At 32.5% G+C, this 72,089-nt stretch overlaps 4 protein-coding genes, 1 long non-coding RNA gene, 1 other non-coding gene and 1 pseudogene across 10 annotated transcripts in view; 3 read left to right on the top strand and 4 right to left on the bottom strand.

The window, feature by feature from the left end:
- LOC114296779 (uncharacterized) overlaps positions 1 to 2,995 on the bottom strand; it is a 3,688-nt gene extending 693 nt beyond the window's left edge. The window contains exons 1-5 of the mRNA XM_082897962.1: positions 1,438 to 2,995; positions 1,056 to 1,325; positions 892 to 972; positions 429 to 540; positions 280 to 346 (exon numbers count right to left, since the gene is read on the bottom strand). Of these exons, the coding sequence (XP_082754088.1) occupies positions 280 to 346; positions 429 to 540; positions 892 to 972; positions 1,056 to 1,325; positions 1,438 to 2,958 (2,051 nt within the window). The 5' untranslated portion in view covers positions 2,959 to 2,995. The remainder of the gene's footprint in view (positions 1 to 279; positions 347 to 428; positions 541 to 891; positions 973 to 1,055; positions 1,326 to 1,437) is intronic.
- A 9,175-nt stretch (positions 2,996 to 12,170) lies between these two features.
- Positions 12,171 to 17,851, bottom strand: LOC114299295 (uncharacterized). 2 transcript variants are annotated; one of them, XM_082897963.1, is made up of 7 exons: positions 17,748 to 17,851; positions 17,514 to 17,650; positions 14,301 to 16,645; positions 13,919 to 14,188; positions 13,755 to 13,835; positions 13,292 to 13,403; positions 12,171 to 13,209 (listed from the first exon to the last, which is right to left on the bottom strand). In XM_082897963.1, exons 2-7 carry the CDS (start codon positions 17,581 to 17,583, stop codon positions 13,037 to 13,039), a joined length of 3,051 nt encoding a protein of 1,016 aa, XP_082754089.1. In that variant the 5' UTR covers positions 17,584 to 17,650; positions 17,748 to 17,851; the 3' UTR covers positions 12,171 to 13,036. The 2 variants fall into 2 exon arrangements, with proteins under 2 accessions (XP_082754089.1, XP_028099811.2); XM_028244010.2 differs by having other exon boundaries at positions 12,171 to 12,477; positions 13,143 to 13,209; positions 17,514 to 17,831.
- Positions 17,852 to 17,994: 143 nt separating this feature from the next.
- Positions 17,995 to 18,066, top strand: TRNAP-AGG (transfer RNA proline (anticodon AGG)). Its single transcript has one exon. It is a non-coding gene; the product is annotated as a tRNA-Pro (tRNA).
- Positions 18,067 to 32,602: 14,536 nt separating this feature from the next.
- Positions 32,603 to 35,233, top strand: LOC114299287 (F-box/kelch-repeat protein At1g57790-like). The gene is made up of 2 exons (XM_028243996.2): positions 32,603 to 32,631; positions 34,132 to 35,233. Exons 1-2 carry the CDS (start codon positions 32,603 to 32,605, stop codon positions 35,087 to 35,089), a joined length of 987 nt encoding a protein of 328 aa, XP_028099797.1. The 3' UTR covers positions 35,090 to 35,233.
- A 143-nt stretch (positions 35,234 to 35,376) lies between these two features.
- Positions 35,377 to 49,141, bottom strand: LOC114299286 (bifunctional 3-dehydroquinate dehydratase/shikimate dehydrogenase, chloroplastic). 4 transcript variants are annotated; one of them, XR_003642260.2, is made up of 10 exons: positions 48,602 to 49,053; positions 42,413 to 42,542; positions 42,061 to 42,279; positions 40,029 to 40,369; positions 38,400 to 38,463; positions 37,582 to 37,690; positions 36,783 to 36,932; positions 36,241 to 36,389; positions 35,763 to 36,119; positions 35,377 to 35,641 (listed from the first exon to the last, which is right to left on the bottom strand). XR_003642260.2 is itself a non-coding variant. In XM_028243993.2 (10 exons), exons 1-10 carry the CDS (start codon positions 48,799 to 48,801, stop codon positions 35,598 to 35,600), a joined length of 1,569 nt encoding a protein of 522 aa, XP_028099794.1. In that variant the 5' UTR covers positions 48,802 to 49,141; the 3' UTR covers positions 35,377 to 35,597. The 4 variants fall into 4 exon arrangements, 2 of the variants coding, with proteins under 2 accessions (XP_028099794.1, XP_028099796.1); XR_014347061.1 differs by lacking the exon at positions 48,602 to 49,053 and adding an exon at positions 43,339 to 43,552; XM_028243993.2 differs by having other exon boundaries at positions 35,957 to 36,119; positions 48,602 to 49,141.
- A 5,027-nt stretch (positions 49,142 to 54,168) lies between these two features.
- On the top strand, positions 54,169 to 55,032 carry LOC114299296 (protein FAR1-RELATED SEQUENCE 5 pseudogene; annotated as a pseudogene).
- A 3,558-nt stretch (positions 55,033 to 58,590) lies between these two features.
- LOC114299292 (uncharacterized) lies at positions 58,591 to 60,637 on the bottom strand. The gene is made up of 2 exons (XR_014347060.1): positions 60,515 to 60,637; positions 58,591 to 59,055 (listed from the first exon to the last, which is right to left on the bottom strand). It is a non-coding gene; the product is annotated as an uncharacterized LOC114299292 (long non-coding RNA).
- Between the last annotated feature and the right edge of the window lie 11,452 nt (positions 60,638 to 72,089).

The raw sequence follows: 72,089 nt of genomic DNA on the forward strand, positions 1-72,089 counted from the left end.
GTTGACTCATAGAAACGCAACAAAAACTAAGCATTATTTTTAGCATTTCAAAAGTAGTTTCACAGTTTTAGGTACTTCAGATGGGCATTAGCTAATTATGATTACACATAACTTTACCCATTTAATTATTAGCACTAAAACTAGGTCATAAGCAAAACTTTGCACCTTATTTCTCATGCATATAGGCATATAAAATCATATGGTTTTCTACCTATATTCCTGTCTCTAAGGATAAAACAAGAACGATAGAAAATACTATGGTTTTTTTGCCATGCTGACCTCTCAAACTCTAGTTTCTGCGTAATTATCCCATTAAGAAGAAGCTCTGAACTGTAAATTGCTGCTCCTGCAATAATACAAGCAAATCCCACTTAGTTGCAATCAAGAATTATCTCAAAGAAAGGATAAAATGGTGGATGAATCTGTACCTTTATCAAGGAATGGCGTGCATACTGCATAGTCCTGTTCGCCAGAAAGGATTAATAGATCATCTGGGATTGTTTCATTCTTCATTTCAGGTTTCTGAATTATATCAACTATCTGAGAGCATCAGAAACTCACAATTTCAAAACATCATCACTTTTGAACAACTTTAAAAATGAAATGTAACTTATCGACAGAGTGCGAAACTAAAGTAAGATAGGAAAATTTTAATTTTAATACCCAGCTAGTATAGTGGTACACTTATTTTAAAGTTCCCTTTGACAACTTTTGAGTGTTTCTCGTGTAAAAATCTATTACTATCACATAGTCCATAAATTTGCAAAATCGATATCTATTACTCAACCATATACCATTACAAACCCGTATTTACAGATTAACAGAAGGTAATAAAAAGAGGTTGAACAAACTTCCATCCATGGAATGAAAGACATTGGAAAAATTACATACCCGACCTTGCACTGCTTCAACCATGCTTGTAACCAACTCTTTACTAGGTTTTGTGTTTGGGGTAATGAAGACTCTTCGATCCTGCAGTGGAGCAGCAAACAGATAATGCATACTGAATCAGCAGACAGATGTTTTAGTTTAAACATACAATCTTGTAATATTACTTTTAGAAGTGGATGTTGTCTTGCACGAGCCAATGAAACTGGCATGCTAAAGCCAATTTCTTTTTCCTTTTTAGCATCCCTCAGGATGTAATTCTTCTCATCAATAAAACAGCTAGCTTGTCCACAACTATCAAGCCATAAATGTGTCACCACTGGTTTACCAAGAGCAATGGCTTCCAACATGTTCCTTGTCCGCAAAAATCCATCAGCTATGAAATGTGTAGCATCTGAACACCACGATACTATGGAACTGCCTAGTCGTGCCAAAATCTGTGACGTGAAATGCCATCAGGAAAGATAATCTATAATTGATCATTTTGCTGATTTTAGAGCAGCAATGAGGGAAAAAGAAAGAAAAAAACAAAACAAAACAAAACAAAACCTTTTTCTGCTGCTTAATTGTATCATCATCCAAGTTTTGGCTGAACAAGACACGAACACTAGCCATATCTCTTCGCCTTCTCAAATATTTTGATGCAGACTGAGGTAGTGGACCAGGAATCCCCAAGCTGATAAGCTCTTTCATAAGGGGGAATCTTGAAAGACTTTTGTTGCAAAATTGCTTGCAATTTTCATCACCCTTTTCGGTAAAGTTGACAGGGCTAGGATATTTTGGAAGAGATGCCTTAGCATTCCTGGCCTTGACTCTATCTGGGCCTATGGAAGTCATTTTTTCAACCATGACTACAGAACTACAGTTAACAACATCTGCTGAACTTCGTTCATATGAGCTCTGCCTTAAAAAGCTTTCGTCACATTTCTTTACCAGTAAAGTTCGCTTTTGGCAAGCATGTACTGACGATCGTGGTTTTCTGATTACATCCAAGCTGAAACAATTGGTTTCAGAATTCCCTTGTGTCTTTTTGTGACTTCCAATAGAATACTCATTGCCTTTTTCTCCCTCAACCAATGTGGGTGGGAGACAGGTGGCAGTTACTCCTTTTGAATGACATGGCACATTTCGATTTTCTCTTTTCCCTCTGGGATAACTCCATACATCTAGCTTCAAATGGATGTCACCTGGATCTACATCAAGCTCTTTTTGTGCTTGTTGATTCACTTTTATGTTTGTAGCTTCCTCGGACACATGCAAACCTACCTTGCAGCGTTTTCCTCCAACTTTTAACACTCGAAACATATCAGCATTTTGATCGTTCTTCCTTCTTTTCTTAAGGACACCAACTTCCATAGCACCACTCATACTTTGCCCAGGACTATTTATTGGATCCTCTTTCTCTTTCGACAGATATATTGATGACCGCCGCCTAGTCCGGTGAGTAATGAGTGAAAAGTTCGTACATGTCCCTTGTAATGGCCCTTCTCCAAGTGAGTCATGTTTCACAGATATTGATGAAATTTTTTTGTCAACTTCTTTGATGTTATCACTCTCCAAAGCTTTATCTTCCTTTCCTAGTTCAATTAATTTAAATGAGCTTCCACATGAGTGTTTCTTTGCATTGGTGGGGTTCCCAGAATTGAAATGGTTTTCAGCCAATGACTTCCCCCTCTTCACTTTCTTTGCTTCTGGTAACTCTGGATCCAACTCTTTCTGATTTTTTGTGTTCCTTTGAAATGAACTGGAGATTTTTCCACTCAACTTCTTGGAAGGCCTATTTGTTTGCTTCATTTTTCTTGCAGTGACTCCAGAATTAGAACAAACCCTTGTAGAAAAGGAACCTTTTGAAGAATCTTCAACACTGTTTTCTGTATCTTGATGAGCGTAATCAACGTTGGAGTTGGGAGGGGGTGCGTAAAACAAGGCTTCCATAGCTTCAGCAGCCATTTGAGTATCAAAACCAACATCAAATATATCTGGCACATCCCTTCCAATGGGACCAGGATCTAACTGCTGCCCAGATGTTTCTGCATCTAGCTGAACATCCATCTCCGTGACAAATTTCATTTCAGATACTTGAGCAACAGCACCAACCTCCTTAGAATTGTGCGAAATTAAACATTATGAATTGTTTTTAAACAATGTGCGAGGGGTTCACGATTTTGCTACTACCAATGTTGAAATTTTACAGTATTTCTTTTCTAACGAGATTATGAACGATGTGGGATTGAGTTATGATTCAGCTACAACCAGTGTTTAAACTCTACACTATCTCTTTTCTAATTAGAAAATTTAGTGGAACTGGGGTTCATTTTTAATGTACTTTTTTCAAAAAATTTCACAAAACTTTGCGTTTTAGAGTATACTCGACTGCATGGACCAAATAAGTTAAAAAGAATGAAAACCAATTCATTAAAAATAAAAGTGAAAATAAGTTGGTGATGTTTTTAGATCATTCTACACTCGATGCACAAAAAATGTAAAATCTTTGACACAAATTTAAAAAATATAATATTCAAAAGAAAAAGAAAAAGAGTTTTTCTCGTTAGTTGCCAAACCCCCCAAATGTTATTGATTGAACTTGAAAAAATCATCATTTTTATATTTTGTAATCATCACCAAGGACTGATCCACAGGGTGCGAAAGTATATATTTAGATTGTCAAATTTTCAAGATCCGTCCATGATCCTAGCAACACTAATTTATTTATTTTATACATGAAAAATAAAAGCCCGTCCTTGATAATCATAATATTATTTTTTTTAATTTTCTATTACAAAAAAAAAAGAAAAAAAAAAGAAGTGGTTGTCCGATGACTTAAACTAAAGCTATGGCCAGTTAACCTACAGGTTCACTGTCTAGCCTAAGTTCAACTAGGCCGGGCACAACTCACAGGTTCACTGGTCTAGCTTGAGTTCAACTAAGCTGGCCACAACCTACAGGGTTCAACTAAGCTAGCTAGAACCTAGAGGTTTACTCGGTCTAGCCTGAGTTCAACCAAGCGAGCTAGAACCTAGTGGTTTAATCGTTTTAGCCTAAGTTCAACTAAGCTAGCTAGAACCTACAGGTTCGCTGGTCTAGCCTGAGTTCAAGCGTTGAAGCCATCTATCAACTTTACCATCATCCAACCACTTTGGTGCCCTCGCTTGAGTTGTAAGCTAACGCTACTTAGCTTGGCAATTATTAGATGTCTCAACCACCCCTTATATTCAGATATTTTGCGTTGTTTTTAAACGATGTGGGATAAGTTTACGATTATACTGCTACCAATATTTAAACTCTACACTATCTCTCTTCTAATTAGATTATGAACGATGTGGGATAGATTTACGATTCTACTACTACCAATATTTAAACTATACACTATCTTTTTTCTAATGAGATTATGTTTCCTTCTCTTCCGTAGTAGCCGCCATCGCCCGCCACCATCACCGAACCGTCTTTTGTCTTCCCCACCTACAAGGACCAACCGCCATCCCCCCTCTCCCTTTCCTTTCTCTGGTAAAAAATCTAATCCTTCACTCAAAATGACTAATTCTTATACCATAGTTTGATGATGTGTTTATATACCACATGGTTATGTTACATACTTATGTCACATTGTCTTTTTGTTTAAGTAAAATTGCTTCAAATCCCTTATGTGGTGTGGTTCCATTTTTCAAGCACTAAATTACTTTGCAAAATAATGTGCTGAAGTGGGTATATCAAATGTGAAAAATGACGTCTTGATTGTTGAAGTATTCAAAACGCAGCCGCCAGAATCAAATCATAATAGATTGAAATTGCTGATAAGTGACATGGTTTTTTATAACCATTAAGGCTGCACATTTTGTTCTTATTAATAAATTTCCTTCAGGTCATTTCAGTCATAGAATGCATTGCGATAATGGAGTAGACGTGGCTAATCAATCGGAACTTGCGGGGTTGCCATCCAAATTAATTAGTTTTATTGGGAAGCTGATATCCAAACTTCAAGAAAAAATATTGGAAACCGGATAGCCAAACTTCAAATAAGACTTAAAACTCAACAAAAACTTGATTACCAAGCTGCGAAGTGGCCTTTTACGAATTCCTTTTTTATTTTTATTTGTATTTTTTCAATATGTTTGAATCTTGAATTTGTGGAGGGAACGGAACATTGAAGGAAAAAAAATGAAGTGAAAGGTGCTAAATTTTTTTCTTTTGTATGGTTGGGTTAGAAAAATGAAAAGAAAATGAATAGGTTTCTCTTTTTCTTTATTTTTTATTTTTTATTTTAGGTTGTTAATAAGTTTACGATTATACTACTACCAATATTTAAACTTTACACTATCTATTTTCTAATGAGATTATGTTTCCTTCTCTCCCGTAACCACCATCAACCGCCACCATCACCAAATCCTCTCTGGTCAAAGCTTTTAAATGTTTATTTTGCTTGGAATATATTTTGAATTATTTTAAAAGTAGGTAGTAATGCAAGTGTAGAAAAAAAAAACCACATTAGAGTGGTAAATCTAAAAATTTGTAATTATTTTTTCAAAATACTTTTGAGTTGTAATTTTTCGTAAAGAAAATTTAGTGGAACGAGGGTAAGTATTTGGATTTTTGTTTTTTTGTTTCATTTGTACTAGAGGTTTTTCAAAAAAAAATTTAAAAACTTTGCATTTTAGCATCTACTCGATTGTATAGACCAAATAAGTTATAAAATTAAAATGGAAAATAATTAACTAAAAAGAAAGTGAAAATAAGTTGGTGATGTTCTTAGATCATTCTACACTAGATACACAAAAAATGTAAAATTTCAGAAGCAAATTAAAAAAAATAATAATAACATTCAAAAAAATAAAAATAAAAAAGTTAGAGTTTTTAGTTGGTTTGCCGAAAGCCACTAAATTTTATTGATTGAAATAGAAAAAACCATTATTTTTTTGTTCAATGTCATCACCAAGGATAGATCCAAAGGGTGGGATAGTATATTTAGATTGCAAATTTCGGGGATCCATCCTTGATCATAACGATATTAATTTATTTATTTTATACATGAAAAAAATCCATCCTTGGTCATCACAATATTAATTTTTTATTGTATTCATGTTAAAAAAAAACCTTGGGCTAGCCAGAACGAACACGTTCACTGGTCTACACAGAGTTCAAGCGTCGAACCCACCATTCGACTTTACCATCATCCAACCACCTTGGTGCACTCGCTTAAGTGACCAGCTAACGCTACTCAGCTCGGCATTTATTAGATGTCTCAATCACGCCTTATATTCAAACATTATGGGTTGTTTTTAAACAATGTGCGAGGGGTTCACGATTTTGCTACTACCAATGTTGAAATTTTACACTATCTCTTTTCTAATGAGATTATGAACGATGTGGGATTGAGTTATGATTCTACTACAACCAATGTTTAAACTCTACGCTATCTCTTTTCTAATTAGAAAATTTAGTGGAACTGGGGTTCATTTTTAATGAACTTTTTTCAAAAAATTTCAAAAAACTTTGCGTTTTAGACCCTACTCGACTACATGGACCAAATAGGTTATAAAAAAATGAAAACCAATTCATTAAAAATAAAAGTGAAAATAAGTTGGTGATGTTTTTAGATCATTCTACACTTGATGCACAAAAAATGTTAAATCTTTGACACAAATTTAAAAAATATAATATTCAAAAGAAAAAGAAAAAGAGTTTTTTTGGTTAGTTGCCAAACCCACCAAATGTTATTGATTGAAATAGAAAAAATCATCATTTTTATGTTTTGTAATCTTCACCAAGGACTGATCCACAGGGTGCGAAAGTATATATTTAGATTTTTAAATTTTCAAGATCCGTCCACGATCCTAACAACACTAATTTATTTATTTTATACATGAAAAATAAAAGCCCGTCCTTGTTAATCACAATATTATTTTTTTTAATTTTCTATTACAAAAAAAAAAGAAAAAAAGAAGTGGTTGTCCGATGACTTAAACTAAAGCTATAGCCAGAGAACCTGCAGGTTCACTGTCTAGCCTAAGTTCAACTAGGCCGGGCACAACTCACAGGTTCACTGGTCTAGCTTGAGTTCAACTAAGCTGGCCACAACCTACAGGGTTCAACTAAGCTAGCTAGAACCTAGAGGTTTACTCGGTCTAGCCTGAGTTCAACCAAGCTAGCTAGAACCTAGTGGTTTAATCGTTTTAGCCTAAGTTCAACTAAGCTAGCTAGAACCTACAGGTTCGCTGGTCTAGCCTGAGTTCAAGTGTTGAAGCCATCTATCAACTTTACCATCATCCAACCACTTTGATGCCCTCGCTTGAGTCGTAAGCTAACGCTACTTAGCTTGGCAATTATTAGATGTCTCAACCACCCCTTATATTCAGTCAGTTTGTGTTGTTTTTAAACGATGTGGGATAAGTTTACGATTATACTGCTACCAATATTTAAACTCTACACTATCTCTCTTCTAATTAGATTATGAACGATGTGGGATAGATTTACGATTCTACTACTCCCAATATTTAAACTATACACTATCTTTTTTCTAATGAGATTATGTTTCCTTCTCTTCCGTAGTAACCGCCATCGCCCGCTACCATCACCGAACCGTCCTTTGTCTTCCCCACCTACAAGGACCAACCAACATCCCCCCTCTCCCTTTCCTTTCTCTGGTAAGAAATCTAATCCTTCACTCAACATGACTAATTCTTATACCATAGTTTGATGATGTGTTTATATACCACATGGTTATGTTACATACTTATGTCACATTGTCTTTTTGTTTAAGTAAAATTGCTTCAAATCCCTTATGTGGTGTGGTTCCATTTTTCAAGCACTAAATTAATTTTCAAAATAATGTGCTGAAGTACGTATATCAAATGTGAAAAATGACTTCTTGGTTGTTGAAGTATTTACAACGCATCCGCCAGAATCAAATCAAAACAGATTGAAATGGCTGATAAGTGATATGGTATTTTATAACCATTATGGCTGCACATTTTGTTCTTATTAATAAATTTCCTTCAAGTCATTTCAGTCATAGAATGCATTGCGTTAGTGGAGTAGACGTGGCTAATCAATCGGAACTGCGGGGTTCCCATCCAAATTAATTAGTTTTATTGGGAAGTTGATATCCAAACTTCAAACAAAAATATTGGAAACCGGATAGCCAAACTTCAAATAAGACTTAAAACTCAACAAAAACTTGATTACCAAGCTGCGAAGTGGCCTTTTACGAATTCCTTTTTTATTTTTATTTGTATTTTTTCAATATGTTTGAATCTTGAATTTGTGGAGGGAACGGAACATTGAAGGAAAAAAAATGAAGTGAAAGGTGCTAAATTTTTTTCTTTTGTATGGTTGGGTTAGAAAAATGAAAAGAAAATGAATAGGTTTTTCTTTTTCATTATTTTTTATTTTTTATTTTAGGTTGTTAATAAGTTTACGATTATACTACTACCAATATTTAAACTTTACACTATCTATTTTCTAATGAGATTATGTTTCCTTCTCTCCCGTAACCACCATCAACCGCCACCATCACCAAATCCTCTCTGGTCAAAGCTTTTAAATGTTTATTTTGCTTGGAATATATTTTGAATTATTTTAAAGGTAGGTAGTAATGCAAGTGTAGAAAAAAAAAACCACATTAGAGTGGTAAATTTAAAAATTTGTAATTATTTTTTCAAAATACTATTGAGTTGTAATTTTTCGTAATGAAAATTTAGTGAAACTAGGGTAAGTATTTGGATTTTTTTTTTTTTTTTCATTTGTACTAGAGGTTTTTCAAAAAAAAAATTAAAAACTTTGCATTTTAGCATCTACTCGATTATATAGACCAAATAAGTTATAAAATTAAAATGGAAAATAATTAACTAAAAAAAAAGTGAACATAAGTTGGTGATGTTTTTAGATCATTCTACACTAGATACACAAAAAATGTAAAATTTTAGAGGCAAATTAAAAAAATAATAATAACATTCAAAAAAAAAAAAAAAAGACAAAAAAAGATAGAGTTTTTAGTTGGTTTGCCAAAAGCCACCAAATTTTATTGATTGAAATAGAAAAAACTTTTATTTTTTTGTTGAACGTCATCCCCAAGGATAGATCCAAAGGGTGGGATAGTATATTTAGATTTTCAAATTTCGGGGATCCATCCTTGATCATAATGATATTAATTTATTTATTTTATACATGAAAAAAATCCATCCTTGGTCATCACAATATTAATTTTTTATTGTATTCATGTAAAAAAAAAAACCTTGGGCTAGCCAGAACGAACACGTTCACTGGTCTACCCAGAGTTCAAGCGTCGAACCCACCTTTCAACTTTACCATCATCCAACCACCTCGGTGCACTCGCTTAAGTGACCAGCTAACGCTACTCAGCTCGGCATTTATTAGATGTCTCAATCACGCCTTATATTAAAACATTATGGGTTGTTTTGAAACAATGTGCGAGTGGTTCACGATTTTGCTACTACCAATGTTGAAATTTTACACTATCTCTTTTCTAATGAGATTATGAACGATGTGGGATTGAGTTATGATTCTACTACAACCAATGTTTAAACTCTACACTATCTCTTTTCTAATTAGAAAATTTAGTGGAACTGGGGTTCATTTTTAATGAACTTTTTTCAAAAAATTTCAAAAAACTTTGCGTTTTAGACTCTACTCGACTACATGGACCAAATAAGTTATAAAAAAATGAAAACCAATTCATTAAAAATAAAAGTAAAAATAAGTTGGTGATGTTTTTAGATCATTCCACACTCGATGCACAAAAAATGTTGAATCTTTGACACAAATTTAAAAAATATAATATTCAAAAGAAAAAGAAAAAGAGTTTTTTTGGTTAGTTGCCAAACCCACCAAATGATATTGATTGAAATAGAAAAAATCATCATTTTTATGTTTTGTAATCTTCACCAAGAACTAATCCACAGGGTGCGAAAGTATATATTTAGATTTTCAAATTTTCAAGATCCGTCCATGATCCTAACAACACTAATTTATTTATTTTATACATGAAAAATAAAAGCCCATCCTTGATAATCACAATATTATTTTTTTTAATTTTCTATTACAAAAAAAAAAAAAAAAGAAGTGGTTGTCCGATGACTTAAACTAAAGCTATAGCCAGAGAACCTACAGGTTCACTGTCTAGCCTAAGTTCAACTAGGCCGGGCACAACTCACAGGTTCACTGGTCTAGCTTGAGATCAACTAAGCTGGCCACAACCTACAGGGTTCAACTAAGCTAGCTAGAACCTAGAGGTTTATTAGGTCTAGCCTGAGTTCAACCAAGCTAGCTAGAACCTAGTGGTTTAATCGTTTTAGCCTAAGTTCAACTAAGCTAGCTAGAACCTACAGGTTCGCTGGTCTAGCCTGAGTTCAAGCGTTGAAGCCATCTATCAACTTTACCATCATCCAACCACTTTGGTGCCCTCGCTTGAGTTGTAAGCTAACGCTACTTAGCTTGGCAATTATTAGATGTCTCAACCACCCCTTATATTCAGTCAGTTTGCGTTGTTTTTAAACGATGTGGGATAAGTTTACGATTATACTGCTACCAATATTTAAACTCTACACTATCTCTCTTCTAATTAGATTATGAACGATGTGGGATAGATTTACGATTCTACTACTCCCAATATTTAAACTATACACTATCTTTTTTCTAATGAGATTATGTTTCCTTCTCTTCCGTAGTAACCACCATCGCCCGCTACCATCACCAAACCGTCTTTTGTCTTCCCCACCTACAAGGACCAACCGCCATCCCCCCTCTCCCTTTCCTTTCTCTGGTAAAAAATCTAATCCTTCACTCAACATGACTAATTCTTATACCATAGTTTGATGATGTGTTTATATACCACATGGTTATGTTACATACTTATGTCACATTGTCTTTTTGTTTAAGTAAAATTGCTTCAAATCCCTTATGTGGTGTGGTTCCATTTTTCAAGCACTAAATTACTTTGCAAAATAATGTGCTGAAGTAGGTATATCAAATGTGAAAAATGACGTCTTGATTGTTGAAGTATTCACAACGCAGCCGCCAGTATCAAATCATAACATATTGAAATTGCTGATAAGTGACATGGTATTTTATAACCATTAAGGCTGCACATTTTGTTCTTATTAATAAATTTCCTTCAGGTCATTTCAGTCATAGAATGCATTGCGATAATGGAGTAGACGTGGCTAATCAATCGGAACTTGTGGGGTTGCCATCCAAATTAATTAGTTTTATTGGGAAGCTGATATCCAAACTTCAAAAAAAAATATTGGAAACCGGATAGCCAAACTTCAAATAAGACTTTAAACTCAACAAAAACTTGATTACCAAGCTGCGAATTGGCCTTTTACGAATTCCTTTTTTATTTTTATTTGTATTTTTTCAATATGTTTGAATCTTGAATTTGTGGAGGGAAAGGAAAAGAGAAGGAAAAAAAATGAAGTGAAAGGTGCTAAATTTTTTTCTTTTGTATGGATGGGTTAGAAAAATGAAAAGAAAATGAATAGGTTATTCTTTTTCTTTATTTTTTATTTTTTATTTTAGGTTGTTAATAAGTTTACGATTATACTACTACCAATATTTAAACTTTACACTATCTATTTTCTAATATGATTATGTTTCCTTCTCTCCCGTAACCACCATCAACCGCCACCATCACCAAATCCTCTCTGGTCAAAGCTTTTAAATGTTTATTTTGCTTGGAATATATTTTGAATTATTTTAAAGGTAGGTAGTAATGCAAGTGTAGAAAAAAAAAAACCACATTAGAGTGGTAAATTTAAAAATTTGTAATTATTTTTTCAAAATACTATTGAGTTGTAATTTTTCGTAAAGAAAATTTAGTGGAACTAGGGTAAGTATTTGGATTGTTTTTTTTTTTTTTTTCATTTGTACTAGCGGTTTTTCAAAAAAAAAAATTAAAAACTTTGCATTTTAGCATCTGCTCGATTGTATAGACCAAATAAGTTATAAAATTAAAATGGAAAATAATTAACTAAAAAAAAAGTGAAAATAAGTTGGTGATGTTTTTAGATCATTCTACACTAGATACACAAAAAATGTAAAATTTTAGAGGCAAAATAAAAAAAATAATAATAACATTCAAAAAAAAAAAAGATAGAGTTTTTAGTTTGTTTGCCAAAATCCACCAAATTTTATTGATTGAAATGGAAAAAACCATTATTTTTTTGTTGAACGTCATCACCAAGGATAGATCCAAAGGGTGGGATAGTATATTTAGATTTCAAATTTCGGGGATCCATCCTTGATCATAACGATATCAATTTATTTATTTTATACATGAAAAAAATCCATCCTTGGTCATCACAATATTATTTTATACATCATCAAGAAAATTACATCCATGATTCATTGCCAAAATCTTCAAAGATCATATTTCATTTGCATATTGTTTTTATACAGACATTAGCCACACCCAATGCACACCTAGAAACAATCATCCCTGTTTACACCACATCCCAAATACAAAAATGGGAAAAACTACTAACACATAACTACACGAAGATACAATCACCCCCTTCATTCAGACCTATGCACGAGGGCAGTTACTCTTGAAATGTTTTTTTGAAAAGCCGGTGCCTGTTATTGGAAACCGCAAACTTGTATAAGGAAACCGGGCAGTTAACACCAGTCAAATTTTCAAGAAAAAAGAGATCTGATTAATTTTGTTGGGTCCAACTCACCTTTAAGTGTTGGATTTGGTAATACTGCTCAATGGAAAATTGGAACCATGTATCTTGAATTGAGTTCATAAGATTTTAATGTATATTTTGCCATTTTCTTTCTTTTTTAACAGTAATCGATCTATAGGATTTGTTGAACCACTACCAAGTGAAGACAAGGTTCAACAGTATATGAACTGAATGGTTGTAATAATCAGCTAGGCCAACTATCTGAAGAATAGGATGAGAGCCAAAGGAAAAATATGTTCCCAATTGGAATGGGCACGATAGTGCTTCAGAAGAGTTGACTCATAGAAACGCAACAAAAACTAAGCATTATTTTTAGCATTTCAAAAGTAGTTTCACAGTTTTAGGTACTTCAGATGGGCATTAGCTAATTATGATTACACATAACTTTACCCATTTAATTATTAGCACTAAAACTAGGTCATAAGCAAAACTTTGCACCTTATTTCTCATGCATATAGGCATATAAAATCATATGGTTTTCTACCTATATTCCTGTCTCTAAGGATAAAACAAGAACGATAGAAAATACTATGGTTTTTTTGCCATGCTGACCTCTCAAACTCTAGTTTCTGCGTAATTATCCCATTAAGAAGAAGCTCTGAACTGTAAATTGCTGCTCCTGCAATAATACAAGCAAATCCCACTTAGTTGCAATCAAGAATTATCTCAAAGAAAGGATAAAATGGTGGATGAATCTGTACCTTTATCAAGGAATGGCGTGCATACTGCATAGTCCTGTTCGCCAGAAAGGATTAATAGATCATCTGGGATTGTTTCATTCTTCATTTCAGGTTTCTGAATTATATCAACTATCTGAGAGCATCAGAAACTCACAATTTCAAAACATCATCACTTTTGAACAACTTTAAAAATGAAATGTAACTTATTGACAGAGTGCGAAACTAAAGTAAGATAGGAAAATTTTAATTTTAATACCCAGCTAGTATAGTGGTACACTTATTTTAAAGTTCCCTTTGACAACTTTTGAGTGTTTCTCGTGTAAAAATCTATTACTATCACATAGTCCATAAATTTGCAAAATCGATATCTATTACTCAACCATATACCATTACAAACCCGTATTTACAGATTAACAGAAGGTAATAAAAAGAGGTTGAACAAACTTCCATCCATGGAATGAAAGACATTGGAAAAATTACATACCCGACCTTGCACTGCTTCAACCATGCTTGTAACCAACTCTTTACTAGGTTTTGTGTTTGGGGTAATGAAGACTCTTCGATCCTGCAGTGGAGCAGCAAACAGATAATGCATACTGAATCAGCAGACAGATGTTTTAGTTTAAACATACAATCTTGTAATATTACTTTTAGAAGTGGATGTTGTCTTGCACGAGCCAATGAAACTGGCATGCTAAAGCCAATTTCTTTTTCCTTTTTAGCATCCCTCAGGATGTAATTCTTCTCATCAATAAAACAGCTAGCTTGTCCACAACTATCAAGCCATAAATGTGTCACCACTGGTTTACCAAGAGCAATGGCTTCCAACATGTTCCTTGTCCGCAAAAATCCATCAGCTATGAAATGTGTAGCATCTGAACACCACGATACTATGGAACTGCCTAGTCGTGCCAAAATCTGTGACGTGAAATGCCATCAGGAAAGATAATCTATAATTGATCATTTTGCTGATTTTAGAGCAGCAATGAGGGAAAAAGAAAGAAAAAAACAAAACAAAACAAAACAAAACCTTTTTCTGCTGCTTAATTGTATCATCATCCAAGTTTTGGCTGAACAAGACACGAACACTAGCCATATCTCTTCGCCTTCTCAAATATTTTGATGCAGACTGAGGTAGTGGACCAGGAATCCCCAAGCTGATAAGCTCTTTCATAAGGGGGAATCTTGAAAGACTTTTGTTGCAAAATTGCTTGCAATTTTCATCACCCTTTTCGGTAAAGTTGACAGGGCTAGGATATTTTGGAAGAGATGCCTTAGCATTCCTGGCCTTGACTCTATCTGGGCCTATGGAAGTCATTTTTTCAACCATGACTACAGAACTACAGTTAACAACATCTGCTGAACTTCGTTCATATGAGCTCTGCCTTAAAAAGCTTTCGTCACATTTCTTTACCAGTAAAGTTCGCTTTTGGCAAGCATGTACTGACGATCGTGGTTTTCTGATTACATCCAAGCTGAAACAATTGGTTTCAGAATTCCCTTGTGTCTTTTTGTGACTTCCAATAGAATACTCATTGCCTTTTTCTCCCTCAACCAATGTGGGTGGGAGACAGGTGGCAGTTACTCCTTTTGAATGACATGGCACATTTCGATTTTCTCTTTTCCCTCTGGGATAACTCCATACATCTAGCTTCAAATGGATGTCACCTGGATCTACATCAAGCTCTTTTTGTGCTTGTTGATTCACTTTTATGTTTGTAGCTTCCTCGGACACATGCAAACCTACCTTGCAGCGTTTTCCTCCAACTTTTAACACTCGAAACATATCAGCATTTTGATCGTTCTTCCTTCTTTTCTTAAGGACACCAACTTCCATAGCACCACTCATACTTTGCCCAGGACTATTTATTGGATCCTCTTTCTCTTTCGACAGATATATTGATGACCGCCGCCTAGTCCGGTGAGTAATGAGTGAAAAGTTCGTACATGTCCCTTGTAATGGCCCTTCTCCAAGTGAGTCATGTTTCACAGATATTGATGAAATTTTTTTGTCAACTTCTTTGATGTTATCACTCTCCAAAGCTTTATCTTCCTTTCCTAGTTCAATTAATTTAAATGAGCTTCCACATGAGTGTTTCTTTGCATTGGTGGGGTTCCCAGAATTGAAATGGTTTTCAGCCAATGACTTCCCCCTCTTCACTTTCTTTGCTTCTGGTAACTCTGGATCCAACTCTTTCTGATTTTTTGTGTTCCTTTGAAATGAACTGGAGATTTTTCCACTCAACTTCTTGGAAGGCCTATTTGTTTGCTTCATTTTTCTTGCAGTGACTCCAGAATTAGAACAAACCCTTGTAGAAAAGGAACCTTTTGAAGAATCTTCAACACTGTTTTCTGTATCTTGATGAGCGTAATCAACGTTGGAGTTGGGAGGGGGTGCGTAAAACAAGGCTTCCATAGCTTCAGCAGCCATTTGAGTATCAAAACCAACATCAAATATATCTGGCACATCCCTTCCAATGGGACCAGGATCTAACTGCTGCCCAGATGTTTCTGCATCTAGCTGAACATCCATCTCCGTGACAAATTTCATTTCAGATACTTGAGCAACAGCACCAACCTCCTTAGAATTGTGCGAAATTAAACTTGAATTGGAAAATTCTGCACCCATCATTTCCCCTTGCAATTTCTCTTTGCACTGAATGCCTAGGTTCCTCTGTCTTTGGACATTCGGCTTCCTGGTAACAGATCTTGGTTCAGGGACTTCACCATTTAAGAGCAAATCGTTACTATTGTTCAAAAGATTCCCCTCTCCATCTTCAATTTGGTCGTCATCCCATTCAAAGGTTCCTGACATACCAAACGAGGTTCCACAAGTAGCTCTCCTGGCCAAACTTTGAAACCCCTTTGTACATAAAACTGGAGGTGATTTCTGCCTACCTGTCCTTGTCAATGAGTTTTCTTCAGATAAATTCATATTGTTAAATGACAGATAGTGATCCAGAAAACCCAACGCATTAGCTTGTGATAACTCTCCAGCTTCTTGAAATTCATTGTCGTTTAGCTTTGCAGTCTCACACTCAGAAGTAAGCAGCGCACTGTCTTTTTTGCCATCTTGGTACTCACATTTAGTTTCAGATCGCTTATTCCCATCAAACATGTTCCTAATTGAAATCTTACTTCCCATCACAGTTTTATGCACTGTTTCATCATCACTGTCAAGCACAACTTCATCCTCATAGTCATCTGCCATCTGAGTTGCTATATCTTCAATGCAATCTGGAATATCTAGTACCTCAGTATCACCATCAAGGTTCTCCAATTGAGTTTCCACGGAGGGACTTCTGAGCTCGATGGTATCATCAAAAGGTACGGTGCTTTGACACTCGTCCCCAAGCCAACATTTGAGTTTATGGTCTGATTTTGAGCCAGATAATAATTCTATTAAGAGCAGCTTTATAATATCTAACTACAGAACAATGCACATGATAAATTGATAATTTGAATGACGATGACTAGATATGATCGTAAACAATTCAATATCAGGGAAAAATTGAACTTCCAATGGAAATTAAATCAGTCAATGGTGTCAATGCTTCATATACCATTTGAAAAAGAAAAAAAAAATGTCCATTATGCTTATTTTAGCAATTGCACCGAGGAGTTTTTTTACTTTATTTTTCTCATTTCAAATGAAAGATGATCATCATGTCCAATGAATTCCAAATCTGCAAAGCAGTACCCAACACAACACACAACCAAATTTGAAAAGAATACCTATTTCAATTTGGGTCATTTTATGTCTCGAAAGAAACTAGGGAAAAGAAGCAAAAGTGCTAACACCTTCCATTGTAGATCACTTTGATTCAATGACTTTTCTAACTTTTCTTCCATTCTTTGCAACAAAACAACCAAAAAAGCTCAGTATTTTCTTTTCGAGCCGTGCTAGAAACACAAAAAGTTGGAACACATAAGCAATCACAGGTCCAACCCTTAAGTCTCACATCTGAGATTATTGATTCTGTATTCCAATTTTGTGCTGTTCAAATTTTCCTTTTTCTTAATTGACTTTCTTTTCCCTTTTCCAGTTTTTTAAACCGATTTTCGTCATTGCTTCCACTTTCCCAGTACCAACATGGCTCTATGAATTCAATCAATTTCCACAGAAGTCCAATCCAATCAAGATATTACATTTCACTATTTGTTCAAATCAAATCATCAAAACATGAGAGAGAGAGAGAGAGAGAGAGAGAGAGAGAGAGAGGTGACAATCGATTGAAGTTACCAGGAAACAGTGATGATGAAGAGACAGAGTGAGAATCAAAGGTCTGGAATTCCGTAGCACGATCGGCCATCACAAGTCTCTGCTACTCAATGTTCGTCTCCTGATCATCGTCGTCAACAAGAGATCCATCATTTTACCTGATTCATGACATTGAAACGACACAGAGAGTAAAACACATCATTTAATACACCAAGATCAGCATTTTGATCGATATCGAAAACAAAATTTATTTACAGATTGAAGATTATGAAGACATTGACAAAATACACCGAGATATGAACTGTGATGAGATTGAAATGGCAGAGATTGAGAAATAGTGCTAGGGTTTTGAATCATTGATTATCCATAGATATAGCCGTATATATATACGTATCTCTGTGTGAGTATAGAAGATTGTGTTTTTTGGAGGGAAAGATATGAATGTGAATGTGTTTCGATTTTATTGTTAAATTATTTAAAACGGCGACGTTATGACACAAGCGGGCATTTGGTCTAGTGGTATGATTCTCGCTTAGGGTGCGAGAGGTCCCGAGTTCAATTCTCGGAATGCCCCATTTTTTCCTGTATTTTAATCAATTTCTAATCCCTCCAAAAATCAAAAATTAATTCAATGGTTTTGTTTTTTTCGTTTATTTATTTAGTACCCGTCTCATAAAATCATTTTTTTAGTGACTTCTTAATAAGATGAAAAAAATCAAAAATTAATTCAATGTTTTTTTTTTCCCCCTCGTTTATTTGCTTAAGCCTTATTTGTCATAATCTAAAAAAGTTAAAAAGTCACTATCTTATTTAAAGTCACATCACTTCTTTACCATATCACTTCAAACTCAACTCATACCCGACCTATATTTCATAAAAAGTCAAAAAATATAATTATTTAGATCATCTCAAATCACTCGGTTTAGTAACTTAATTTTTTTAGTTAAATAAAAAAAAAATTTATGTTTGGAATAATTTTTTTTTAATTAAATAGATAGTAGTAAGAAACAAATTAATTGATTTATCTCCATGTGCGATCTTTTGAAAGTTGACTGCAAAACCAGAATTTAATTTATTGGTTTGTTACCTATTATATTTCTATCTTCTTCCTTTCCCTTTTTTTTTTTTTTTAGCATTAAAAAATGAATTAGTTCCTTTTTATTTATTTATTTTTTATACAAAAGGTACCAAGTGTTATTAGGACATTGGTTAATATCACAGGTTGTGTGGGTGTTAATTTCCAGCCACACAATTAAATAAGGAACTCAGATGGAGAGTACCGATAGAATAGATTAAGCCAACCACCTACCAACAAGAAGATGAGAATACCGCGATGGTTCGCCTACGCAAGGGCATTCCGACGATCAATTCAGTCAACTTATCTCTCAAAGATATCAAAACAGTGCTTAAACTCACAAGTAAAAACATCATAAATAAAAACATACCTTAGACCCACGAGGGTGCCTTACTTTTATAATGATCAGTGTCTAACTTTCCCTAAAAGTCTTACTTCATGGGACTCTATCCTTAACAAGAATAACATCTATCACAACTCATACTATTCAGATTAAGATGAATTTCCTCAAGAGTCTCATATTTGTCCAAATAAGTAGTTTGATATTATCTAGGACTCTTGTCCTCTATTCAAATATCTCAGATTCCGGTGTTGATGCATCATACCTCGGCACCATGGTCTGCTTACGTGGCACCTCGGCTAACAACCCCGGCCACGTGGACTACCCAAAAATATGTCCCCACAACTGCTCTTAGGTTCTATTACCTTGGCAACCTGAGATGATGGAACTTACATCGTTGCATCTTCCAACATGTCGGCTAAACAACATGCTAGATATACTTTTCTGACCAAAATCATGACTCGTTGACGTAAAGAAACAAGGACTCAAATGTCCACTTGTCAACAAACAAGAATCAAGAACCAAGAACCATTATATTCTATCTCATCCAGGTCCAACATCTCGACAGAGATCGCACTACTAGTAGAGATCATGACTTGCTAGTTCAAGAACATCAAGATCCCAGTATCAATTCATCAGGAACCAAGAACAAACAAGTTCTATCCTATCCAAATTCAACATCTCAACCAAGATCAATATCTCAACTGAAATCATCATCTCAACTAAGATCAACATCTCAATCGAGATCATCATGACGTGTCAACTCTTTATTGGTTCCCAATACGTCCCATAATTGATACACGCCGCCTCCTTAGATGTCACCTAACATTAGCCATCACATGTCTCCCAAGAAACTTGAATCATTACAATCTGTCACATATTTTCATTCCAACAAAACCTTTTTATGTAGGCCAAAAGGTACCACATTGAGGTCGTTTAAGTTACATTTATAGTCTTTCAATTTTGATTATTTGGTGGAGATGATGTAATTTGTGCACTTGTACAGATTTGACAAAAAATATGCAAATTCAATCAAAAATGGCGCGAAAGTAGATTCTCCGTGCGAGAAGCAAAAAATCCGAGCCAGTCACCTCATTGCACGTGCAGCCCACCACCGCTCAAGTAGCCCACATGGGCGCTCGAACCGCCCACCTAGGGATGCATGCATAGAATTTTGGGTTTGTTCTGCTGAGAATAAAAGAAAGAAAAATAGGCTAACCTAGGGTTCGGAAATTATTCTAAGAAAAGGGAGGTTAGGGTTTAAAGAAGGTGATTTTCCTCAAGCTTCTAGGAGAACTTTCATGGGAGCTTCTTCATCTTCCACCTCTTCCCACTCCTCTATGAGTGGCTAGGCTCTTTTTTTCTAAGGTTTTGATGAAATCCTAGCTTTGTAATTAGGTTTTCTCTTTACTTTTTGATTATGTAAAGAATTGAACAAATTGTATGGTGTTTAAGAAGTTTCAAATTTATATTTTTCATTATCTCTTTAAGTATTATGATTTCTGTGTTTGTTGAATGCTTTCCATACAATAGTTTTCTACTCTTTCATGTTCAAGATATGAGACAAGCCATACTACGAGAGATGAGTCATGTTACTACCCTAGTTTAGAGTGAAAGACTCGTACTACTTGAGATGGTTTGTGCCTATTTATTGAACGTGTTAATTTTCTTGATAAATGGTTTGAGCTTGTAGTTGCGAAATATTATTTAGTTCAAACCGTAACATAATTGAATCTCAAATTGAAGCCTTATTTATATAACTAGTGGTGGACTCATTACCCTATGTTTTCCCAAAAATCAATAATTTCAATTTTATTTATAATTGCTAGTTTAATCATTTTGTTTAATTTAATATTATTAGTTTATGAATCCCTCAATCTATTTATTAAAATTAATTTAGGAATTCAACAATTAAATTAGTTTAATTTCCTGTTTGTCCCTCTGGATTGATACATGGACTTACCATTATTCTAAGAAATTTGGTACAGTTTAGTGTTTAATTTTGGTGTGTGAAACGAGCCATCACCTTTTCACTTTCCTATTTTGTTTTTCTCTCTCTCTCTCTCTCTCTCTCTCTCTCTCTCTCTCTCTCTCTCTCTCTCTCTCTCTCTCTTTCTTGGCCTCTGCAAACCATCATCGTTGTTCTTAAAACATTCATTACTATGAATACTCCATTCGTGCCCGAGGTTCAAACTCTACCAGTTGAACCAAACTATCAGCCAAGCACTTCATCAGCTGCTCAACACATCAACCCATCATCTCAATGGTAGTGTAAACACCGACATAGTGACAATCTTGCTGCTAGAACCAGGAACAGGAAACACTGAGGTTTTAAGCTCCTAACCTTAGACCTTGATAATCCTTCAATCACCCTATCTGCGAGTAACCATCATTGTAACTAATGACGACATGTTTCACTGAACTCTTATCGTAGAAGACCTTCTTGCTAACATCCGTGATGTCATAACTGTGCAATCCACTCCATCTTTTTATAGTCAATCCAACATGCTCATGCCTCCAGCAACTCAATATCTTGGAAGAGAAACACATGAAGTAAGAGGACCAAGTTACTGCTTCCAAAGCCGAGGATAAGGATGAGGTCTCCAAGAGCACCTCACCAAAGAAGGCCGACACTACTAAAATTGAGATCATTGTTGCTGCAAAGAGCCTGGATCATACTCTTCTGGAAATCAACGCCAAAATCGCGGCCGAAAAGTCTGCCCAGTTGTTTGCCGAGACCAAAATAATGCCAACAGCCGAAGTTGAACAGTTTGAGATCAATGCACAAGATCCTAGTACTTAGGAATTTTTCTTTCCATTGTACTTTTTTCTTTGTAATTGTATTTTCTTCTTTGTTTTGAATAGTATCTATTTTGTCAGGCCGATGTGTCTGTTTATGTACTTGAACAAGCTATCTCTTTTCAATACAAGTCTTCTCTTTTCTTCTAAGTGTTGAATATTGTTTTCATGTATGCTTTCTATATCTTCTCTGTCTTGTATGTTTCCATACTTATATTCTTTGAAATACTTCTAAGCACAACTTACTTGAATAATCACTTCGGATTAGCATATCCCAGATATAAATCATCTCAGATTGACATATCTCGGACAACAACTCGTGGCAATTTACGTTAGCCGAATTGCACTTGTAAAAATTTCTCAATAATTTTTTACAAGTGTTATTTCATCATTTGTACTTACTGTCTTCTGGTAAGACTTCGCACTTCCAAGTCTAACAACCTGGTTGGTTATCTAGGGTAAAAATGCCTATTTTAATTATCTCAGATAACTTTAACTTGCCAAATTTTTTCCAAATTTTCACAAGTGTTGTGCTCATTTCTACTTCATGCCCTCTAATATGAACCTGAGTACTATTTATACTCACATTAAGGACGCATCGCCTAGTTATTGCCTAAGTCTTACTTAGACATTTCTGGCCAAGGTTATCACATTTAGCTCGCTCAAACGAAGCACTTAAGGCTTAACCTTAGTGCATTGAGAGTACTAATTACCTTATATTTTCTTGCAAACTGACCAAGCCATGGCCAGTTTCGTCTTGTTTCGTGTCGAAACATCACTGACTTGGTTCAACTCTACCTTCATGGCAAGTCTAAGTTAATCATCATGTTTCATGTTGAAACATTGCTGGCTTAGTTCAACTCTGCCGTCATAGCAAATCTAAGTTAATCGTCATGTTTCATGTCGAAACATCGCAAACTTAGTTCAACTCTACCACCATGGCAAGTCTAAGTTATTTGTCATGTTTCATACCGAAACATCGCAAACTTAGTTCAACTCTACCATCGTGGCAAGTCTAAATTAATTGTCGTATTTCATGCTGAAACATCGCTGACTTAGTTCAACTCTGCCATCGTGAAAAGTCTAAGTTATTCGTCATGTTTCATGCCGAAACATCACAAACTTAGTTCAACTCTACCATCGTGGCAAGTCTAAGTTATTCGTCATGTTTCATGCCGTAACATCGCAAACTTAATTCAACTCTACCATCATGGCAAATAGAAGTTATTCGTCATGTTTCATGCTGAAACATCGCAAACTTAGTTCAACTCTACCATCATGGCAAGTCTAAGTTATTCGTCAAGTTTCATACCAAAACATCGCAAACTTAGTTCAACTCTACCATCGTGGCAAGTCTAAGTTATTCATCATCGCAAACTTAGTTCAACTCTACCATCGTGGCAAGTCTAAGTTATTCATCATGTTTCATACCGAAACATCGCAAACTTAGTTCAACTCTACCATCATGGCAAGTCTAAGTTATTCATCATGTTTCATACCGAAACATCACAAACTTAGTTCAATTCTACCATCATGGCAAGCCTAAGTTATTTGTCTTGTTCACAATGGGAACATCATCATAAGACTTTCAGTCCTATCGCACAAATTTCAATAATGTTTTGTAATGAACAAAGTTGATACTAGTATTTTATTAATACTTCAGCTAAGGTTATTGACACCATTAGAGTCGAGCTCTAAATTTCATCAAGCCACATTCCACGGCCTCGACAATCTCTTACCGTCAAGATTTTCTAATCTCAAGTAAGCTTTGTTTTATCTCAACTCTGTTCGCCTCCGGTAAGTTCTAATCTTTTCAAAATTGTTCACCTAGGTCAAACTCTTGTCTTTTTAGACCTACTCATCTAGACCGAGATCTTGTCTTCTGGATATGGGAAAACTCTTAGCTTCTCAAACCTACTCATTTAGGCCGAGATCTTGTCTTCTAGATATGGGATCTGCTCACTTAGTGTTACGACCCGCTCCCCGTAACCAAGGGTTAAGCATCGTGATGGCCAGTAACTGAAGTTACCTACGGCCAATTCTTGAACAAATGAATAAATGCGAGTGGAAATAATATTTAAGTGAGGGTACCAAAATAATCATTGGAGCTTTTATTTTTATAACAAAATTTATTGACAAAAAGGACGATATTTAAATATGAAGAACAAAATTATAAATACTATAAAAGCACTATGTGTGTCTATTCCGCAGCCCTGCGTCTAAGACTCTCTAAAGCTATTTCTGAATTGCATTGTTTCCTAAAAATTGGTAAACAACTATAAGCACATGGTAGAGTGAGAATATTATACTTAGAGCATAATTACCATGGATAAGCTTTAGGCTTAAAATAGATCAAATAGAATACTTTTCTATTAGAGTAAATAAGTTGCTCATTTTATAACAAAATTCCGTTTTAGAAATCATATGATATTATACGAAAATGTATAACCATAACCACGGTGCAGAACATAACAGAGGTTAATGGATTCATGACAATACAAAGGTACAGATTCAAGAAGTGGCACGAACGGATTCTAGAGGTGGCTTCCATAATAGTGTAGCACTTACCTCCGCACAACACTTAACTCCGCACAGCACTTTGCTCCGCTCTCACGACCCAAACCCCCCTATAGATTTAGCGCCATAACAGGTCAGTAATCCGTGATTACCAAAGGTCTGCTTAACAATAATGGCAATAATACAATATAAAGGGGTTGGCAGAAGCCAATCAATAATAAGATAATATCTAATGAGATGTGAGGACTTGAATGAAAATAAATTTTCATATACATAGCCATATCTTTAACCATTTATGCCCATAAGCACATATATACAAGACAAAATACAAGTTAGGGAATTAATCCCATGATCAAAAACAGTATTAACAATAGTCTTAAAACATTCTTTTCACTTAACAAACTCAAAAGGGTGAATTTGAACCACCCAAAAAGCCTTGACACATGTTAGTTCGGAACCTCGCAATGAGGCACAATAGCTGGCTTGACAAAACAAGGGTTCGGGTCGACGCCTCTAGCTTTGATCCAGTGCCTGGCCACCTACATATATATAATAAACTGTGAGCTAAAATCCAGTGAATAACAGATGTGTAAAGAGGTTAAGAATGATGTCCTAATAGTCCCTGAAACCATCGATTATTTATAGAACATTTTCACTCAATATCTTTTTGTCAATCAATTGTTTAATCGTTGAATTCAATCAGTTCATGTTCATATAAGTCATACATGGTACATCTAATAGCAATAATACAATAGGTTGTAAAGACCAAACAACCAATTGATGGCCATCAAATAATAGACAATAGTTCCAAGAATTGGAACTAACAGAGATCTCTGTAACAATAACGATAACAATATCAATAATAATATGCTATGGATGCCACAATACAGTTTAAAAAGAGGATCATCATTCAATCGATAAAAAGTAATAGTTCAGAAACAATATGATTTATCATTCAGAAAATAAATACAATTTGAACATATCTTTACAATATTGTTACTCATAGTGGGCTCCTCAAACACATACTATAGGGCACTAAGGATGCGGCGTCCGACCTAAACAAACAAATTCAAGCATAACAACTCAATGACATTCATATCGCTAGCCAATTCTATTTGATTCGGTTGTTACTAATTCAACAACTACTCGTATTTACTAATTCGGTTCTAATTTTTTATTTATACACTCTAATGTACTCGTGAGATGCAAATGATCGTGAAAACACTTTAAAACCATGCAAACAGAAGCCCGGAAGGTGGAAAAGAGAAGCAAAAAACAAACTGCGTTTGCCCAAAAAGAGCCGCACGTGCAGGGGTCTTTGCCGCAAGTGCGGTGGCTACCACTGCACTTGGTCCCGCAGGTACAATTTAAGCAGAATGAACCCTCACTATTACCCTGTTTCCGCATATGTGGGGCCTTAGGCCACACGTGCGGCGATGCTACAAAACCAGTCCGAAAACTGCTCTGTTATGGCAGTGGGTTCCTTTGCAAAATCAATCTCATTTTCATGCAATTCACCTTCAAAACTTAACTTAACACCTTGAATAAAACATATTTGGGTTGAAACAAAATTCATGACTTCAATTGAAACTTCAAAACCATGCAAGGAGTTCAAATTCTTGAAGTGTAAACACAAGTTCATAACTACTACAAATTAAGCTCCAAGTCTTTAAAGGACATTGAGTTTTCCTCCTAAATGTTAAAACTCAAGCAACATGCAAGAAACAATTAATGATCAAGAGTTCCATGGAAAATATGTCATGTATGTTGCTAATTCAAGTTAATCTCCACAATTCCTTCTTTATTTAATCATATGAGCTTTTAACAACAAATTTCATACAAGTTCACTCCTTGATTCAACTTAATCTTCACGATTTCATTTATATTATAACTCAATGGCATGGGATTTGTCATGACCCAAACCCGCCAGTGTAGATTTAGCGTTGTAACTAGCCAGTAATCCTTGGATTACCCAAGGCCTCTGAACGAAATAACACATGATTAGAAGCTGCGGAAGCAGATATATAAAAATATACATAATCCATCGAGCTGTGCAGACATATATGAGACAGATAATCTTAATTCTATAAGCATACATATGACGTCATGATGGTACAGTATTTACACGTCATCCCATGTACATATAAACAGAAACTTTGATGGAAAACCAAAAGAAATAAAGTCTTAAACATTCACAAAACATGGCCACAAGACTTGACTTAATCCGGAACTTCCTCGGGAGGCACAAAAGATGGCTGACAAACACAAAATTCTTCAAGCAACATCTTAAGCCTTGTCACAAGCCTGGTCACCTACATACATAATAAATAAATAGTGACCGAGAGCCCAGTGACTAATAACAAAGTAAAGGGGTAAAATGAATGATGTCCCAAAACCAGTTCAGAAACTAGAGTTCACATCAAGATAGATTCATATTCGTATTCTTATTCAGAGCATATGCAGAAATCAGAGTTTATGCTTAATTGTCCTTGGTACATCCGTTAGTGCTAACAGATCACATACAGAGTATCAAAAATCATACTTGTCAGTTCCATAGAGGAACCTCTAGCCGTGTACGGATAGCTTGTCAGTTCCATAAAGGAACCTCCGGACTGGGAACGGATAACTTGTCAGTTCCATATGGGAACCTCCAGCCGAGTACAGAAAACTTGTTAGTCTCATAAGAAACCTTCGGTCCCAGTACAGATAGCATACTTGAATCACAACATAAATGCCACAAATATTTGTCAGTGTTGAACAATCATTCATAGTACAAAACATAGCATTTCTTAGAACAGATCTTATTCCATATATAGAAAATAATTTAACTTGAACATAGATTTACTAAGTTATTACTCACAAATAACAGATGGCTCCAAGTAAACGAACAGAGTAGGCAATTCAGATATCTTATGGTGTGTGACCTACACAGATACAGAATGAATACGTACAGAATTACACACCTGGAAATATTAACTTGGTTCTTTCTTATTTTGGCGTGTTTCTACTTTTTATCCTCATTATTATGTCTTAATCTTGGCCTAGGAATGCCTAGGATACAATGAAGATGCAAAAATGCATTTGAAAACACTTGGTCAAAAATGTAGGAAATAGAGGTCTCGCTAGAGCGCAACTTCCTTCGCTCGAGCGGACATGCAAACATGTGAGAGGTCGCTCAAGCGCAACTTCCTTCGCTCAAGCGATCTGTAAACTTTGAAAAAGTACTAGTTGCTTGATTTTTCCGTTCGATGCTCGCTCGACGTTCACTCGAGCGTGAGACTCAGGTTTTCGCTTGAACGCAACTCTTATCGCTCGAGCGGTCTGCAAAAAATACGAAACTTCTGGGAGCTTGCATTTCACGCTCGAGCTAACTTCTGGTCGCTTGAGCAGAAGTGCAGGATCACAGAGTGATCGCAAGAACGGAGAATCTATCGCTTGAGCGAAGAAGCAGAATATGGAATTTCCAGATTGCTCCGTCCAGTGCAAAACTTAAATTCAAGGCTCCAAAACATTGTCTTTTAGGCCAAAAACTTGAGGAAACTTATATAAACTCAGAAAACACAGTGAATTAAAGATCATTCCTTGAAACCAAGGCCCAAAAGTATGTGAATTGTTTAAAACCAACTTAAAAGTGTTCAAAATATGATATACATGTAAAGTTATGCTCTTCAACCATTCATACCAGGTTCAATTTAAGTGTTAAGTACAAAACCAAGTTGAATGATGAAATCATAGCCAAGGTAAGGTCATGCATGCGAAGGTTCTTGCTTAAACAACTTCAAAACTTCATGATATGCACATGCATGCAATGATATGATCTATATTTTTCATTTTAGCTCAATTCTCGTGTAATTTACTCAATCCTCTTGAATCCATGGTTTAAACATCAAAATTATAAAATCCAAAGGTTGAATTTCCTACCTCAAGCTTGAATTCTCAAGTATAGAAGTGTAATCTTTGAAGTTTCTTCCAATTCCTCCAAGTCTCTAGCAATCACTCTACAATTGAGCTTAAGTTTCCTCCTCTCTCACTCTTATACGTTTTTGTCTTCAAAGATGAGGGATTAAGAGTGCAAAAATGTACAAATGGTGTAGAGAGTGGCTTTCTATAGGCCCATTACATTGACTTAATTAATCTTGGCTTAAATTAAGCATATGAGCATTAATTAATGTAATTATTTCGTTTTGAATCGAATTTCAATTAAACTTACCATAATATTCTAAAAATTTCAACTAATACGTAATTCAAGTCAATTTCGTGATTGGATGCCGATAAGGCTTTCAATTCACAGTACAAAATAAAAACAGAAATAGATATTCCTACGATAGACAGATAGAAACTCATATAGCACATAATACACGCAATTAACTCAGATTTCTTCTCGATTACTTGTTGGGCATAATTAATCATGAATTAACGTTAATCAGAGGTCAGGGTTGTTACAGGATTGAAGATAAATTCCTACCTGAATTGTTCAAATTGTTGAAGATTAGAACCTTAGCTTCAGAGTTCTTCTTCTCCATTGCTTTTCTTCTCTTCGTTTTCCTTATTGAGCTCACTCTTAAAGTCTCTCTCTCTCTCTCTCTCTCTCTACGTGTATGCGCTGTATGAAACCCAACAAGACCCACTAACCTCTTTCCTTTTTCTTATTCAATATATAGCAATACACTAGTTCTTTTGATTATACATATTTTAGGCTTTAATTAAGAAGGCTAATAAATTATATTAACTAATTGGAATTAAATTCACTCAAATTAATTTAATCCTCATTCTTATAATCGTAATTACACTAAATTAAATTATACTAAAGTGAATTAAGCTATAATTCTTATCCAAATGCTTAATTCTCACTTGTTAAATTAACGAATCAGACGTGTTTAATTTTCACTCTAAGTTATTTGTTCACAATAACAATAACACGTGGCACAAATCAATACGATGCATATAGTACATGGCACATAATTCACAATTAACACATAATCACACGATTAACTCAATTACTTTATTTAATTAAGGAGGTGGATATCACATTCTCTCTCCCTTAGGACGTTTGGTCCTCCAAACTTAATTACCTTCCTCCGGGAATAATATAGGATCAAGTAGGAAGAAGTCCGAGTATTTTCTTTTCATATCCTCTTCCCTTTCTCAAGTCGCATAGATGCCACCATGATTTTGCCACTCTATTTTTACTAAAGGAATTTATTTGTTTCTCAACTTCTTGATTCGCCAGTTTATAATCTGAATGGCTTTTTCCTCGTAAGTGTAGTAATCACTCAAAAGCTAGTGGATAGGCTCAATAACATGAAAAAGATCCCGAAGATAATCCCGCAACATTGAGACATGAAAGACATTATGCATATGTTCCATTTCGGGAGGGAGTGCTACCTGATATGCCACTGGATTAATCTTTTCAATGATTTCATACAGCCTAACATATCTCGGTGCTAACTTGCCCTTGGTTCCAAAGCGAGTCTGCCCTTTCATTGGTGTCACTTTAATAAAAACATGATCATCCACTTTATATTCTCTGTCTCGCCTTCGGACATCCGTATAGCTTTTCTGTCGACTTTGTGCAGTTTTCAATCTTTGTTGAATTAATTTCACATTTTCTATTGTTTCATGTATAATCTTAGGCCCAAGTAAAGGCCCATCTCCAACTTCTGCCCAACAAATAGGAGACCGACATTTTCTGCCATATAATGCCTTAAAAGGCGCCATACCAATACTTGAATGGAAACTGTTATTGTAGGCAAATTCAGCTAGAGGCAAGTGAGTTTCCCAATTGCCTTGAAAATCAAGCACACACATACGCAACAAATCCTCCAGAGTTTGGATTGTTTTTTCTGACTGGCCATCGATCTGTGGATGGTATGCACTGCTCAATCTCAATTCAATACCCAATGTCGTTTGCATACTTTGCCAAAATCTTGATGTAAACTCCAAGCCCCTATTAGAAACAATGGACACAGGCACTCCATGCAATCTAACAATCTCATTAATGTAAATTGTAGCCAACTTATCCACATTATAAATTATTTTGACAGGTAAGAAATGAGCAGACTTAGTCAAACGATCAACAATAACCCAACTTGAATCCATACCTCTATTGGAATGAGATAGTCCAACAATGAAGTCCATAGTGATATGTTGCCATTTCCCCGATGATTTTCGGGCCGGGAACAGTGATATGTTTCCTAGGCCCCATCCCCAGCCCTGACCCCCGCCCCATTTTCCCCGAAGTAAAATTATAGTTTTACCCCTGTCTATATATATATATATATATATGCATGTCTTCATTTTGTTGACACTCACACAATTGCTCCCTCACACTCACACACAGCTTTTTCGCGTGAGAAAAATGGGAAGAAATAGAGGGGGAAAGAAGAGAGTCGATCCTCCGTCGAACTGCCGATCTCCTCCGCCGAGAAAAGAGAGTCGTCATCTTCACAACGCTGATCTCCTACGCCGATCTCCTCCGACGCCCTCTTCCGCTTCTCTACCGACTCTTTCCATCTCTCTCTATTCCTCTCTCTTTCTCTGTGTTATACACACACACACACACACATACACACACACACACACACACATATATATATATATATATATATATTATTGATTGCAGTTCAGATCTATGATGATGATTATCTGTTGTTGATCTATTTTTTTTTTTTTATCTATTATTGTTTTTTGTTGATCTGTTATTGATGATGATCTATGATGATGATGATTGGTTGTTGTTGATCTCTCTCTTTTGCCATGCTGATCTTTTTTTCTTTCTTTTTTTTTATCCTTCATAGAGCTTCAAAGCAGTTTTCAGAAAAAAAAATGGCCGGGGCTTTTTCGGGGTCGGGGAAACCTGATCCCTGTTAGGGGACGGGGCAGGAGAGATGATGGGTTCCCCGCCAGGGATTGGGGGCGCGGGCGAGGAATTTTGTATCTTCGGGGACGGGGAGTGTGATCCCCAACCCTGCCCCGGCCCGTTGCCATTCCTACCAACGATCAAGTCAGTCAACTTATCTCTCAAAGTTATCAAAACAGTGCTTAAACTCACAAGTAAAAACATCATAAATAAAAGCATACCTTAAGCCCACGAGTGTGCCTTACTTTTATAATGATCAGTGTCCAACTTCTCCTAGAATTCTTACTTCATGGGACTGTATCCTTTACAAGGATAACATCTATCACAACTGATACTATTCAGATTAAGATGAACTACCTCAAGAGTCTCATCTCTGTCCAAATAAGTAGTTTGATATCATCTAGGACTCTTGTCCTCTATCTAAATATCTTGAATTTCAGTATTGTCGCACCACATCTTGGCACCATGGTCCGCCCACGTAGCACTTCGGCTAACAATCTCGACCACGTGGACTACCCATAAGTTTGTCTCCACAGCTTAAGATGAAAAATTATTTGAAAATTTGTTAAAAAGTAAAAAAAAAAAAAAAATAAATTATAAAGTAGATGAAAAGATTTTAAAATTGGTAAAAATATCATTGTGTTGTTCTCATTTCTTATCATTTTTCTTCTATCCATAATAACAGTTGTTAGTAGGATTTTTCATTTTTATTGCTTTATTATGGATAACTACTGTTGAAATAGACAATATATTATTTAAAAGATAAATATAATCACGATAGCATATACACTTGCTATCAAATCATACCATTTTATAAAATAAAAATACTAGAAATTTCAAATATTTTATCAAAAAGATATATAATATTCACATAAATGTGGATCTCATGGCATGAGTCCGACACCATAAAAGTATTGAGCAAAAATTTTAATAAAATTTTCAGAATCTTTAACATTGCTTTATAGGAAATCATTTGGTTATACAAAATTTCTCTTTTTTATTTATTAAGAGTATGAAAATATTATTTTTATTGTCAAATTGACAAGTCTAGTCACAAGTATGTTGTAAATCTGTTGAGTTTATTTGAGTAATAGACTATTTAAACTTGACCTAAATACTTAATGAATCTTAAAATATATACAAATTATGATTTATACAGATGTCATATGATATCAAACGAGTTTTAATTATAAACAAACTTAAAATAGTTTAAATTTGTATAGTACATATGATTTCTTCTGCATAGAAGTAAGTTTTAATGAATTTTAAAATGTATAATTTGCCTTTCTTTTTCAGTTTAACATAATTACTGACAGTTGTTACAACGCAAATAAAACTCTTCCACTAGTCAAACGTTGAGAGTGTGATCGAAACTATACTAGGTCACTATATAAAATCCTAATATGCCTCATTCATCCTCTATGTAGGTTTAAGCTCTCTCTCAGTCTCTCTCTCTCTCTCATAGGGCATTTTTCAACAAACTCATCATCATCAAGTTCTATGATCGTCTCTTTGTTCTTATGGCTATTCCTCCATCAAAACGTTTAAGGTAATATATCTATATATATTTATCCAAAATCAAAATCTACCCATTTTTTTATTAGATCTATTGTTGGATATCCATTGAATGCACATTGACATTATGATCAAAACATATACTATGGACATTGAGTTAAACTATGTTTTTTTTTCATGTCATGTGTTTCATTGAAAGTGATGGTTTTGGATCATCTTACACTCTATATCATTTATTGTTTCATAGTTTTTTTCCAACTATTGATTTTGGTGGTGGACGTGAGAAACAAAACGGAATAGACGATGTGTGCTCTTTAAATATCTATTAACAACTTAATTGTTGACCCGTTATAGAATTTTTGACTTCTAATATCGATACAAAAATCATGCAATTAAATGATTCGTAACGAATTTTATATGTTCAATGTACAAAAATAAAAATAAAAAATGTATTGAATGGTTCGTGGCAAATGGATTTTTCTCCAATCGAATTGTTATTTTTGTTTGTTCTTGATTTACTAGTTCTATGTGCTCAGCTTTAGCATAATACTATATGAAGTTTAAAATAAAAAATATATATTATTATTATTATTATTATTTACCAAGATTACATATACCAATATAGTAGTAAAAAAAAGTCATCAAAAAATATAGTAGTAAAAAAAATTAATATAATAATAAATACTTCTTTTTTTTTTCTTTTTTTTTAACATTTTGTTTAGCTATAGGGATTTGAGGCTTTTTGGTACAGTTTATAACTTCTTTTTTTCTATGTTAGATTTTGGTACATTTTTTTGCTTATAGTTTGTTAATAGCTTAAAAAAGTTGAGTTGCTTTTGACTTTTACTTTTGGTTTATCAACTTTTAATTTAGAATGAGCTACACCAAACACCACCTTTGTTTGTTGGTAGCCTGGAGGATTAAAAGCATAATTATAGTGTTTTTTGGTTCAAGATTTTGAAAATTAGAAGATTTTAAGTTTCATTTTGATTATAAAAGTGGAATTGTACTCTTCTTTTGTTCATATTTTGTTGAGGTTGAATCTGATAGTGAATCAAGTGAGTGTAGTGAGTTTTGAGTTTGAGTTTGAGTGAGTCAAGGTTTTCTGTATTAATTACTCATTCCTCTATCTTATTGATTAGCATTTGTATTTGCTTCTCTTTAACGGTTGGCCACAGCCCATACAGATGGGCCAAATCGGCTCTTTTTTGTGCATAATTGTAAAATAAAATAAAATAAAATCACAATTTCATGGAATTTTGACAAGTTGGTAAAAAATTAACTTTTTATTTTTATTTTTTTGTGAATTTTTGACTTTTTGTTTTAAAAAAGCTGATTTTTTGTTATGAAGGAAGGATTTGAATGACCCCGAGTTGGCTGTAACTCATAATTTGTTTATTCATGACACATTTGTTTTGATGGATAATCACAGATTGTTTACTTCTATTTTTAGTGCATGGATATAGAGAATCTCGTGTAGTGAATGCCCTTGTATATTCTTCATATTTCCGAGTCTTGGATTGTTTTCTTGCAGCAACAGCACTGAAACTACCCTCAGTGAGGTTGAAACAACAAGGCCATGGTCCGATCTGCCTCGTGATCTTCTCTCACCAATTGCCAACCGCCTAGGCCTAATCGAGCTCCTAGGTTTCCGTGGCGCATGCAAAGACTGGAAAGCTGCTTCCTCTACAGCTTCGGCTAAAACTGAGTCCTCATCAGATCACCGACCCTGGTTCATACTCTACGGTGAAAATTCCGAATGTATCTTGTACGACCAATTGGACAAGAAAAAGTATACCATCAATGTCCCCGAGCTAGACGGAGCGACTTGCCTCGCATCGAACCAAGGTTGGCTTCTTCTCTCCCGGGAAGGATCAATCTTCTTCTTCTGTCCTTTCTCTCGAGCAAGAATTGAACTTCCAAGCTTCCCTCACTCTGACCTCTCCGGCCACAATGCAGCTCTCTCAGCTCCACCCACTTCAGAAAACTGCGTTGTCTGTGTGATCAACCGCCACGATCACCTGATCGTGGAGCTAAATGTTCTTCGTCGTGGCGAGCAAACGTGGACTAAGGTCAATTACGATTGTCCTGAAAATGTCTTAGGTGTTGTTACAGGGACAACTTACCATGAGGGAACTTTCTATTTCTTGGACAATAGAAGCAAGCTATTGACATATGCTGTGAAGAAGAAGAAGTGGGTACTGTATACGATTGTTGATAGCTCGAGCGCGTCAACCAATGATTGTCTGCCATTTGCGTACAGGACAAACTATTTCAGGAACTGGGATATGAAGAGGTGCTTGGAATTGGGAGAGGATGTTTCGGTTTCTACTTGTGGGACAGGAGTGCGAAGTTTCAGCGGTGAGTATGATATGGTTATCAATAATGAAAGCATCGCGGCGGTTTCGAAAGAGATTGAAAGTCCGCGCCAGCTCAAAGGGATATGGATTGAATCTCGGTTCCTTCAGATCCCTCCCAACCAGAGCTGGTGAGGGTTTCAGTTTTCTCTCACGAAATATCTTTCTTTTCGCCATTATATTGCTTGTTTTTGCTTTGTTTCGTGAATCACTGATAACGATGACTCGCTTTATATGTGTTGAATTTCTTTATTGTGACATTTTTTTGAGGTAGCAGACGTTAGAGTTTTCTAGTTGGTATTATTTGAGTTTTAGCATTTCTTACTGTATAGAGTTTTAATTCCAGTTTATGAGCTGCCAAGCAAGAAATGATACATCATTCACCGACCTTTTAAGCACAATCGCAAGAGAAATTAGAAGGATTTGCATGAAATTCTTTGCTATAACCATGACTATTGCATAGTCTTGAACAGTCAATGGCTCAGGTGGGGGGGGGGGGGGGGGGGGGGGGGGGGGGGGGGGAAACATAAAACCAGCACACAGCTAACTACAATTTCATCAGTTGAGGCTGATAAAACATATTCATATCATTACTACCTCATCTCAGAGCCGAGAAGGAAATTTCACAATTGGATGGAACAAATCAAAATTGTTGTAGAACAACCTTGCGCATGAATTCTTCTGGCACTGCAAAACAACAAAAGCAAAAAATGTCATAAGATTGTCAATTGTTTATCCAGTTCAACAAAAATGACAATCAAATAGTCCAAAAACTCTAATACTGCAGAAAATTTCGGTTGATGCATACTTGGCTTTCCATTTTTGCTTGTTGGTCCAAAGGGGTTACAAGATTATCTCCACACTCGACATTCAACTAAGCTAAAGCTCGCTCGTCAAAACCTACTTCCATTTTCTGTAGCCTTGGAAACACCTCGATTATACCCCAGAACTCATTTACTGATTGTTGTTAGAGAATTTATAATGTGCCAAAAGGGGATATACCTAATCCACCAGTGAACAATTTGAACTGACCAAGAGCCTGCCTGATGAACATCTCGACTCCGCTCACCACTGTGGTTCCCACCTCTGCAGCCTCTCGTAAGAGCCGAGTGTTTCTAGGCGTGTAAACAGCATCAAAAACCAGCTCATACGCTCCCAATGCCTCCTAAAGTGGTAGAAAGATGAAAGATGTGTTGATCATTTTTTGCTCATTACATGCGCATTTACGTATTTAAATACTGAGAGAGAGAGAGAGAGAGAGAGAGAGAGAGAGAGAGAGAGAGAACCTTGGAAAGAGGAGTTTGATCTATATTTGGTTGCATGCCCACAGCAGAAGCATTTGCGAGAATCATTCCATTCTCATGACGGAACATGTCTAAACATTCATAAGGCAGAGCTTCACCAGAAACTGCTTGTGCCAGTGCCTTTGCTCTCTCTTTCAAAAGAACGGTAAAAGTCAGTAAGCTAGAAAACTACATCACATCAACCCAAGCCCCTTGGCTTTTTGCACCAAGGTTTAACATTTTCCATATTTGCAGTTGAATATGACAATCCCAGTTGTGTTGAACAACCTTTTCAAGTAGCAGACAGTAATGTTTTCAAGCTGGTATTATTGAGTTTTAGCATTTCTTTAGGTGAAATTCATCCGGTGATATACAACGGTCCGTCCACTTGAGGACATAGCATGTTTTTGTCTCACCAAACTCGGGTATGATTTTCCAAGCTCATTAATGGCCATGTGGTGCATTTTTTCACTATTTATCGGTGAATCTGTATAGAGTTTTAATTCCAGATTATGAGCTGCTTAATTCAATTTCGATGCGTTTACCATAATTGCGGTTGAAAATGATGACCCTTGCCCCTCGGCTTTTTGCACCAAAAGCCAGCGCTCTACCAGCACCTCCAGCTCCAACCAACACAAAAACTTTCCCGGCAATAGGAGAGGTCTGTGATGCTCCTCCATTGGTAACTAGTTTTTCTGTTCAACCCACAAAATACAAATTAGCTTCTAATCTAATCACAGGCATTGACACGGACGCGCCAACACGAAAATTATCAAAAAATATAGGACACAACATGTGGGGATACGTGCAAAATATAAAATTATATATAGAGACGAGGATAAATAATTATTACATGTCATGCATATGTATATTTAACATTATAATTTTTAGAGTTTAAAAGAGATAGATATAAAATTGCATTGTTTTTGTTTTATCATTGGATTCCAAGTTATTTTATTTAAACTTATAATGTACTTCTTATGTGTTTAAGTGTTGTGAAGTGTCTGATGAAAGGAGTGGAGTGTTGGTGTCAACAAAACATGTTACCTTCTTAGAAGTGCATGTCCCTCTTAGCTTCTGATTATGTGACTTAAACCTTGTTATTGGACTACTATGAAATTCTTTGTCTGTTTTCTTTTTAGTCTGTTTACTTTTTAACCTCAACAAAAAGTAGTTCAACCAGAATAAACTCCTTGATGTCCCACGTCACAAGGTAAATTATATACTCATTTTTAAATATCTTTTGTGTCGTTTTATTATCTAGATGCACTATAGTCAACTTAGATGAAACAAAAGGATTGGACAAATGAAAGTTTTATGTCATCGTAAAATGAATTATTGTACCTCTCAAGGCATCCTCGATTGCAGTTATACAAGCCTCACAATCTGTATTGTAACCAACTAGCTTCCCATCGGTAGGTCTCCTTATAATGGTATTTACAGCTCCTATGGACTGATTGACAAAGCAAACCACAGTTTAGAAAGCTATTATACACTACCATATTATCAATGGCTCATCTCAAACTGCAAAAACAACATTTTGTGCCACAAAATGTCCATGTCCAATTGCTAAATATCCATACATGGATATAAGAAAGGTGTCAAGTTAAAATTCTAGAAATTTTCTCTCGAATGGATCGTAGTTAATTGACTGTTATGTTATAGTCGTGCAAGGTCTAGGACTGGACAAATTGCAGCTAATGAAATCCAAATGTTCAGGACAGCAAGCTCAAAAGGGAATAAAATTTGATGCACTCTATACCAGGAACGTGCAGACCAACTCAATCATGGGTTCTATTTTTTTTTATGCAAATCTCGGCTCCATTGGATTGATGTAAACCAAACAACCCCAACCACAGGCTTCTGATGGCTTATGACATGCCCGTATTCCAACAATATATCTTTTAATATATGGCCCTAGAAGAAGAAAAGACTGTTTGTGTAGCTGTCCAAAGGTAGCTGAGACAAGGATTCGCGGATTTACTATATTTTGTCTCTCATGAAAATGTAAGCGTACATAATTAGTCTTGACAGTGCACAAATCTCACGCCAGTTAAAAAAGGAACAAAATTTGGGCACAGAGACAAAATAAAAATTTTCTTTTTCAAATACAGTCCTTTTTTGACAAAACTAAGAAAATTACATTGCAAATGTTTTCAGACCTTAGCAAGTGGATGGACTTCATCACAGCACTCTACTGCTGCTTCCTTATGCGGAATTCCAACACTACAAGTTCCATCAAAGGAAAGAAAAGCTTGCATTAGAAAATTCTACTCAATAAAATTGACTTGATTCTAAAAAAGAAAAAAGAAAAAGAAAATTAACTATTTAGATGATTTTGGTTTGTAAGGGTATCTCCAATCCTTGCTCTGTTTTTTCATCAAATTTAAGTGAAAATTTGGTTAAAAGCTTGATCTGGTATGAAACACTCCAATCCTTACTCCCTCTTTTTTCCGCATTAAATCTTTTTGAAAAATTACAAACTTATCCTAAAAACCCCATTTTTTTATCAAAGAAAATCATCTCTAATCCTTACTCTTTTTAAAATTTCATCAAGTTTGAGTAAAAATATGACTGTTAGAAATTTGGCAAAGGACTTGGTTCATCCTTGATTTTATGAAAATTTTGCCTCTCCCTTGATTTGATACAAGTTCAATAAAAAATTGGTGCTTACTTTTAGATCTTCATTCATCAAACATAAATTTGATGAAAGAATTGGTGAAGGATTGGAGATGCTCTAACACTCAATTTTATTAGGCAACAGCATCCCAACAAACAGGCAGTAGGGATTCTAAGCAAAGATGTGCAGAACTCAAGCATTCAACCATTGCACAAAAATGGAACAAAATTTATGAGGCAAACACAATTTCCTAACAAGAAGCAGCAGATGGCAACAAACTAGGAGTAAATTTGACTCTGTAAACAAGAGAGTACCTATCAGCATGCCATGTAAAAAACTCTAAATGTGTGTTTTAAGAGGAAGAAACGTTGGTCATTAGTGTTACATTGATATACATCTATTTCGTAATAGCTTAAGGTTTTGGGAGGTGATCTTATCTAGCATGGTATATCAGAGTTTGGTTTCAGGAGGTCCCAAGTTAAGTCTTGTCACCCTTGTTATCTCTGTCATTCTGCGCTCTATTCTATTTGTCTGTGCGCACCTTGTTCACCCAATCTATTTTCCTCTCCACGTGTAACAGAGTATGTGAGGGGGGAGTGTTAGCTTGATATACATTGTAAAGCCTATTTCCTAATAACTTGAGTTTTTGGGACAATTATTGATCTAACAATTAGCTCTCTCATCGTAACTTCTAGCATAACATGAGTCTGAAATGAACATAAAACATTGGCTATAGGCCACAAGTCTACACTGAATTGCTCCACTGCATTACAACGTCATCAATTCAGTGCTGTACAGATTTAGTCTTTTGTAGACTTCAGATTTATATTGTCACAATAAGCAAACTTATTAAGTTTGGAAATATTATGTCATTGTGTTTTGGAAATGGACTTGAAACATATTATCACAGATGATTATCACTGGTACTGGTGCCAAACTGAAGTCCATCCATTTAGCAAGAATGTTTTTTCCCTTAAAGTCTACATAACATGTAACAATTTCTCCATCACAGAGTTATCAAATTAACCAATACTTAATAATTCAATTGCTCTTTCCAATCAATCAGACATCCACAAAAAAGTTAAGTCTTTGTAAACGTGTGTGCATGAATAAGAATCAAAGAGCAAAAAAAATAACCCTCTTTTCTCCTTTTTATAAAATGGTTGCATACCTGAATCCGGCAAAGTCGGTGCATGAATAGACCCTAAAGAATTCCGTGATATCATCGACAAGCATCGGAACATAAATTCCATTATATCCTGTGTGTCTAAAGGCAGGGTTATGCAAAAGAGGGCCTTTGCTATGGCCAACTGGATTTGAGATGAGACCAAATACTTTGGTATTTGCATTGATATATTCAGGCTTGTAAACTTGTTTAATGCTGACAAGAGGTGGCAAGCCAGCTACGGATGTGCCTCCCAGAGATCCACAAACTAGGAAAGCACCAAATTTTGGGCCCAATAATTGGCTTATAAGACCTCTATCACCAACTGCTCTAGCAATTAGTGGCACCTGCATGTTGTACATAACAGAAGTTGAATGCAGTATGATACTAAACTGATGGAAAGAAAATAGGAGCTCCAAAAAAATTAGATGTCCTAAGAGACTGGAACAAAACACTACTTGGCATGAATTTCATAAAAAGACAACAGAACATTGCATGTATTTGGATTATCTCATAAATGTTTTTATATCTTTTTGAGTAAAAGATGAAATGCTGTATTTTATTACAGTATATTAATAAGTTTTTAGACCTTATTTTCTTGGGATCATACGCACTTACGTAAAATCATGTACACTTGTATTTGATAATTTATTTGACAACAAGCAACAAAATATTGACTTTCTCCGATCAAAAAAAAAAAAGATTTGTTTTTGTTTATAGCAAAATTTACCTTTTGATTTTATGCTTTTTCCTTTATATGATTAAATTAATGAATGAATCCATAAATCGGAATATGTTGAATTAACAATTATTAGGCATTTTATACATTTAGATAATTAGTTTGTATTTCTAAACCTTTCGTGTATTTTCATTTTTTTTTTCTCTTTCAAATGTTACTAATCGTTTCCAAATTATTTATGTTTCCGCGCTTGTCAAAAGAACGCATTGAAACGAAATTTTGATCGTTGATCATGCGCATGATGTTCAATAAAAATGGGAGAGCAGAAAGGTAAAACAAAATGGAAGGAATAAACATTTACCCTAAATCACAAAACACCTTGAACTGAACCGATGTCATGTTTTCCAAAACAAAAAAAAAGGGTGTCCAGGAATAGAATGCATACTAAAAAAATTCAAACAGTTAAGAAAAAAAAAAGAATAATTTACTCTGAAAAAAACCGCAACAACTAATAAGAAGAGATGCTGCAGCTAAACACTGTCAACTAGACTGGCACAATTAATTGGCATAAAAGGGGGAAACAAATTTGGGTCTATTAAATTGCCTAGTGAGAACTTGAGCATAGCTCATTGTACTTCTAGGGGGAGGTTGGGGTTCACATCGAGCTTATGGAGAAGTGTCAAACACTGGTTGTGCTAACCTAACTTACATTAAGGCTGTGATTAGATGGAGGAATTGGAAAGGGAAAGAAAAAATGTGGGTGAAATGTGAATAAAATATATTTATATTTTACCTAATTGTACACACATTTTCCGTAATTGTACACACATATTCTATTTCTCTTTTCAAATCTCTCCCCAAATCCCCCGATCACACGCAGCCTAAGGCCTCTCCAACTCCAACCCTCACTCAAATCTAGACTCAAAACTTAAATCGAGTAAAAAGCTTTTACTCTCAAATCAAGGAGACCCATTTCCTTAACGTTGTGTTTGGTTGGGAGATTTGGAAAAGGAAAAGGTAGGTGAAATGTAAATAAAATATGTTTATATTTTCACACAAATTTTCTCTTTTCCTTTTCAAATTTCTTCTCAAATCCCCCAACCAAACATAGCGTTACTAAATCCAAACTTGACACTTGGGCACTTTCACCAAACTTTCCACAGATCTACCTTACTGTACCTTCCAGTCAAACTTGACAATTTGGCAATTTTACTATCCATTCGAGTGTTTCATATCAAATTAAGCTTTTTAATCAAAGTGTAAGAGTTCAATTGAATATGCACATTATCAACCTGCCTAGTGCAAAAAATAAATAAAATAAAAAATTGCATTTTGCACAGTGATGATAACAAGTAATACCTGACAATGGGTGAGCATATGGAAAACTGGAGCTACATCTGTAATATAAACAACATCAATCAACAGTTTGATGACGTCAGCCCCTGTAGATTGAAGGCAAGCAATCAGGTTACCAAGTTTCTCCTCTGAAGGTCTCCCACTGTTCACATGGCTTGATACGATTATCTTGCTATTTGATCGATTGTTCATAAACTCAGTTAAACCTACTTCAAAAGCTACCTGGAAAAGGAAAAAAAAATCGAATTTTTCAAATTTTTTTTTGGGGATTTTCAGACATGGAATCTCAAAGAAGACATGGAATTGAGCAATGTGAAGAACAATAAAGAGAGAATTATGAGTGGGATTGACGAGCCTGAAGATCAATTTCGATGAATTCGACATCGAGTTGGAGAGCGAGTCTGAGAACTTGAAAGCATCTGCTTTTAGTCTTGCTCTTGCACTCTCCTCCTAATCCTCTGCTCGTACTCCTTCCTGAATTTAGCCTGTCTCAAAAAAAATTAAAAAATTAAAAAATTAAAAAATTAAAAAAAAAAAACCTAAAAAATAAATCTTAAAATTTTAATTAAAATAAATTACAGATACATCTATTGCGATTTATTTAAAGCGCAAATTTTATTTGGCCTATGTGCAGAGAATCTTCTTGTCACTTGATAATAATTACATAATTTTTTTTTCTATTTTCATAAATTAAGATGTACAATTAATTCAATTAATACGATGAGTATATTATTTTTTAAGCAGAAATGATAGAGATTTTTTTTTTTTCTTAATCTTCACAACTCTCATCGACACATATTAATAAATAATAGGAAAAAAAAAATAAAAAAAAATAAAAATCAAAAAATTAACCAATCCAAATACATTAAGCATGGTAGGGGTCAAGAAAAAACAGATCCCAACCTTTTTCCCTTTTTAAGATAGAAATACCCCTCATAATATGCTTTAAAATTTACAAAATAATCTGTACTCTTTCTCTCTCCTCCCTTCCCTTTCTCAGTCCTCCTCCATTACCATCCCTAAAACCATGACCACCATCTCTCTTGGTTCACACCTAGCTACCCTCCATAGGCCTCACACCCAACCACCATGAGTTGCCATCAAATGGAATTAACCATAGTATGAAGCAAAGATAGTAAACATAAGACAAACATGAGCATAGGCATTATCGTTTCCAATTTGAAGTTTGCTGAAACCAATGTGCTGTAAAGTGGGAGACTACAAAAGACTATTTTCCACTTGCCCATTTAATAGAACCAGAACAAAACTTAATCTTATAACCTGAAGCAAAGAGTATGCATGCACGATTACAGATTCATCCCTTATTCTTTGTTGAGTATGCAGATTACTCAACTCATATGACCACAAAATATTTATGGAAAACTAATTGTTGTTCTTTGATGTTGATGTGCATTGTTAGTTTTTTTAATTATTATTTGGTCCTGGACACTGCAAGGTGGGGCGGGGAAGTCATGGTGGTTATGGCTGGAGATGCAAGTTTGATAACTCTACGGTATATATATATATATATATGGTTTTAAAGAAAGAAGATAAGATAAGGTTATTTTGGTAAATTTATTGATTTTACAAACTATAAGGAAATTATGTGATTATTTCTAAAGAGCAATGGTAGAGGGTCACAAAAAGTGTGGCTTAAATGGCTCAAAACTATCAAAACGACGTCATTTTGGGCGTAAAACGACGCAAAACGACGTCGTTTTAACAGTTTTAAGCCATTTGAGCCACACTTTTTGTGGCCCTCAAACATTTTTCATTTCTAAATGATAAGGGGTCATTCCCATATAGGCCAAGTCATAAATATGTAATAGTTTTAGAGACTAAATTTTTTGATCTCTAAAAGCAAAAATTTTGTTACAAAAGATATTTAGGAATCAATTTCTATCGTCGTGAGGATAGTCGCTAAAAGATCATTCCGAAAAATAAAAAATAAGGCTTTTGGCGACAAAATTTTAAAAATGTCACTAATATAAATAAACTTTTAAGAACAAAATAATTTGATCTAAAAATGATTTATTTTTTAAAACAAAAAATTTGGCCCAAAAGGATAATAATTCATCACTAATATTCAATTTTCGTTACTAAAAATATAATAACGATACTTTTTGCTAAGAATGGCCACGAGGACGGGTTTGTCATTCCCTGCCCTCGCCCCACCCCTGCTACAGGTGGAATTTTTTTAATCTCGTCCCCGTCCCTGTAGATGTCCACATATACCCGACCACATTTCAAATAGCCAAAAAAAATTAAGAACCATTTAAATCCTTAACAAACTTAATTTTCCTTATTTCCATATATGTAAACAGTAAGACTTTTAGTATTGTTATTTATTTATATTTAAACATAATCACAAACTTTTAGTATTATTTTTTTATATCTAATTATATTATATATATATATATATATTATTAATTATATCGGGTCGGGTTTGAATCGGGGAAGGCGATACCTGCCCCCGCTCCACCCCACCCCATACCACCCCATCCCCGTTATAGGTGATCAAAACATAATCCACCCTCGCCCCACATAAGTGTTGGGCGAGTAAAATCCACCCCATTCTGGTAGGTATGGGCGGACCACTGGTGATCGGATTAAAAAGGTCGTACCTACTTTTCGCAACAAAAATATTTTGTCCTTAAAAAATAATTTTGTTTCTAAATTTTGGTCTCTAAAATCTTAATTTTTTTTAGTGAGGATAAAGTGAAATTTGTCCTTATTTAAAATATGAATTGTATTAACATCTCGCCTCTTCAAATTTTTAATAGCATAATAAATAACCTATTTTATTAATAAAATATTAAATCAATTAATAATTTTTAATGATGTTGTAAATATATTTTAATTAATAATTTTGATAATTCAGTGTTATATATGAGAGTTGTTATCAGTCTCATATGTAAAGAATTATTACCATTATCTCAAATATTTTGTAAATTTTTTTGTATTTTCAGCATAGTTGCTAACAATATGCATTGCAAATCTAGTATTTGAAAATATGTATATATACGCACATCCTTCAAATGATGTGTATCACATACACTTTATAATTATAGAAAAAAATAATATAATTCTATACTTTCTGAGTTATAACTAAAATATATATATATATATATATATAACTAAATACAAAAAACTCATAACCAAACATCTCAAAAAAATATCATAAATAATAAAAAAAGAAAATTAGTTATAACTAAAGAAAAAAATAGCTTAATTAAGGGTGCATATGGTATGAGGTGTGTATAATAGAATTCTCCCTTATTTAAAACGATGCTCTAATCAATTTTTTTTAATTAAAAAATTCTTATAGATCACATTAAAAAAATAATGGGTAAATTACACTCACCTCCCCTGAGATTTTTGACAATTACAGAGACCTCTCATGTAGTTTCAACAATTACAGAAACCTCTCTTACTTTTCTGACATTGTCAAGATTTTCCCCTCCCGTTAATTTAAGCCAAATAGTGTTAACTTAGTTGTGCAAATGACCAGAATACCCTTTACACTTAATATAATTTGCCTATATATGAAACTATCATTTTATTTCTCACAATTTTTTTTTTTTTTGTATTTCCTTGACTTTGTATTTTTTTTCCACTATAGGTTTTGAACTTTTATAAGTTTAAAAAAAAATAAAAAATCAACCATTAATGAAATTAAGAAATAATATTCAGGTTTCTTATTTGAATTAATTTTGCGATTTAATTTAATAAAAATAATTTAAATGAAAGAAACAAAAATGGAGATATAGATTTCAGATGTAATAAATAACAAATTATTTGAGTATTTTATTATTTTCAAATAATTTATTTCTTCAAGTAAAATTCTATTTTAATTAGATGTAAGAAATGACAAATTTAAATAGTTTATTATTCTCAAATAATTTCTTTATCTGTATATCATCTAATTTTAATTTATTGTAACGTGATTAGATATTTCTTTTCACTTTTATATTTATTTTTAAAATTTTTATTATTAAGGTGAGAAATATTGACTTGTTTTTTTTAATAATAATTAAAATTTGAGAATAATATAAGATTGTGAAAAGATAAAACGATAATTTTTTTTAAATATATTTATGAGGTAACATTTGGTAATTTTTATAAGTCAATGTAACATTTGTTATTATATTTATTTTTCTTAAAAAAAATTAATACACGTATGTTTACAAAACAAAAGAAAAATTCATGTTTCATAAGTTATTATGATATTGGGTGATACTAGCTAACATTGATGAAAAAGAAAAAAATGATAAAAAAAATTGAGGAAAACACATAGAGAAGAGAACAAATAATAATAATAATAATAATAATAATAATAATAATAATAATAATAATTATATGGTGTAGCTATTTCTTACAGTGACACTATGAAAAAATGAATGAGAAAATAGATAGAAAGAAAAATGAAAGAAATAAAATAAAGAAAATAGAAATAGAGGGATAATTTCTCCAAATATGTATTTTTCATAGGGAAAAAAAATCAAATACCTATATGTATTTTTAAATTTTGATTCAAACTCTAATTTCTCAAAATAATTATTTATAAAATTGGTGGTCTTTTTAAAAAATAAAACATCTTTTATACTTTGTTTCTTAATTTTTAAATAAATGATTGTATTTAATTTAGTATAAGGTTTAATGGTGATCAATTTATTACCTCTTTTCTTCTTAGATAAGGGAATGTTTGGTTATTCTATTCTATATATGCTTGTCATAACAATTTAGAATTTTTTAAAATATTGTTTAGAATTTAATAATTTTGTTTAATATTATTAAAATAATGTATGAGTCTTTATTAATTTTTTTGTAAAACCTCAGGAAAAGTGAGTGAAATTTACTGTTTGAATATATAAGGGCAATTTTGAAATTTTTTACTCATAGTACATGACGTCAAGCATAACATTATCATATTTTGTTAAATAAATTAATAGAAGATTAACGGTGGAGAAATTTTAATAATAGTTTTAAAGGTGATTTCTGTAATTATTCAAACTATATGAAAAGTCCTTATAATTGTCAGAAACATCAGGAGAGGTGAGTATAATTTGCCTAAAAGTAATCCATTGTTTGTCAACTGTGTTTAGAGTTTGCTTTTTGTTGAATATTTTTCATTTTTAGTGATTTTTTTAAAAAAGATAGGTTTTTGGATTTTTCTCAACTAAAATAGACAGTAAATAAAATTTGAAACAAAATCAAGACAAAAAAAGAAAGAGTAAAAAATAGTAAGTTGGTTTTTTTTTTTAAATTTGGAACAATTTTTTACTTTTTAAATTAATCTATACAGAATTGAAAAAAAAATTATTATAAAAAAAAAAAAAAATTAACTATGAACTCTTATTGTGAACTCTTACAATTGGAGACATTAGACATTATGGAGACATTATCATTGTAATAATTGTGAAAACGATCCCTCATTATTGTGTTTGGCTTTTCACTATGAACTCGTACAATTGGAGTGGGGGCGTCTCCAATGGAATAGGCTCTATTGGACTTTTGTGGTGCCACCATGTGATTCACCTATAAAAATTATTTATTTAAAATATTTATGTTAAAAATTAAATTATTTAAAAAATTATAATCCCCAATGGAATATGCTCTATTGGACTTTTGTGGTGCCACATGTGATTCATCTATAAAAATTCTTTATTTAAAATATTTATGTTAAAAATTAAAGTATTTAAAAAATTATAATTATATTATCAGATCCGATCTTGTTGATACAATTATTTAATTATATAAAAAATCCTATAACATGAATAATTGAGTTATATCTGTGCTCCAAATTAATAGGTGTATTATGAACAGTCATGCAAAAAAAGAAAAATAAAAACCCTCTAACAAATAAAATTGAGCAATGTCATGGATCATAAAAAAGTATCATAAAATATTTTATTAAGATTTTTTTATCCTTTAATTAGTTTGTAGTTTGTTATTGTAGTGGAGAATATTCATGAAATATTTTATAAATTTTTTTCATAATTTCTAATATTACTCAACAAAATTAATATCAAATAACATGAGAATAGAGAGTATTTTATGTAACAAATACGTTACGTGATTGAGTTGACATAGGTTTTACTCATTATTAGTTGTATGATAAATGTGAGATTTGAAAAGTGGCTTTATTTCTCAATGTTCGGTCACATTAAACTTGAACTTCTCTTTTATACCACAAGGTAAATAATGAGTGGACAAGTACACTACGCCAACTTTGTTAAAAAAAAAAAAATAAAAAAAAAAAATACACTACATGACGTACTCATTATATAAAATATTTTCTCAAGTGTTTATATTTTGTGTAACGGGTATGATTCAGTAATGTACCATTCTCTCTCACATATATATACATGCGGAGAAAAGTGTACCAACGTAATATACCCGTTACACAAAATATAAAGTGTAGAGAAGCCTTGTTAGGAGGTTCAGGATTCAAAGTATTATTGCAGACAAAAAGTTTCCTCCTCAAGCTATGGTGTTCCATGTACTACAAAAATAAAAGATGAGAGAGAGAGAGAGGACATGCCTGAAAGAGACAATGACAGGGAGAGGTCTATGTTTCAAGAGATGTTCAACTTGGGAAATGTGGGAGAAGGAGATGGAATCAAAGTGAAGCTCCACAAGATCTGCACCTTCTTCCTTAGCTTTCTCCATGGAACAAACCATCTCTTCCATGGTCTCACATTCTAATGTTGTGCACACTAACAAATCACTTTTCCAAGCCATGAGACTATAGACTTACTCTGTCTAATGCCTATATGACTATGACCCCACACAGAGTGACTGAGAAGGGATGGATTGAGAGAGGGAGGTTTCTAAAGAAATGCTTTGCTCCAAATCAAGTTAGCATAGTCATGCTTGCTTATATAGGCACACACAAACCATATCAGAGGAGAAAGTTATTTGGTGCTCTGGATTATAGTCACGTGGTGTCTCAAATTAAATGTAATTAGTGAAGAGGAAGAATTTCCTGATTTGAAAAAATAACAATAAAACATAACCATTGATGATTAATTAAAAACAACGACACATGATATCCTGGAGCACCTAATAATTTTTTATGTCTTGAAGAATCCACTAGAAAAACATGTGGTAGTGGTAGATATTGTAACATGTGGTAGTGGTAGATATTGTAAGTTTCAAGCCACAGCATAAAAGGCATATGTGTATATAAGTCCCGTATGGATTAATTATACATAATTTGATTATAAAATCAGATATAATTATTTTATATGAGGATGGCATTTATATATTTAATGGGTCTTATCTCGTGTAAGAGGGTTGTATCCTGTCATTGTGTGTTCAAATTTTGTGCACTTAAAATTAGAATTTTTCAATATAAAATGCCACCAATTCTAAGTGCATTTTAAAAATATTTTAGATTTTTAAAAATTATTTTCATTTTAGAAATGAGAAAACCACTAAAAAGTTATATATATTTTTTAAAATCTTAACAAATCCAGTTTTAGTTTTTATTTTTCTATCTTTCACTCTTATTGTTCTTTATTCCAAATTATTTTAAATTATAATGTACTTTTACCATGAAGGAACAAGTAAGCACAAAAAATAAAAATAACAGTAGGAAGTAAAAATAAAAAAACTTTTCAATTGTTGCCTTAATTACAAACTAGTGGACAAACTGGTGGTCCGCCCGTTATACGCACGGATTGTCTGTGAATTATGATTTTTAAATATAATATATCTTTAATTAATTATTTTTATTTAAAATTTAAAAATAATGTACAGGTAAAATTTATAACTAAATTAAGGAAAAATTTATTTCTAACGGCAAATCTGAAAAACGGTAGTCAATATAAATATTATACATTAAGTAAAAAAATGTGGTTAGCAATTATCCTTATATAAATTTACTATAGTTTTAATTTCAAATTAAAAAAAAAATAAAATTTAAAAATATTTTATTTAACTAGTACCAAATAGAATTTTCTTAGCAAAAATGAAAGTTATAAAATTTTGTTATAAATTTTCAAATGTCTATTATTAAGCATTCTATTTTACTGATTTGTTTGCTTGCTTGCTTTGGGACTTTTGATTTTTACTCCACATTCATTATATTGTTTTATTTATTTTTTTCTTTTTTCTTGATTTTCTCATTATACTTCTTCCATAGTACATCTTCAAGTGTATTAGTAAAAATATCACACTCTAAAATGCACAAAGTTACAATAAATAGAAAAGAAAAAAAAAAAAAAGAGTAAGTAATTGCCCAAAACTAAAATTATTTTGAGAACAAATAAAAAATTAAAACAAAAATGAAATTGTTTGAAATAGAAAATGATTTATTTATTAATTAATTAATTTTTAAAAATTAACTTTTAAAGAAAACAAAGAAAACTATATTTAAAAAAAAGTGCAGAAACTAAACATAAAATATAATACAAAAAATAAATGAATTATAAGATTTTCAAGAAGTGAAACTCAAACAAATTTTATAAAATCTTATTTATTCATATACTTTTTGTGTATGTTTTTTGTATTTTTAATCTTGAAAATGACATTGAAATAGTTTGCATTTTTTGCATTAGGTCCATCAAATAGCTTTAGCAAACACAGATGTAATAAATTTTATAACATAAAACACAAATAATTGTGAGACAAAGTATCTAAAAAAGATGAAAGCAATGTTCAATGATGATATAAAATCACACCTGACGTTTTAATTGGAGGTATAATCAGATAAATCGCCATAGAAGAGGAAGAAGACATTTATTTTTCATTACAACAATTACATAGCTCAACATATAATTTTAATGCCTCTCACTATTCCACACGTCCAATTCTCTATCAATATTAGAATGAATGCATGCAAGGACGGAACCAGGAATTCATATGTGGGGGGCCAAGACATGAATAATTTTTTTTATATGAATTGACATGAACTATTATTTTTGAATTCAAAAAATAAACTAAAATTTGTTATTAAATTAGTACATAAAAAATAAAACAATCATATATTTAGTGATTTTTATTTTTATTTTTATAGATAGGTATATTTAGTGAATTTAATATATGAATAAAAGCAAAGTCATGCATTAAATAATACTTTATACAAATCAACTCAATCATTTATCAAAGTGGAACTAGACGCTTTTTCATATTTCGAAAGTGTTTAATGATTAATTTTGTAATAAAATTTCCAGTAATTTCCTTTTTAATGTATGCAAGCAAAGAGTTTATAAAAAATTATATTTAATATATGAATAAAAGAAGTGAATTTTTGAATTATATTTTATTCTTTATTTTATGTTCCATTTAATTTTTTTTTTTTTTTTTTTTGGAAAGAAGAGGTGAAGAAAAAGGAGTGGGCCATATAATGAATAGGTGAGGCCATGCTACTTCACAATGACAAAAGACGGGCATATTTCTTACACAATTATATATTATTAATATTAGGTTCAAAAATAATATATAATCTAATTTATTTTTTTTTATTTTAGCCGGGGGCGTGGCCCCTGTTGCTCCACGCATAGGTCCGTCCCTGAATGCATGAATTCAAAAAAGTGAACATTTGAGAAGATAAAGAGATGTGATTTGAAATCTTTCTATTACTGAATTCTATTAATTAATAATTATTAGGCTTCAATGGTCGAACTTTTAATATTTGTTAGCGATTAAAACTAAACTCTTTGGTTCCATCTATATTCATTTGAAAATTTGAGAGTGGATACATGTCAAGCCTTTACACAAATACTTGGCTCATTTTTTTAGCATTATTAATATTTTTTTTATAGGTTTTTGTAAAAATAATTTAATAATCCCATCACTAACCATAGTGGGGTGTTTGTTTGGGTTTTTTTGAGTCAACTTATAATTTCTAGCTTTGGAAAAGCTATTGTTAACTATTTGATTGAACTTATTTTAAATGGTTTCTTATTCTAACAACTTATTTTAACTCAAAAAAACTGATTTTGAGAAACTGCTCACCCTTTACTTCTGCTGTGAACATGTTAATTTACGGTTATTCTTTTAGATTTTTTTATTTTTTATTTTTTATTTTTTAAAAAAATAAAAAAGGACCCAAATAGACTATAGATTATTATTATTATTATTATTTATGAGAAATGTAGACAAATAATGAATAACAAAAAATAAAAGTTAATTGAAAAAGTTGCTTCACAGCTTATTTAACAAACACTACTCAGCAACTTAAATCTATAATTCAACAGTTACACCAAACAGATTAACAGCTTCTGATCAAAGTCATAGTTTATAATCTATAATTTATAATATGTTTTAACAGTTACACCAAACGGGGCCAGTATATGGAAGAAGTTGAAATGGAGTGGCAGTAGGTAAGAGAGAAGTAAAAAATGCTTGTGGATTGGAAGAAGTCAATAAATGCTAAGTTTTTTTTTTTTAAAATCAAAAAATTAAAAAATTAAGATTAAAATATTGAAACTCTCATAAAACTTGTAGGTTAATTTTTTTTTTTTTCCTTACATAATATATATATATAGATAGATAGATAGATAGATGGATGTACAAGTGAGTGATACTTAAAAAAAAAAAAAAAAACCATAATTGATCGAATCACTATCAAATTATTAAGACGAGTGATGCTAAAAGGGCTGATTTTTCTCCAATTTCATATTAGATTGGAGGGTGCTATTGAGTTCATGGGAGCCCATCATGGATCCCGTTTCAATAATCCGAACTGTTTAATGTGTAAAACTCGTCGAGTACTATATGTTTGTAAAAAATCACGTTGATTGGATATCGATAGCTATCTCATCGGATCAGTTTTCTGTCAACCGTTTATTTTTTGCTGTTCATTTTTTTTATACAAAACTAATTTGATCACGTAACTATCAATATCCAGTCAACGTGATTTTTTACAGCCATATGATATTTGACGAGTGTTACACATTGAACGGTTAAAATTATCGAAACAGAATCCGTAGTGGGCCCTTACGGAGTCCAGATCATCTGCCATACTTTCCTGCCGTTGTATACAAAACGACGTCGTTTTGTGTTAAACGACGCCATTTTATTGAGTTTTTTTTTTTTAATTCAAAAAATTCATTTCCCTTGTTTCCCCCTTTTTCTCTTTCTCTGTATCGTCTTCTTAGCCTTTGCACCATCTATTTGAGGCGACTGAACCCTAGCAGAGAGAAAAGCGACTGAAAAGTCGAAGTGAGGAATTGCAAGAGAACTAACGCGAACTGAGAAAGGAAGTGAGAGACGAAAGAGATAGCAGAGATAGAGAATCAGCGCGATGGCGAGCAAAGGATCGTGGGCGACGGTGAGTCCAGCGGCGATGCGATGGCGGGAAGGCGACATTGCGGCGACAGCGAGGTCCATTTCATCATCTTGCTGTTATATATATATATATATATATATATAATATATGTATAGATTTGTTTCAGATTTTAACCCATTTCAGATTGATTCATAGATGGTTGCTATGTTGCTGTTATATATATATGATATATATGTATATATGTATAGGTTTGTTTCAGAAGATCCGGACATTTTAGATTTACTCTGTTGCGTAGGTGTAATCTGTTGATTCAAATTAACCCATTTCAGATTTTAATCTGTTGCTTAGGTGTAATCTGTTAATTCAAATTAACCCATTTCAGATTTTAATCTGTTGCCTAGATGTAATCTGTTAATTCAAATTCAGATTTTAATATATTTGATTCAGATTAATTCAAATTCACTCTGTTGCCTAGGTGTAATCTGTTGATTCAAATTAACCCATTTCAGATTTTAATCTGTTGCCTAGGTGTAATCTGTTAAACCCATTTCAGATTTTAATCTGTTGCCTAGGTGTAATCTGTTAATTTAAATTAATTCAAATTTTTTCATATGAAATGGGTTCACTAACTGAAATGGGTTCAGTCACTGAAGTAGGTAAATTTTATATTCTATATATATAAGTCAGATTTTTTCATATGAAATTTTATGTTCTATATATATAGTTAATCACATTGATCTATTTTTTCATATGAAATTTTATGTTCTATCTATATAGTTAATCACATTGATCTATTTTAACATTCATACATTTAGTTGTGGATTCATATAATTTGCCTCCATTATATGGTTTATATATATGAATTGTAGGTAATGGAAGAAAATAATATTGTTGATGATTGTAGTTGGAAGCCGAAAGTGGAAATGTCATTTGACTCTGAACAAGCCGTATATGACTTTTACAATATGTATGGGGGAAAGATGGGCTTTAGTATTAGGAAGGCCTATGCAAACAAAAACAAACATACGAAGGAGATAACATCACGTACGTTTGTATGTTACAAAGAGGGAAGTCGGGGTATTGACAAACGAGATCCACTTGTCAAAAATCCAAGACAAGAGATAAGATGTAGTTGTGGTACCCAATTTAGTATCAAGTTAGATAGAATTTCAGGAAAATATATTGCTTGTGATTTTGTTGAACATCATTATCATGATCTTATGCCTCAAGATTGTATTCATATGTTGTCATCCCAAAGAAAAATATCTACCACCCAAGCAATTGAAGTAGAATTAGCTTCACAATCTGGAATTCCTCTTAGGTCTGCTTATGAACTATTTGGTAGGGAATCTGGTGGAAGAGCATCACTTGATTTCACCAAATTAGACCAAAAAAATTACCTAAGATCGAAGAGACAAAAAGATTTGGAATATGGAGAAACGGGTAGTGTGTTGCATTACTTTCGTAAGAAAACTGTGGAAAATCCATCTTTTTTTTGTGCAGTCCAATTAGATTGTGATGAGCAGATAAGTAATATATTTTGGGCTGATGCTCAAATGATCATGGACTATGCTCAGTTTGGTGATGTAGTGACATTTGACACTACTTACAAACTAAATAACGAGCATAGACCTTTTGGAACATTTGTTGGATTTAATCATCATCGAGAAACAATTATATTCGGTGCAGCGTTGATGTATGATGAGACTGCTGAATCTTTTACATGGTTGTTTTAAATTTTTTTGGAGGCAATTTCAAACAAAACTCCGAAAACTATTTTCACAGATCAAGATGCGGCGATGACTAAGGCCATTCCAATTGTTATGCCCGATACAAACCATCATCTTTGTACGTGGCATTTGATGCAAAATGCTGTCAAGCATGTAGGTTCTGTTTTCGATGATGTAGGGGTCAAGGCTGTGTTTTCAAAATTTATGCATGACATTGATGATGAAGAAGATTTCCGAATACAGTGGGACCAAATGCTTGATAAGTATGATGCATTTGACAATCATTGGTTGGAGCAGACTTTTCGCGTGAAGGAGAAATGGGGATGGCCATATATTATGAATTCTTGGGCAGCTAGAATGAGTACTACTCAACTTAGTGAATCATTTAATGTATTTCTGAAGGATTATCTGAATTGTGACCATAACGTAATGGAGTTCTTCATGCATTTTGAGAGGGTGCTTTATGAGAAGAGGTATAAGGAATTGGAAGTCGAGTATAATTTGTCCCAAAAATTGCCAAGGGTTTTAATTCCAACTTTGATGTTAAAGCAAGTGGCAGAGATTTACACGAAAATAATTTTTGAGAAATTCCAAAATGAGTATGTGCAGTCCATTGAAGCATCCATTATAAGCACTATTAATGATGGTGAGAGCACCATATTCACAATAAGAACAATGGTTGATGGAAAAAAAGATAAGATTGTGACAATAGATAGAGGGGGTTCTTTGAGTTGTAGTTGCAAGAAGTTTGAAGTGAAGGGCATACTATGTCAACATTGTGTGAAGGTGCTTAGAGATATATTCAATGCAACGGAACTTCCTCCACAATATATACTCAAACGATGGACTAAAAAAGCAAGGGCTGAACGAGTGAAAAGATAGACGTGGGTATGAAGTGAAGGCTGATGTGAAATTACATCAAAGTGACCGATATCGGTCATTAATGACCATGTTTAGAGCAATTGCGAGTAGAGCCGCTAAAAGTGAAGAAACTTATCAGTTATTAGTTTCATAAGGTGAAGAATTGAGTGTAATGGTTGAAGACAAATTAAGTCTCCACATTTGTGGTCAAGTGGAGGTAACTAATTTGAGAAATTCGTCAAGCAATACATGCCCACAGAGTGATGAAGTAAATTGTCCAATCCAAGCTAAGGGACTGAAGAAAAGATAGTCAACTAGTAAGGGAAGAAGGAGGATCAAAGGCGGGATGGAAAAATCTATTGCAAAGAAGAAAAGGATGCAATCTATTCAGATTGTGACATGAAAAATTGCATATGATTAAAATACAGTAGATTAATAAACTAAAACATTGATTTTATTTAGTAATGACCCACTTTCATTAAGGTTTTTCGTTGTATGTAGGGTGCCGCTGATTATACTCCCCAATGTGAATCTCAGCCTCATTTCGGCATGGGTAATAATTCCATTCAGGTAATATTTAATAGTAATGTGGTCTTTATATGACCATGTTTATTGAATTCATTTCATTAAGTTCGTTCATTATATGGTTAATTGTTGTTATCTTTAATTGGTTTGCTTCGCAATGTAGTCGGGTGGTACTGTTTACACTTCCCAAGGTGAATCACAACTTCATTTCGTCATGGGTGGTAATTCTATTCAGGTAACATTTAATAGTTTATATCCTTTCATTGGGTTGCTTACTATTTAATTTTTGTTATCTTTAATTGGTTTGCCTGGCAATGCAGTCGAGTGCTGCTATTTATACTTGCCAAGGTCAATCACAATCTCGTTTCATCATGGGTAGTAATTCTAATCAGGTAATATTTTTTTGTGTGTAAGTTTTTAAGGAAATGTTAAATAATGACCATGTTTTTTAGTAGAATATTTTGTTTACATACTTTATATTTGTTGTATTTAGGATCAAGCTCTTGCTGTCAATTTTTCTCAATCACAACCTCGTTTCGTCATGGGTATTAATTATAATAAGGTAATATTAATGTTCAATAATGTTTCTTTTGTTTTTAAAATTTTTTGATTACATACTTTATATTGGCTGTATTTAGGATCATCGTCATGATATGTACATTTCTCCATCTCAACCTCGACCTCAAGTTCTTATTGATGGTACAAGTGGTCCTCCTCTTACGTATGGTACATATGATGTGAGTTATAATTAGTGACATAGTTTACATTTAAAATGTAATATACATTGTAATCAAAGTTGAATAGATGGTTTGGTCTATTGCAGGGACATAACACGCCTCAGTCAATGCCTTCTGTGTATCCCACTCACAGATCTTTTCAGGAGTTGCTTCGAGGTACAAGTGTTGAAAACTTTGAAGTCCAACTCTCGCAAGCGTCACATAGTCCTGCTGACAGTCATGTACATGGACGTCCCTGAGAAGTTTATTTTATCTTCATATGTTTTGGACAGATGTTTTTTGTGTTGGATAGATTTATAATGATTTAGACAGATTTGGACAGCTTTGGTTTATTTTGGACAGATTTGGTCCTATGTATGTTGGACAGATTTGGTCTTATATATGTTAGATAAATTTGGAATGATATGGACATCGTATGGACAATTTTCTTTTATTTTGATTTCGACAATTTTGGTTTATTTTGGACAAATTTGGTCTTATGTATGTTGGACAGATTTGAAATGATGTGGATATCCTATGGACAGTTTTCTTTTATTTTGATTTGGACAGTTTTGGTTTATTTTGGACAGATTTGGTCTTATGTATGTTGGACAAATTTGGAATGATATGGACATTGTATAGACAGTTTTCTTTTATTTTGATTTGGACAGTTTTGGTTTATTTTGGATAGATTTGGTCTTATGTATATTGGACAGATTTGGTCTTATGTATGTTGGACAGATTTGGAATAATGTGGACATCCTATGGACAGTTTTCTTTTATTTTGATTTGGACAGTTTTGGTTTATGTTGGACAGATTTGGTCTTATGTATGTTGGACAGATTTGGAATGATATGGACATCCTATGGACAGTTTTCTTTTATTTTGGATAGATTTGGTCTCATGAATGTTGGACAGATTTGGTTGTGTTATTTTGCGTTGCACAGGTTTATAATGTTGTGGACAGATGTGGAATAATCTGGACAAATTTCTTTTATTTTGGACAGTTTTCTTTTGTTTTGGACAGATTACGTCTCATGAATTTTGTGTTGGACAGATTTGGTTTTGGTTTGTGTTGTTTTGTGTTGTCTGCACAGATTTGGATTTTGGATAGATTTTGATAGATTTCATTTGTGTTAGACATATTTGGTTATGTTGTGGACAAATTTGGTTGTGTTATGTTGTGGACAAATTCAAAACCTGTGCAACATATTTGATTTTTTTTATAAAATAATGAATGAACAAATATAAAATAAGGACAGATTTGGACAGATTATGTTGTGGGCAGATTTCATCTCTTTTTGATAGATTTCACAGATGAAGAACAAGTATGACCTGACCAACAACAACAATATAAAATAATAAAATCTGTCCACAACATTATAACATAATGAAATCGTCAAGCATAGGTAGTTTCAGGTAATGTCATTGACAGAGACAAAAAAGAAGCGCATCACATTCATCAAACATAGGTAATTCCATTAAGCTTTACATATCAACATTCATAGTTTAAGGTTTATAACATTCAAAACCCAAATACATCCACAAAAAAAAAAAAAAAACAAAAAAACAAAAAAACTAACTAAAAGGTTACATTCACTTCAGTAGTGCTATTAGCATGGTAAAACCAATCAACACTATGGTTGTGAACATAAACAGTTTCATAGCTTCTTGGTTTGCCTCAACTCGTTCCAATCTATTTATAGTTTCATTGAGTTTGTTAACATCGTAATCATAGCCTCTCTCATCTTCATTCTTCATATGACTAGCTTTACTTTTCCTTTGGATATTTGATACATTCCCAGTCGAAGTCGCTCCCCACCCAAAGTACTCGCACATCCTATCTGCACACTTGAAATACAGCCTCCCTGGATTTTTCTCTGATTTCGATATGAACACTGCAGCTTTTCTTCCACAATTGCATCTTCTATTTTGCAAATATCCAGCATCAATGTTTGAACCCATTGACATGATCCTCGTAAGAGAATTTTATGATACAATCAGTCCATTACAACTTAAGACAACATTCAAACAAAGATGTAAAATAAAATACTAATCAATGATATAATAACCATTTGTCTAATAAACATTGTCATTTTCATGTTCATATTCATATTCATTCTTAATGTCATACACATAGTTTATGTTCATGTTCATTCCTAGTTCATATACATAGTTCATGTTCAAACCAGTAAAATAACACACTGTTGTTTATATGCATTGTCATTATTCATGTTTTGTTTGACACATGCAACTGCCTTGTTTATTCATGTTTTGAATAACCATTGTCATTATTCATGTTTTGTTGCCTGAAATGAGAGGAGATTTTCTCCTTGTCCAAAGACAATGGGACCAATATAGATCAAATAGTCCTACTCTTGAAACCTTTTTCAACTGCCCTCTCTCCCCCCTAAAGGCCATTAAAGAGCAAAGAGTCTCCTAAACTTGGTAATACATACACATTAATTGAGAATTATTTTTGCAGTGCCTTTAATTGAAAATTCAGATCAAACAGGACTGTCCAAATTCAGATCAAACAGGCCAGTCCAAATTCAGGACTCAAACAATTAAGGACACTCTTTGCAAAAACAATTCAAGACTCTCTTAGATCAAATAGGGCAGTCCTGCTAAAAAATTATTTGATCTATATTGGTCCAGACCAAATTCAGGACTCAACCATTTATTTTCAAAACTCAAAAAGACCAAATTCAGGACTCCCATTCATTTTCAGAACTCAAAGAGACCAAATTCAGGACTCAACCATTCATTTTCAGAACTCAAAGAGTCAACAGAGTCCAAAAGTGTCAAAAATTGAATTCCTCAATCATTCTGTTGCCATATAAAAGGAAAAAAATCTAAATCATGTGGTATTCCTTTGAATTCCTCAATCATTCTGTGTCAAAAGTGTCAAATAAAAGGAAAAAAATCGTTTTTAATAATAATGTGGAACCCAAATTAAGGAACCGAACCCAGATTAAGGAAGGCCAGATTAACACAATCATTCTGTTTCTTCATCCTGTGGAACCCCCTTCAGGCCCAGATTAATGTCATTATTCCAATAAATTAGGAATAAAACAAACATTGAACAGATTAACTAGTTCAAAAATTGGGAAAAAATTGAACTAGTTCATATACATAGTTTATGTTCATATACATAGTTCATGTTCAAAAATTGGGAATAAATTCGGAATAACACCAAATCAACAGATTAAAACAAACAAAAATTGGGAAAAAATTGAACAGAAATAACACCATATCTGTTTCAACAACAAATCCATCAAACTCAACAAAAATCAAAAGCATCTATTGGCAACAAAATCATATAAAAAAAAGTAAAAAAACACGAAGGTACGAAGGGAGAAAAATAAGAATGAAGACGAACGGACCTTGTCACCGTCGCCTGCTGCTTCCCCTCACCTCACCGCTGCCTCTCCTCTCCTCGCTGTAGTCGCCTCTATTCTCTATTCGTCTCACTAGGGTTCAAAGGCTAAAGCAAAAGGTCAAAAACGAAAGAATAAAAAGGTTGAAGCAACATATAAGAAACGAGAGGAAAAAAAAAATATCAAAAATAATGTCATTTTTTACCACGACAGGAACCACGATAAAAAATATAGTAGAAGATCCGGATCCCGTACTTACGGGCCTAACAATATCCTCCTATTTGATCTGGGACGGAAGGAAGCCAGTGCCAGGCTAAAAACACATGGTCTGCCCAGGTGAGGTTTTCTTGTGGGTCCCACCTTATTTTCTCACGCAAAAAAAAACAAGTTTTAGAGAAAATTATTTAAATTATTGTTTATTGCTCACAGCTCAGGTATAACGTGGATTCTTTTAAAATTAGAGAATAATATTGAGAGAGAGACGGACAAGGAGAGAGAGATTCTCAAGAAAAGATTAAGGTCATGTTATGTTGTCTATGTAGGAACTACAATTATTGGAGTATTTGGTGGTTTATGTAAATAAAATTAATTAATTAATTGGCTATTTGGTTTAATTTTTACTTGCCTATTTGGTATAATTATTGTTTACAAATTATTAGAAAAAAAATAATTTAAATAAAGTGAGAAAAATTAATTACCTGAATGCTATGGAGTGCTTTTAATTTTTTATTTTTAATTTTTACTTTTTAATTATTAATTTTTAACTTATAATAAGTTGCACTAAAGAGATGGTACCTAGTTGTTGGCTAAGTATCCCATTAGAAAAAATATAACTATACATAATTAATAAATTTTAGGAGAAAAAACGTGTAAAATGTAACTTTGCGTAATTAATAAATTTTAAGAGAAAAAACGTGTGAAATGTAACTTTGCATAATTAATAAATTTTAGGAGAGAAAAATGTGAAAAATAGGGCACAAATTTATAGGATAAGCATCTTTTGTGAGATATACACTAGAAACTTGCACCTTACTTCTTGGTAAAAAAAAATTCTGTGTTGAAATAATATTTCCATTGACAAAAATTTGCACTTACTTATTAGACAAAAATAATTTAAATAAATTGATAAAAAAATTATTATTTGAATGCTATGGAATGCTTTTAATTTTTAATTTTTAATTTCACTAAACAGACCCTATATAGTTGTTGGCTAAGTACCTCCCCTTGAAAAAAATAACTATACATAATTAATAAATTTTATAAGAGAAAAACGTGTAAAATGTAACTTTACATAATTAATAAATTCTAGGAGAGAAAAGCGTGAAAAATAGGGCACAAATTTATGGAATTGGTGTGGCTGCTGTGCGGGGGTGCACAGCAGCCACTGCTGTGCAGCCATTTGGGCCCTTTTCGGGGTCTGTTTTGATAATCCGAACCGCTCACATTTTAGAATACATCAAGTAGAACATAACTGTAAAAAATCAAGTTAATCGGATATCGTTTACCCATTCATCCGCATACATTTGTATTCATTTTAATACTTTAAATTACAATTGTTATTTATTTTTGTAGATACAAATGTGAGTGGATGAATGGGTAAACGATATCCGATTAACTTGATTTTTTACAGGTATGTTCTACTTGATGTATTCTAAAATGTGAACGGTTCGGATTATCAAAATGAGCCCCGAAAAGGGCCCAATCTTTTGTGAGATATACACTAGAAATTTGCACCTTACTTGTTGGTAAATATATATTTTTTTCCATGTTGAAATAATATTTCCATTAAATTTTGGGACAAAAACTTGCACCTTACTTATTATACAAAAATAATTTAATAAAAATTAATTATGTGAATGCTATGGAATAATTTTAACTTTTGTTTTTTAATTATTAATTTTTAAATTATAATAATTACACTAAACAGACCCTATATAGTTGTTGGCTAAAGTATCCCCACTTGAAAAAAAAAGTTATACATAATTAATAAATTTTGTTTTGTTTGCTTTTATCTATTTTCAAAATCATGTTTATTATTTGTTTTTTTTTAAGAAAAAAAATTATGATTATAATTATTGAATCAATGTGATTTTCTTGTGCACCAAAGGACAATTTGTCTCTTTCTAAACAAGTTTTCTAAAAGAGGTTAGCTTGGGAGTTAAGACACTTACGAGATGTGATACTTGAGTTTAAGTTTTATTGGTGCGTGATGCAGCTTCTTCTTTTTGTTTTTTTTTTTTTTTTTTTAAATATTATTTAAAAAAACTATGTAATTTTTCTTAAAAATAAAATAAAAAAACAAAATTAACACTTGAATACATTTAAAAGAAAAATGGCAGACCCCTAGTGGGATCGTGTGTGTAGACCCATAATTGGCCTAAAAAAAAAAGCTATTCTCTCATAAAAAAAAGTATAATTTTTTTTTTCAGCGAATGGTAGTGCACCACGTCTATAAAAAAAGTTGGCCCACCATGCCATGATTGTAAGAACTCAATAGTATACATGCCATTATTGTCCTCTCATAATCCATCTACAATGATTATCCTAGTTAGCTTTTTGACTTGTGTAACTATTAAGCAAGAGAGACTGATGTCATGTTTGTTTGGGTGGATATGAGCTTGAGATTGAACTAATAATTTAATAAAATTATTAATCCAATGTTTAGTTAAACAATTGAAGTACAGATTAATTATTTTAAACTTGACTATTAGTTAAGATAGGATACATAATTCAACGAATTCGTAGTCATAGGACTATTAGTCATGGGAATGCTAATCCAGTCCGCTCAAACAAACATGACCTGAGGGTTTAGATGCAGGCATATTGGATCAGTGTAATTTATTTTTTTTCCTTCCAATAATTGTGTTTGACATAATTTTTTTTTTTTTTTAAAAGTGAATCTCATTTAAATAACAGATACCTTAATTATACTATTGAAATACTCACTCACTTTCTAAATTAGCAAATATTTAACACATAAAATTAAACTTTATTTTTATTATTTCTGTCAGATAATTACATTTTAACATTCATTTTTAGGGTAAATTACACTTTGGCCCTTTTATGTTTGACTACTTTTCCATTTTAGCCCTTTAAGTTTGTTTTTTTCCACTTTAACCCTTCATGTTTCAAGTTTTTTCTATTTTACTCCTAAAACTAAATTTTATTTAAAATTAGACAAAAAATGATATATTAACAGTTGCGTGGTATAAAATAGTTTATTATATACAACTCACAAATTTGACACAAATTCAAACTTCAATATAATATTATATTTTTTATGTTATGTAGCAGTTATCTTGACATGTTCTGTCTAATTGCAAACAAAAATTAGCTTTAGAAATAAAGTAAAATTTTTTGAAACATGAATGGCCAAAGTAAAAAAAATTAAAATTTAAAAGCTAAAATAAGAAAATGATTATATAAAGGGGACAAAGTATAATTTATCCTCCATTTTTAATTATCTCTTTTTTTTTTGGGGGGGGGGGGGGGCGTACTTCGGAATATATTTTTAACTATCTATTACCCTTTTAGAGAGATGCTATAACATAGATTGTGAGAACTCAATAGTATGAATTTCATTATTGTTGTTTCTAATCATCCATGTATAATTATTGAACGATTGACACCCTGGCCTCAATTGGAATTGCCATTTAGTGGTGTTTTGCATTTTTCCGAAAGTGTCAATTTTAAAACTGTTTTTAACAATTTTCTTTTTAGAGAGTGAAAAAAAAATTATATTTACAAATTACAATGATTAATTATATTTTTATAAGCAAAAAAGATGATATAATATTTAATTTTTTTAAATAATGGCAAAGTGGTTTTTTTTTATAACTTTTTTTTAATAGATCCCAAACTATGCCTCCGTCTTTGGAGTGATTATTTGGTAGTTTTAGAGTATTGCTCTACACTAATTCATCATTTAACACTTGTCAAGTTATTTTTTCTAATATTAACAAAAAGTGATAGCGCTAATGACTTTAACCAATAAATATTAAGATGGGATATTATGTGAATTTGTCTCAAGACTATTGCATAATTTGTTTTTAAAAAATTATTTGATAGTCCTGTATGGTCAGGTGGTTTACCTTAAAGAGTAGGGTAATAGAGGAAGAGCAAGGGACAGTGACATTTGCTAATAATTTTTCATAATTTTTTTCTGTTTTTGTTGGACATCATTCTGAAATAAAAAAAGTGATGGATGATGTGAAATGTTTGTCTAAGCAAAACCACTCATCGCTTTCATTTCTTCACACTCCAATAATTTTGGGGGTTGATCTTATTGCGGAACCAACCACTCATTCAGTTTATACTTTCCCTTCACTTGGGTTAGGGCCATGTGAGCTGTCCTTTTAGAGCTTTAAAATGATTATAACAAAAAAAAAAAGAAAATAACAACTCACTTGGAAGATGCAAAAAAAAAAAAAAAAAAAAAAAATTCAAATTAATGATAAAATTTATAAATTTTAATTATTAAAGGCATATATTTTTCCATGTATGTGTAATTATTTTTGAACAATTAACTTGATTTGTAAATTTTCCTTAGAAAAATGTTAAACACAATTTTGAAGAGTGTCATGTGTAAAATGTACATATTTGTTTTTTAAAAAAAATCATATAAATATGTATGAAAAAGTATTGAAATTTATAAATTAGTAAAGAATATATAAAAAAATATATCAAGATTATAAATATTTTATATTTATTTAATTCTTATTGTCAATTCTAAGAATTGTTATTCATTAGCATGACCTATGATTATAATCTAAATATAATTTTTACAGATTTATATATATATATATATATATTTCAATATAATTTTTTACATATATAATAATGTTATTACCGGTGTAAAGGACTGTCATTAATATTTTCGTGAGTTTTATTCAAGCTGTGGTGTAAAGTTTTCATAATTTGATTTTTAAAAAATAAATAAAAATTAATTTTGACAAAAAAATAAATAATTTATAATTTTCAAATGATTTTATCTTTTAAGGGACATAAATAATTTAAAAAACAAATAAATTAACCAAACAAATTAGAGCTGTTTCAATGATTACTTATATAGGTTGCCATTGTTGAAAATATCACGAAATTTAATTTTGTTTTTCCTCCGTGACTAGTTCTATGGATGGTTATATTTTAACATTGTTATAATTTGTGCTAAATTTTTCATAAGGTTTAAATAAAAGTAAATTTTGACAACCATTTTTGTCTACCTATCTTGAAAATTCTGAAAACTCTCTAAATAGTAATTTGTGATTATGATTCAATTTAAAACAACGAATAGCAATCACAATCAAACAATTAATAACAAATCGGTATAAAGATTTAACGTGAAAAAAAAAAACCACAATGGACTCTTCTAATAGTGATAAAAAATCACGGGTTAAAGTTACAAAACAATTCGCTACAAGACAACAAAGAATTACACACAAGAACCCTCAATTATCTAGCGAATCTACATCCGAATTAAACCAAACTCAATTATCTAGAGTCACGAACATTGCTCGAGTGCTCACTTCACCTCTTGAATGGTGTGACTAAAGGCGGTACTCACATATAGGCCAACCTCTCGAGCGCAACATCTACCACTCAAGCAATGAAGCATGTTTTTCAGAAGTTCAAAATGCAGACAAAGATACTAGATGAACTATTTCATTGCTCGAGCACACAAAAGACCACTCACTGTACTTAGTTAGCAAAATGACAAATAAGAAATACTCAAAATAAGATACGGAATGTCAACACAAACTCCTCTACATTGGCACAACTCGGGTTAGATTCGCATCAAACTCTCATAGCTCACAGTTACAATAGAGTGAATAAAAATACAATTGAATGAAATTTTGTCCAATAGAATTACTAATTACAAAAACTTAACATATCTCATGGTATATAGCATTTTAATTTGACATTTTGTGATAAAAAAAAAAAGAAGAAGAAGAAGGAAAAGAAATAACATTTGTAGAGTAACAATGTTCATATATGATATTCTATTATTATTCATTACTGAAATATGACAATAACTAGTTATTTAACGGTTGAATGATTAGAAATGTTCTTAGTTGCCAAATTGATCAAGATGGATTGTCCTGATGAATGAAACAATTTTTTTCGACTGTATATATATATTTAGATAAGGGTGTTTAGGATTCGTCTTAACTAGACTTTCAACACATATAACTCATATCTTATAGGCACAAGTTTTAGAGACAACATTGAATGAAACTTATGGCGTTGTTGTGATATGCAGCTCTCCTTTTTACTATTTCTATCCTACTAATTGAAAAAATAATGGTAGGGTTTAGTAGAATTTTAGAATTATGATTTAATATTAGAGTTATATTTTGAATTTGTGAGTTTTAAAATTATGATTTGAGTGTGAAAAATTTGTTTGGTTAAGAGTTTTAAATTGAATTTGAAAATTTTGATATGACATATGTTATTTGATTCAAAAACTTACAACTCATAACCAAATACATAACCTAAAATTCTATTCAAAGCTCAAAAAACATTTAAAAAAAATTCTGAAAATATTTTTCATTTAAAATATAAAAAATAACTGGTGCCAATTTTGCCACACAAAAAAAAAAAAAATACTGTTCCTGTCAACCGGTCGGACGTCTGGAAGGACGACCAAGTATGCCAAATTTCAAAATTCAAAACCCCGCCTGAAATGAGTTTGCAAAAGTGCGTGTAAAATTAAATTTTCAAAGTTATATCCAAACACCACACTCAAATATGAGTATAAAATCATGATTAAAATTACATACTAAACACAGCCAATAATTATACGTATCTATGTGCATATATGTGTCGAAATTGATCAATAATTTATCATTCCTGCTTTTATCTTGTTTGCAAGTGCAAATGCATTATTTTGGAAGTTTAACTTCCGTACTGATTCTAATCCATACTCATAAGGAAATTTCAGCATGAAATGTAAGTGCTTATTTGAGGAAATCGTAAATTAGAGTCTTGATGTTTTTTACTTTACTCAACATGTATGAGACTAGCTTTTAAATCATACAGCTTTGAGTTTTGGACCACTATTTTTTTTGGGGAATAGGAAGAGCTTTATCTTCATTTCAGCCACTATCTTGGATAAACATTAAAATCCTTACAGACTCATGTGTCGCTCATTTAAGGTCTATCAATCTACCAGTCAAACCACATTGGATCTACCTAACTTTGAGCCTTTGGTTTTTGTCTCATTTATTATTATCTCATATATATTTCACTGTTTTATGTTTCACTCTTAATGTTTGGTCATTGTCCCTTAGGGTAGAGATATACAAATAAAAACTAGAAGAAATTGGTAATAAATTTATTTTTATAGGTGTGTATGATATTACATTCAATGATTAATTTGTTTGGGTTATAGGCACATAGTTAATGAAATATACTAGTGAGAATTACAAATCATTATTTTAAAAGACTTTTTATGTATTTATTTATTTATTTATTTTTATCTCTGTTCTTTTTTCGTCTTTGCTTTCTCTTTTTATTTTTACACATTACTATTAATCGTTGTTAGTTGTTGGTCGTTTCTAGTGACTAATCAGCGGAGATGAGTAGCATCGACAAACAATGTACAAGTGGACATGTTGATAGATATATAGAGATAATATAGCCTCCGTTTGAGAAGTGGGTTGGCTTTTTGGCTTTTTGATTTTTTGACTATTTTAGCCTGGGTTATTTTAGCCTGGTTTGAGAAGGGCTTTTTAGCTTTTTGACTTATTTGACTTTTTTTGTGAGAGAGGATTGTAACGATTATGGGTTGGATTTGATGTTTTGTTTTTTGTGACTAAAATAGCCTATTTTATTTTTTGTAGCTATTTTAGCCAAAAAAACCTGACTTTTTTCTTCCCAGACGGAGCTATAGTCTTTCAAATTATTATTATCTTTTGGACAAAAAATAACAAAGTTAGGGATAATTGTTTCAAAAGTTTCAAATTTGAATTTATGGCTCGAGTACCTTAAAGTACATATATATGGCTCTTGCTAATGATAATATAAGATGCATAAAATATAAAAATATTTATAATCTCAATACACTTTTCATATGGATCCTCTCCATCACTTTCATTCTTCAATCATCATCGGGCAATTTCAAATTTTAGGATATTTGGATTAAGTACTAGATAATGGCAGAAAGAAGAAAGTGTTCGAGAAGACTTTTTTTTTTTTTTCTCCAAATTAGTTTCACACATTTTAATACTCCTTTTACACATTTTTTTAATATTAACAATAATCCTTGAGACTTTCTAGCAATTTTATCTCTATATATATAGTTTGTATATTTGATAACGTGAACATAAGATCTCGTTTGAAAATATATTATTTTAATAATTTTTAAATTTTTTAGTTAAAATATGAAGTAAAAAAATTAGTATGTTTGAAATAATTTTTTGATTTTTAATGAAAAGATGTGCAAAATATAGAGAGAAAATAGAATTTTTGATTTTTTTTGTATAGATTATAAATTTTTTAATTTTTTTAATAATTTTTTAACTTTTAAGTTAAAATATTTACATGACAAACGAGGCATTTAGGCCAAGTTTGGGAAGACTAAATAAGTGCACTTTTTGTCTTTTTGGACTAAAAAATTGAGGTTGAAAATATGGATGTTTGGGTTAACTTTTTGATTTTTTATTGAAAAATGTGTAATAAAAAATTATAAAAATTGATTTGTAGGGAAAAATTTGAATTGGGAGTTGTGCAGCCGTAATTGTTGACTTTTGGTGAATAGTGTTAACTTTTTAACTTTTTGAGTAACTTTTTGACTTTTTGACTTTTTTGAAACATCCCAAACTTGGCCTTAAGTCCAAATAGGATACCATTATATTATTTTAATGACAATTTTTTATAGGAATAAATGAGTTATGAATAACATTTTCTTTAATTATACGATACATTCTATCATGACTTGTTAGCCTCCGTTTGAAAAGTGGGTTAGCTTTTTTGCATTTTTGGCTATTTTAGTCTGGGTTAAGAAGCTTGGTTTAGGAAGAATTTTTTGACTTTTTGATTTTTTTGACTTTTTTTGTAAGAGAAGAGTGTAATGATTATGAGTTTGATGTGATATTTTGTTTATTGTGGCTAAAATAACTTATTTTATCTTTTGTAACTATTTTAGCCCCAAAACCACTTGCTAAACACCACCTTAGTTAAATAAGTATACAAAAATAATAATAAAAATAAGTAAATAAGGCCTCGTTTGGGAACAGGCTAATTTAGTAACTTTTTGGCTATTTGGCTAAAAAGGTAGGTAAAAAAAACTTGTATGTTTGGGATGAATTTTTGGCTCATTACGAAAAGATGTGCAAAAAGTAGAGAGAAAAGAGAATTTTTGACTTTTTGATATGGGTTGTTGACTTTTTGACTAATTCAATAACTTTTTGATTAATTGATTAAAATAACCTCTTGTCAAACGAGGTCTAAGTATTAAAGACATGAAACTTTTTGTTTATTTATTTCAATACATTTTCTTTATTAAATAAAGTGAATCATCAGAATAAAACACATGACAGGTCAATAGATTGGACTGAGATGTCAAATGTACATAAAGTGGTTCCCATTATTAGATGTGACCTTTTTTTTTTTTTTTTTTTTAAAAAAAATTTAGTTAAAACTCTTCCAATAAAAAAGACAGTTCTTCATAAACTTCGTAAGGAGAAAACATATAGTTGAATAAGGCAAAGTAAAATATATTTTTCTTTTTTCTTTCTTGAACAATATTATCAGAGAGTAATATGTTACTGTGAGACAAAATAACATATTACTATTAAATAGAGTAATTGTCAAACAGAGTAACATGTTACTACTACTGTTTGTAACAATTTCAACGGTAATAATTTTTTTTGAAATTTTTTTTATAATCAACATAAATCTTATTTGATAGATCTTGATGAGAGAATTATAAAAATATTAATTTTATTAAAAACCGACATCTATATGAAAAGTTATATTAATATAAAATTTAATATTTTGATGATAGTGATATTTGTTAGACTTTTTAAGAAAAACATTTTATACTCATCCTTAATGCATTAAAATTTTATTATGAAAGAATTTTGACCAAATCTTTTTTTCTTTTTTCTTTTTTCTTTTTTATAAGGAGACAATCCCCTTGTTTGGGTTTAGTTTTTATTTTTATTTTTATGTAGTGATTTTTTAGTTTTTTTTATAAAGTGGGAAAAAATATTTAAAAATAATTATTTTAATTGTGTGAAAAAACATAAATAATTAGTGTGTTTAACTTATTTTTTTAATAATTTTTTAATTTTTTAAATAATTTTTTTTAAGTTTAGGATGTCCTAAATAAATGTACTTTTTGATTTTTTATAAAAAGATATATAAAAAAACAGAGAAGAGATATTGATTGATGTGACCTAAAAAAATAAAAAGACAAAAAGATGAACTAAAATAGATTATATCAACAAAAATGCGTGAGACCCCCAGTAAACCCCACCCCCACCGACCCCAGTGCCACGTAGCACTGTAGAATTGGAAGAAAAAAAAAAACAGAAAACTAGTCAATGGAATCCCGCCACGTCACTGGGGTCGACCCCAGTGGAGGTCTGTAGCAGGACTCTTATATCAAACCACTCCTTAATTTATTTTTTTTAATTTTTTAAAGGGCAAATTACATATACACCCCTTCAGGTTTGGTTAAATTACAGATACCCCCCTGAGGTTTCGGAAATTACATCCCGCCCCCTGAGGTTTGTATTTTCATAACAATTTACCCCCTGAGGTTTATATTTCATAACAAATTACCCCCTAATTTCTTATGCAAATATAGCATTCAGGGGGGAATTCGTAATTTCTCAAACCTCAGGGGGTATCTGTAATTTTGCCAAACCTGGAGGGGTGTATATGTAATTTGTCCTTTTTTAAATGCATACCATACACCTTTTACGAGGTACATGCAAAGATTATCCTATCAATAATGGGGTCCGTACTGCCAGGTAGAAACCTGCTTTGGGCAAAGCAACGTATTGTAGTAGGATGGTGGAACAGTCGCACCTTGCTCTGATAAAAGCCAATTTTGCGAATAAGCCTTACATGTCAGGTTATTTTTATTTTTTTTAGTTATAAAAATGTAAAATAGATTTTTTAATTTAATAAGATAAAATATCACATTTAAATTATAATTATTTTATTTTTTTTTTTATAAAATTAAAATAATTAAAAAATTTATCTCAAAGCCTCAAATTAAAATAATTAAAAAATCAAAAAATCAATTCCCATTCCAAACGCATTGTTAGGATTTCTCACAAAGAAAAATATAAAATTTCGTACCCACACCCGCATGGTTTAAGTGGAACCTAAACCAACAAGATTGAGAAATGACTTTTCTTTCCATTTTTTTCTTTTTAAATGTTTGGTTTGTCTTCCAATATTTCCCTAGAAAAAAAATAATCAACAATGAGTTTTATATGAGTACGAAATAATCTTCTTGTATAATTCTGTTGATCAAGTTGTGTTCTTCCAAGCGTTGTCGCTTTACTCCCTAAAACACAAACGTGAGTTAGTCGGCGGGTGTGTGCCGGATACCTTTCCGATGCCT

This window comes from Camellia sinensis, chromosome 12 (assembly GCF_055761805.1).
Source record: "Camellia sinensis isolate YWXY chromosome 12, ASM5576180v1, whole genome shotgun sequence".
NCBI lineage: Eukaryota > Viridiplantae > Streptophyta > Magnoliopsida > Ericales > Theaceae > Camellia > Camellia sinensis.

Excerpts from the sequence above, each read along its gene's own strand:
- LOC114299295 (XM_082897963.1), bottom strand. The coding sequence starts at position 17,583 with ATGGCCGATCGTGCTACGGAATTCCAGACCTTTGATTCTCACTCTGTC. Across the intron at positions 16,646-17,513 it reads TTCATCATCACTGTTTCCTG|ACCATAAACTCAAATGTTGG; the intron begins GTAACTTCAATC and ends GCTCAAAATCAG. Across the intron at positions 13,404-13,754 it reads TTGAAGCAGTGCAAGGTCGG|ATAGTTGATATAATTCAGAA; the intron begins GTATGTAATTTT and ends TGATGCTCTCAG.
- LOC114299287 (XM_028243996.2), top strand. The coding sequence starts at position 32,603 with ATGGCTATTCCTCCATCAAAACGTTTAAG. Across the intron at positions 32,632-34,131 it reads CCTCCATCAAAACGTTTAAG|CAACAGCACTGAAACTACCC; the intron begins GTAATATATCTA and ends GTTTTCTTGCAG.
- LOC114299286 (XM_028243993.2), bottom strand. The coding sequence starts at position 48,801 with ATGGCTTGGAAAAGTGATTTGTTAGTGTGCACAACATTAGAATGTGAG. Across the intron at positions 42,280-42,412 it reads TCATCGAAATTGATCTTCAG|GTAGCTTTTGAAGTAGGTTT; the intron begins GCTCGTCAATCC and ends TTCCTTTTCCAG. Across the intron at positions 35,642-35,956 it reads ATTGTTCACTGGTGGATTAG|TGCCAGAAGAATTCATGCGC; the intron begins GTATATCCCCTT and ends GTTGTTTTGCAG.